The 63,018-nt window shown below is 37.4% G+C and overlaps 7 protein-coding genes and 1 pseudogene across 8 annotated transcripts; 4 read left to right on the forward strand and 4 right to left on the reverse strand.

The window, feature by feature from the left end:
* Positions 1-443: 443 nt before the first annotated feature.
* On the reverse strand, positions 444-13,551 carry LOC133732581 (probable LRR receptor-like serine/threonine-protein kinase At1g56130). Its single transcript, XM_062160164.1, has 25 exons — positions 13,280-13,551; positions 9,888-10,092; positions 9,690-9,761; positions 9,534-9,605; positions 9,380-9,451; positions 8,894-8,965; positions 8,714-8,785; positions 8,558-8,629; positions 8,286-8,357; positions 8,121-8,198; positions 7,935-8,006; positions 7,599-7,670; positions 7,444-7,509; positions 6,643-6,711; positions 6,359-6,403; positions 4,765-4,829; positions 4,517-4,675; positions 3,914-4,158; positions 3,472-3,673; positions 3,205-3,369; positions 2,803-2,921; positions 1,740-1,950; positions 1,428-1,659; positions 1,164-1,314; positions 444-989 (listed from the first exon to the last, which is right to left on the reverse strand). The coding sequence occupies exons 1-25, from the start codon at positions 13,377-13,379 to the stop codon at positions 561-563; spliced, it is 3,189 nt and encodes a 1,062-aa protein (XP_062016148.1). The 5' UTR covers positions 13,380-13,551; the 3' UTR covers positions 444-560.
* Positions 10,460-12,781, forward strand: LOC133734237 (zinc finger BED domain-containing protein DAYSLEEPER-like). The gene is made up of 5 exons (XM_062161874.1): positions 10,460-10,466; positions 10,571-10,813; positions 11,958-12,061; positions 12,180-12,489; positions 12,578-12,781. Exons 1-5 carry the CDS (start codon positions 10,460-10,462, stop codon positions 12,667-12,669), a joined length of 756 nt encoding a protein of 251 aa, XP_062017858.1. The 3' UTR covers positions 12,670-12,781.
* A 534-nt stretch (positions 13,552-14,085) lies between the features above and the next one.
* LOC133732279 (probable LRR receptor-like serine/threonine-protein kinase At1g56130) lies at positions 14,086-24,361 on the reverse strand. The gene is made up of 25 exons (XM_062159792.1): positions 24,011-24,361; positions 23,309-23,513; positions 23,111-23,182; positions 22,955-23,026; positions 22,798-22,869; positions 22,306-22,377; positions 22,125-22,196; positions 21,969-22,040; positions 21,695-21,766; positions 21,530-21,607; positions 21,344-21,415; positions 21,008-21,079; positions 20,852-20,917; positions 20,055-20,123; positions 19,776-19,820; positions 18,127-18,191; positions 17,875-18,033; positions 17,256-17,500; positions 16,823-17,024; positions 16,546-16,710; positions 16,177-16,295; positions 15,427-15,637; positions 15,115-15,346; positions 14,850-15,000; positions 14,086-14,675 (listed from the first exon to the last, which is right to left on the reverse strand). The coding sequence occupies exons 1-25, from the start codon at positions 24,108-24,110 to the stop codon at positions 14,247-14,249; spliced, it is 3,189 nt and encodes a 1,062-aa protein (XP_062015776.1). The 5' UTR covers positions 24,111-24,361; the 3' UTR covers positions 14,086-14,246.
* Positions 24,362-26,221: 1,860 nt separating this feature from the next.
* LOC133732281 (cytochrome b-c1 complex subunit 8-like) lies at positions 26,222-27,837 on the forward strand. The gene is made up of 2 exons (XM_062159794.1): positions 26,222-26,482; positions 27,462-27,837. The coding sequence occupies exons 1-2, from the start codon at positions 26,313-26,315 to the stop codon at positions 27,508-27,510; spliced, it is 219 nt and encodes a 72-aa protein (XP_062015778.1). The 5' UTR covers positions 26,222-26,312; the 3' UTR covers positions 27,511-27,837.
* Positions 27,838-29,929: 2,092 nt separating this feature from the next.
* Positions 29,930-32,633, forward strand: LOC133732282 (pentatricopeptide repeat-containing protein At3g22470, mitochondrial-like; annotated as a pseudogene).
* A 122-nt stretch (positions 32,634-32,755) lies between these two features.
* LOC133732280 (probable LRR receptor-like serine/threonine-protein kinase At1g56130) lies at positions 32,756-43,207 on the reverse strand. The gene is made up of 25 exons (XM_062159793.1): positions 42,813-43,207; positions 42,058-42,256; positions 41,860-41,931; positions 41,704-41,775; positions 41,550-41,621; positions 41,063-41,134; positions 40,883-40,954; positions 40,727-40,798; positions 40,416-40,487; positions 40,257-40,334; positions 40,071-40,142; positions 39,743-39,814; positions 39,587-39,652; positions 38,796-38,864; positions 38,511-38,555; positions 36,920-36,984; positions 36,672-36,830; positions 36,057-36,301; positions 35,616-35,817; positions 35,349-35,513; positions 34,969-35,087; positions 34,173-34,383; positions 33,861-34,092; positions 33,596-33,746; positions 32,756-33,416 (listed from the first exon to the last, which is right to left on the reverse strand). The coding sequence occupies exons 1-25, from the start codon at positions 42,910-42,912 to the stop codon at positions 32,994-32,996; spliced, it is 3,177 nt and encodes a 1,058-aa protein (XP_062015777.1). The 5' UTR covers positions 42,913-43,207; the 3' UTR covers positions 32,756-32,993.
* A 7,556-nt stretch (positions 43,208-50,763) lies between these two features.
* LOC133732219 (putative B3 domain-containing protein At5g58280) lies at positions 50,764-53,681 on the forward strand. 2 transcript variants are annotated; one of them, XM_062159720.1, is made up of 7 exons: positions 50,764-50,945; positions 51,039-51,107; positions 51,203-51,301; positions 51,370-51,428; positions 51,524-51,683; positions 51,830-52,039; positions 53,187-53,681. In XM_062159720.1, exons 1-7 carry the CDS (start codon positions 50,883-50,885, stop codon positions 53,415-53,417), a joined length of 891 nt encoding a protein of 296 aa, XP_062015704.1. In that variant the 5' UTR covers positions 50,764-50,882; the 3' UTR covers positions 53,418-53,681. The 2 variants fall into 2 exon arrangements, with proteins under 2 accessions (XP_062015704.1, XP_062015705.1); XM_062159721.1 differs by having other exon boundaries at positions 50,765-50,945; positions 51,039-51,101; positions 51,200-51,301.
* A 151-nt stretch (positions 53,682-53,832) lies between these two features.
* LOC133732220 (large ribosomal subunit protein uL16) lies at positions 53,833-55,517 on the reverse strand. Its single transcript, XM_062159722.1, has 3 exons — positions 54,941-55,517; positions 54,210-54,291; positions 53,833-54,079 (listed from the first exon to the last, which is right to left on the reverse strand). The coding sequence occupies exons 1-3, from the start codon at positions 55,450-55,452 to the stop codon at positions 54,011-54,013; spliced, it is 663 nt and encodes a 220-aa protein (XP_062015706.1). The 5' UTR covers positions 55,453-55,517; the 3' UTR covers positions 53,833-54,010.
* Between the last annotated feature and the right edge of the window lie 7,501 nt (positions 55,518-63,018).

The raw sequence follows: 63,018 nt of genomic DNA on the forward strand, positions 1-63,018 counted from the left end.
TCAACCTCCTCTAGGGACTCATCAAAAGCCAGGTTCATTACGATCTGTTTTTGGGGATTTTTGTGCATGTTCTTGCTGCTTAAAATTTAAAACTAACCTATGAATTTAATAGGGGTATTCTAATGTTTCTTTGTAGTTGTACAGAGGAGATGATGAACTTTTGGCATCATTGGCTCTTGCCTCTTGGAGCAAGGCTGAATTGATATGCATGTAATTTTAGACTTGCAGTTTAGATTATACCATTGATAATTCAGCAACAGTGTTTATATAGTACTTTCAAGGAAGGCCGCTAAGAGGTGGATTTTCCCCCATGACCCCGGCCTTTTAACTGCTCAATACTAAAGGAAGCCCTCTATATTTCACTACAAAAATTCAATTACTTTAAAAACATACATCATCCCTTTCAAAAAAAAAAAAAAAAAAAAAAAAAAACATACATCATCAAGAATAAAACGTAATGTGTATGTACATGATCAAGAATCAAGATCTATATGTATCAAGAGAAAAATAAATGTATAATCAATCACTCCAGTGTACCGATTATTCTATTCCTTCAAAACTCATCTACCATCACCATTTGTATTTTTGAGTATGGGAAGAGTAGCATTTGAAGGTAATTGCCCTGCATCCCCCATCACGCTTGTACTTGCCGATGAGTTGTAATAGCTGAAGTCAGTTCCTCTAGTTGACATATCAGTTCCTAGACTGTTGCCAGTACTCCCATCACCAAATTTCGTTTGGCTGGTGATAGTAGTTACATCATCAAATCTCCAGTCTGTCAAGTAACCGGGCTTTGAAATAGCAGAAGTCACTTCAATATCTCCTGCAAGCATTCCGATCACGCGAGACATAGGTGGTCGTATCGTTGGTGATGATTGAGTGCACAAAAGTCCTATGTTGATAATTCGTCTTGCTTCTTCCTCATTGAATTCGGATAATCTAGAGTCTACTAGATCAACTTCACGTTTGTTTTCATGCAAGTTCCAAGCCTAAGGAGGAAGAACAGAATAGTATTATGGAAAGTGAAACAATGCCGAAGATAACTAAAAGATGTGTTATGGTAAACCTAAACCTCTTCATTGTAGCAGAACACAGTGTAACAGAATTAATCATGACACAATGAACATATCAAAGTCAAAATCTGAAAAGCATAAAGTTCTTACCAATTCAAGAAGATAAACCATATCGCCTTCCAAACTTGGATCAGAATTTGGCCTACCGCTGACAATTTCTAGAATGACAACACCATAGGCAAACACATCGGTTTTCTCTGTCAAGTGTCCACGCATAGCATATTCCGGTGCAAGGTACCCACTGCATTAATAACAATTGCATGCGCTATTTGTAACTGACCGAACATACTTCGAGTTAAAAACAAAATGAGAAACTACAAGAAAATAAGGTGGCCAAAATGTTTGAGATCTTACAATGTTCCTGCAACCCGAGTACTCATGTGGGTCCTTTTATCATCATAATGCTTCGCCAAACCAAAATCTGATATTTTGGCAATGAGATTAGAGTCAAGCAGAATGTTACTTGCCTTCACATCTCTGTGTACAATTCGAAGCCTTGATTCTTCATGAAGATAAGTTAAACCTCTAGCTACACCCAAGCATATATCAAAACGTGTCTGCCAATCAAGATGCAAGGTTCTTTTTCCTGTTTCATACAAGCCATAATTATAAATCTTTATGCTATTACGAGCTAGAAGCAATAAATTAATAATGGTATTCTCATACCAAATAATGCTTGATCAAGACTCTTGTTCTCCAGATACTCATAGACAAGGAGCCGTTTAGCTCCCTCGGTGCAGAATCCATACAAATTTACTAGGTTATTGTGTCGCACAGAAGATATAGTGGCAATCTCAGTCACAAACTGGTTCTTTCCTTGGTGGGATGATGCAGACAATTGTTTTACAGCAATTTCTCTTCCATCATTTAGAGCACCCTATTAATAACAAAAATCTGTCAAAGTTGGGCAAAATTAATATGTACTGTTCATGACTCACTTACGCACTAACTTTGGGCTTCATGTCATAAATGGTGATATATGAGTTTCTAATGTATTGGACGTATCCGTTCCCTAGAAATATATATATATATATATATATGGAGGCGTTCCAAAGAGGACGTCCGCACTTTCGCTAAAGTGACGAACCAATCTGCAGTCGGGTGGAGTCGCCCAGAACCATGAAGTTGCAGCGCTGCCCAGAACCATGAACCTGCAAGCTTGACCTCCTCCGACCTCGATCGCTGCCCAGAACGGTCTGGGATGCCTCCGGCCTCCGTCCGGCAAGCCCCGAGCCGCCGTCGCCGCCTGAAACGCCGCAGAAGCGTCGACGTCCGCACTTTAGCGAAGTGCGGACGTCCGCTTCAGAACCCGCCTATATATATATATATATATATCAAGAGATGCTTGTGCTTTATGCTCTTCAACTATTTTAAGGATGATGCTTTTTCTCATATCATCCTAATTTTCACAAATGGAAGTGCTTGGCATCCTACCAATTAAAAGTCAAACCTCACGATCTAATGGTAAGGTGCGTACTGCTGGTCTGCTGCCATTTCATGAATACAAGAGCAACATATTTTATAAGGGACATGAAAATTTTTTAGAAAGTTTATTATGAAAAAAAGAAGGAAACAAAGAATCTGGTGTTTCAAGATGTCAACGTTTACATTCATGCATATGAACTAGATATACAATATTCTTGCATCAAGCAGTAAACATTAAAGCATTCAAATGTAAGTAGCCACACCATGAAAAATCGTAAAATCCTTAATCAGCATAGTAACTTACTTGGAAGACAGGCCCAAATCCTCCCTCTCCAAGCTTATTATCTGGACTAAAGTCATTTGTAGCTGCCTTGAGTTCAGAAAAACTGAAAGTGAGAGGTCCAAGATCTATTCCCAACAGCTCTGCAAATTTTTCACAATGAATATGTCTGTTAGCATGTTTCTCTCTCAATCAGATTGCATTTTTTTTTTTTTATTTACTTAGTACAAAGTATGCATCTACGTTTTTCTCACAATCAGTTTGCTTTCTTTCAAGTTAAATAAAATATTACTATTTTACAACATAAAATATCCTAGTTTACAGAAATAAAACAACAAAAGTAGAAGATTCCACTTATAGCTATTAGCTAATACAATATATAATTATATTGTCTTTTGAGAAGTCAAACTTTTGTAAACAGTCTACCTTCATCATAGTCATCATCAGTGTTGTGCCTCTTTCTTCCTTGAACAATATATAAAAGCAGCACCACCAGAATTAAAACACCACAACCAACAACAATTCCCACAATAAGCCCAGTCCTATTCTTCTTACTACTTGGCAGCTTGTTGCTGACAGTAGGTTTGAATTCTGTAGAAATTAAAGCTCTTTAGTCAACAGCATGGAGCACAGTGTGAAAGAAAGCATCATAAACTAATAAACTGGTCCGACTGTAATTTTCATTTACTTTACCAGGTGTAGCACTGATGGCTGAAACAAGAGGTCCATAAGTACCCTCCTCTGGTATACAGCAAGTCCCCTTTCCAGCCCAGAAGAAATGGATTTCAAGGTAATTCTCTGAAACCACCTGAGCCTTGTATACCTTTTCAATAGCTAGCAAAGATGTCTTATTTGTCTCCTTCCGTATATCAAAATCTTTACCAACAAGAACATCCTGAAAACAGATAGATGAGGAACATATAAGATCTTGCTGCTGATAAATGTGACATTTTGGGCATATATAAGATATATGTGATGGTTAAAGGTAATAGACGAGACCAGAAATAAGATCTTGCTGCTGATCGATATTCTTTTCATTCAGTGATTCTCAATATCCATCAGATTTTTAAGTGCATCTTTCCTAGAGCATGGTTTTATTAAAATAATAATAACAATCATTTGAGATGATACAGACCTGGATATATATATCAAACACACGTCTTCCATGACTTTTTCTTTTAGGGGTATCTAGGATAGCTTGTTCTGCAAATTCAAGCTTCACGGTATACTTTCCATTCTCAAGACCCAAGCCATAGTATCTGAGTGATGAAGCAGAGATCCTTGCACTCTGAAATAGCGTAGGGTCTGAAGTATTTCCGATTGGAGATGAAGTGGATATTGTATACTTTGGAATGTTGGTCCCAGTCAAATATGATGCAGCTGTTGGCATTATTGATTAACAAGAATTAAGTTAAAAGTAAAAGCTTGAGCATGGATAGATTTTCATTTCATACAAGATGCCAGATGATCAACAGGCGGATAATATCTTGACAAAGGTAGTGTGAAATAGAACTTTCCATTCTATACTAGACAATTTTGGCAGTCAAGACATCTATGCACAAACTTGATGAGGAACCTTGGTGTGATTACTAAGAATGTTTAATTAAAATCTTAAGGGTTTAAATTAGACTATGCTATCATAGTGACAACTAATATTATTGAAAGGTTAGCTCATGTAAATTACATGGTATATATATTTAAACCTCCTTATGGAGGGAAAAAAATGAATAACTATTACCTACAAACTGTGTCTTAAGACCGACATTGCTAACTCCCCATCTGTTTGTGTCAGTCACATAATATGTAGCTGGACCAAGGGGCTCAATGTCCTTCTCATACACAGTCCCATTGGATATCGTAGCCTGAGGACCACCGCAGTTAATCATGAAGTTATAGTCTGTGCAAAGATACAACAGAAGTTGTCACAGAATGTTCAGAGAGGCATTTTAACTTAGAATGTTCATATGAGGTTTGAACTGTACTTACAAACTGGACTACCACGGTGGCAAGGGAAGCCCCTTTGAAGGCAATTCAACCCTGAAGGTAGACCACTGAAATGGAAAAGAAAATCACTAAGCACTTAAATGAGAAATATAGCAGTTATTTTGTTGGATAATAAACAACCATATCTGTTCTACCTGGCCCTTCACAATATCCAAAACCCTCATATTCGTTTCCATCCATACAACCTAGAACATTGCCAACATAGCACATCTCTCCGAAAGCACACCCCTTTTCTCACCTCCGGGGAAGGAGAGAAAAAAAATAAAAATAAAAAATAAACCACCCTCGCAGAATAATGCCTTACATGAACGAGGATCACTCAAGCTTGCACTTGCCTCCTTGAAGAGACGTTGCCATAAAGTACAAGCTACTGAACAATGAACACACTCCTATCAAGTTTATCGGAAACAGGCAGAATAGAAACAACCTCCATGCTCTCCTAATTTTCAATAACATTGCTGTAATCTCCCCTTCCAGTATTTTATGATTTCTTCAATCAACACAGAAACTAGGATTTGACAAGTTATGTTATTGAGAAAGCCAGTAGATTCAAGGGTAAAGAACACAAAAGGTTGCTTCCCCCACCCCAATGCTCTTCCAAAAACCTCATCCTTTTTCCCCATTTTCCAACCCCAAGACAAACAACAGAAGCCAAAGAAGCACTCTGTTTAAGGAATATCCATCCATGGGCTCCAACCTGAACCTCTAACAACTCTCATCCAATTCCATGCAGCACCTATTTACTTGGAATGACATAAAAATTGTAGAAACTGTAGCCCATATTTACCAAGTCTCCAACCCCAGAACGGCTTTTTGTCCTTGACTTGAGTCACCTGAACTAAGTAACCTCTCTTGCTTTTTGCCACCTCTTCCCACTATCCCTTCCAACCTCCTTACCACACCAGAAGGAATGTCAAGCTAGTCATCCACAAATGAACCAAAGTCAACCCGCACTCTCACCCCCCAGACAAGAATGCTTACTGGATCCTCTAATCTTCTTCCAATACTCTCCACCACTGCTCCCCAGGGTCTCGAATGCCCTCCCTACCATCAAGACCTCCACCAACTGCCTATCCCTGCTGTCTCAACAAGCTTGCTCAATCAATCAACTACCAATGTAAGTGAAAAATGAGAACAAGAATATCCTTGACGAAGCCCCTTTTAAGATCAAAACTTTCCTCTAAATCTCCCACCAAATTCACACAGCCTCTTATCAACTTTCTCCAACCCCTTTTTGCTCCAAAACATAATCCAAAATATTCCAATCTACATAATAATATGATTTATGGATTCCGCATTCTTATATTGATGAAGCTACCATCAGACCATTAGATCAGTGGATTGACAGTGGGATCCTGAGTAACAATTGAACCAACTAGAGAATTGATTAGAGATCCGAAACAGTACCCCCATGACAGTTCAGGGGCAACAAAAGACACGGGGGTACAATAGTAGCCTCAATTACCATTTTTAAAAAGCCAAAACTATGAAAGACATATATTGCAAGTGATAAGTGACTGCCACATGCATTATCAAAATGTTCACAGTAAATGTGAGCTCAGATCCAAGGAATCACCTGCTGTCTGAACTGTCTATGCTGAAGTTGTTGGCCACTAAGTTACTGTAAAATATACCCAACATACAGAAATGTTAATATCATCTTATAATATATGATGCAAGCCCATCCATTTAAAGAAAAAAGAATCTGTATTGTTGGAAAACTTCTCCATCAAACTAGCCAAGTGTAACATACAAAAGTAAGCACAGTTATGAAACAATAAAACTTTTAACCAAAAGGGAACTAAAAATAGCAAACAGAACATAAAAGCTGATTGTAAATGTGGAATGTCAAAGACATACAGGTCTAGGCTTTGTTCGTTGACCCAACTCGGAAAGCTCTGGCCTACTAGATTATTGTAAGACAAATCTCTGCATTCATTTCACACAAAAATGTTAGATACTTTCATACCATAAATACAACACAACAGTGGCACATTATCAAATTTAGTTATTTGTCAAGTCATATATATACTACAATATATGATTTTGCACCATATATAATAATCTGAATCTACATACTCTTAGAGTCAGACAATACAGCTCCAACCCAAGTTAAGGAAGAACTATTTATAAAGAAAATAAAATTAAAATATATAAATCAATGCAGGCCTTCTATAAATTAAATGTCAGTCTCTTTATGGGATGAATTTTAGGCTTTTAACTATAACTCATCATTGCTGCTTACTATTTCCTTCCTCATAATGTTATCAGGTGGCCTAGTTACGATTATTCTAGTGGTGAGAACAAATCTGTTAATTACTTATCTCTGCCTACTGAAAATAAATCTGTACTATTTACTAAGTTCTAAGTTTTTCATATAAATCATCAACCCAAAGACAATGTTTAGCATCTAGTATCAACATCACTAAAAAAAATACAAAATACAAAATTTAACTAGAAAAGGAAAGTGACGGTATTCAGAATCCTTCACCAAAAGAAAACTGGCCATGTACAATTCAAATAAAGACAAATCAAGTGCAGTATCCTTTTCATCACCAAAGAGATGACTTGATATCACATAGAAATTTATTTTAATACAAAACTCCAGTTTGATTGCATTACAATGAATGATGTATGAAGAAAATATGCTGAAATACTTACACAAAGAGAAGAGATGAGCTTTTAGACTCAGGAAGGCTACCATTCAACTTATTGTTTCCAAGAAACCTAATTATGAAGACAAAAATGTATGCCTCAATATGAAGAGTATATTATGGAGGATATAAAGCAATTAAGAGGCATGGATGACAAATTACAGGATGGCGAGCATATTCATCTCAAATAGTGAGGCTGGTATTTGTCCAATCAAATTGTTGAAGCTCAAATCCCTGAAGTGGAAAAGGAACAATAATGCAGTTAGTCAAAAGCAGCTAGTAGTAACACATAATCGTGGTGCACCCAAAGCTGGTAAGATTCACAATAAACCAGATCATCATCAGTTAGCCTAATACGTAATTACATATCATTCCATTATGTAAGAAAAGAATAATATATGGTATTGCTGCTCTTCAATACATTAGAAAATGGGTTTCAGGTTGGGAAATTTAGGTTTGCTCAACATATATGACCACCGATCAGAAAGAAAAGCTTACAGGTGAACCAATTTTCGGTAATCTCCAATGTTGGAAGGAATTGAATCAGAAATATTGTTATTCCTCAGCATTCTGCAGGATGTGAAACCAAGCTGTCATAATAGATTTCAGAATGAAAACAAACAACAAAACAGAGATATGTTAAATGTCCAAATAAATTCAAATGTAGAGAACGATTTGCCTTACAAAACTTCTAGAGACGTCATATTCTTGATAAATCCAAGAGAAGAGTTGTCATTGGAAATCGTTAAATCAGTAATTCGCCTATATTTACATCACACAGGAAATGGTAAAAGATATAGATATGCACAAATAAACAAAAGGTGACAAGTAGACCAGGTAGATACTCACAGCTCTTTCAAAAGAGTCAATCTGGACAGTGAAGATGGTATGGAACCTTCAAAGGAGGTTCCCTGTAACCTCCTAAAAAACATTTAGCTAATTGTTAATGGACTATATCAGAGACCAATTTTTCTTGGATATCATTGAGCTTAAATGCTTGATTCTGAAGGCTAAATAAATGATGAACCTATTATCATTCAAAGGCAACTGAACTGAATGGAATTATATATATCAAGAGGGGAGAGAGAGAGAGAGAGAGAGAGAGAGAGAGAGAATCTCACAATTTAGTAAGCTTTGTCCAATCTCCTATGAAGTCCGGTATCCTGCCAGTGAGGTTTATATCTGTTGCCCAACTGAAACAAACACAGGTAACCTCTGATATCAAATAACAGTTCTTCCCCTATTTATCACCATTTGGATGTAAAGCTCTTACTCACAATATTTCCAAGTTTGTTAGATTAGCAAATGTTGGTGGAATCTCACCGCTAAGTCCAGAATTATCAATTTTACTGCATGCCAAAGTGTAAACAATATGCATTGTCATAAATATGTGTATTGATATCTAAAACATACTTTGTAGATGAAAGGAAACGAAAAGGCTTATATATGAGACTTACATCTCTTTTATTGTTTTTAAATACCCCATCTCAGGTGGCAGAGAACCAGAAAGGTTGAGTGTCCCAACACCCCTACAACATTGACAAGTAATCAGTTAAAAATTTGTGGATATGTTAGAAATTTTGAGTTTTAGATAATCAAGATTAAGTAAACGCAGGTACATGACTACAGCAGCTGACAGTTTGACGATTTTCTGGTGAAAAACAGTTGCTTGATTAAAAATATGGTTGCATGCATGCTTGAATTTGAAAAAGTAAAAAAATCAAGTACTTAAGTATCCACCTGATTGATCACACATCCAAATAAAGACAATGCACATATCAATGAATAATATACATATATATGTGTGTGTTCTCTTTTCTGGATTAATGACACATTTATTTAACAATCCATGCACAGAGGCAGTGACAGTATCTAAAATGAGAAAACTTAACATGGTAAATATCAGATTGTCTTGTCTGAAGCTTCAAAATTAGATGACTTACAAGAATGTCAAATTGGTGAGTTTTTCAATTTCCTTTGGTAGTTCCCCTGATAAGTCGTTGTGTCCCAAGTCCCTAGAAATCAAAATACAAGTACAGGTGTAAATAACATTCTTTAAGAGGAATATGCTCTTTAATAGAATTCAGATTGGCTTACAAGTATGTGATGCTGGTTAGATTTCCAATCGATGCAGAGATAGGTCCTGTCAAGTAATTTTTTTTCACATTCCTATAATGAAGAAATGGAGGAAATTAACAAACAACTTGGGTACGTAATAGCTACCAATAATTTACAAGAGTTTACCAAACATACAGATATTGAAGGAAAGTCAAAGCATAGAGCTCTTCTGGAATTGCAGCAACAATGTCCAAAGTGATTGCTTTCCTGCGAATTCAAATTGCAGATGAAAATGATGCAACTTATGATATGACTGATATCATAGATAAAGTGAAATTCTTGAGAAAGGCAGCATTTGGGTAGAAACAACAATAGAGGATGAGACATAATTACAGTTGGGTAATGTGGCAAGTTGAGTTTGTAACAGAAGAACAGTTGCATTTGACGAAGGGATTGTAATCATTATCTTCGTTAAAGAAATAACCGGTGTCATCAGCTTCATCTACTGCAAGTCCACTGCATGGGTCACCAGTTGTGTTCCATTGCTTCTTGTCGGCCGTAAGATTCCATTTCTGAAAGATTGCATTCAGCGCTCCCACTGCACCACCAATTACAAAGAATTAATCCATGTCTTCCACAAACCAAACTGTTCTTTTTTTAACCTCTAGTTTGACAAAATATACGAGTTTTAATACAATTAGAAAATTGATGGGGTAGAATTCAGTTCCATTCGAGTAAAAATAGTCCATTTTGTTTCAAAGCAACAGACGAGTAGTCAAGCGTAACAACATTGTGGACTAATCCACAACCCCTTTCCATCAAAGACAGGAGAGAGTGCACCAAGCACTGCAAGAATACCCCTCATCCCGCATTCATTCAATTACAAACAAATTAAGCCCAGTCAAGCAGACATAGAAAGAAAAACGCAAAACAACCAACATTTTTCCACACAAGACAGCATTTCAATGGAAAGTACTAGGCCTGGCATCTGAGCCCGTGACCCGTAAACCCGCCCGAAACCCGCACTGTAAAAGCCCGCACGAACCCGTCCATTTATTAAATTCGTGCTAAAAAAGCCCGCACGCAAAAAACCCGTAAATTAACGGGCCTTGCGTGCAAAACCCACTGGAACCCATGGAACCCGTTTACAAAACCTACTTCGAGTCTTCGACCTTTCCGTCATTCACCAGAAGTCCAGAACGCAACTCTCTCTCTCTCGAACTCAACCCAATCTGAGCACAGCAACCTCCCATTCATTTCCGTCACCCAATCTGAGCACGCTTTCTGGTTAAGCAGAGCCTTTAGCACAGAATCAAAAGGTCCGTTTTTTTTTCCTTTTCTTTTCTCTACGCGTTTCTGAATCTTTGAGACCCTATTTATGTCCCTTTTGGCACATTTTGCAACATGGGTTTTGGTTTTCTCATACAAATCTCAACTGGGTTCGATCAATACTGTGATTTCGGTTATGGGTTTTTGCTGTAATGAAAGAAAGTTTCCGTCTTTGGGTTCTCAGGGTGCTTCATCTACGACTCTAACTTTGTAAACAGTAGTTAGTAGGTTAGCATTAGTTGTAATCTGTAAACATTAGTAGATATATTTTCTGCAAGTTCATTTTTTTTTCTTCCATACTTTGCAAATACCCTTAAAACCCAGAAATTACATCTATGTTATGATTGGCTCTGATGCAAATGTCTAGTTTTGGGATTAAGGATTGTTCTATTTTCATGGGTTTTTGTGTTTATTGGAGTATTTCTCTGTTTCAGTTCCTTGGTATAATGGAAACTCAGAGGAGAACTTTTGGGTTGTGCTATTCCTTGTTAGTGGGGGTTTTCTTGGTATTCTTCTCTGGCATTGGTTCTTCTGCAGTTTCCAATGAGATCAATCTGTCAAATCGCTCTTGATGTTTTATAGTTTCTGTTAAACAAAGGAACTTGTATAAAAATTTTGTAGTTATGCTCAACAAGATGTGTTTATATGTTTGGTGAGCACTTGATCAACTTTGGTATTTCCGAGATAGCCATAGTTAGCCTTTTCAATTAACACAGTGTATGACAATATCTTTCTTAATCGAGACATAAACAGAGACGATAATCGAAAGGGGTTTGTAGAGACATATATTAGGAATATTAATTGATATTGTTAATGTTACTTTCACAAAATTTCTTTAAGATTTTGTAAAATTTTCTGTATCTTTTTCTGACATATAACACTCATCACACCACTGAATTTCAATGATATGTACAATGTACTAGATTGATGAGTGAACTGAGCTAGGTAATGCAATGCTCAGTATCTCATGCTAGGAATAAAATCTTTAAACTTGTTTTGATCTATAAATGCAAGTAGGGGTGGCTGCTTTTTGACTTTTAGTTTATCTCACTCTCACCCTGTAAAAGATTTAGAATATGAGTTGGTTGTGGGGAGTTTAGACTGTAAGATTATGATTGATCGATTTGGTATCAGTTTATAACGCTGTGGGATTGTTTGAGAGTTTTGGTGCTGCTGATTCAAATTACTCGATAGATGAGAGTTCTTCTCAAGCACAAGGCGATCACAGCTTACTTGAGGTAAAAAAAAAAATTAAAAAAAAACTTGAGTTTCCATCTTAATGATTCAAGTTGATATTTGAGTTTTAGTAATATCTATGTTGTTGCCATATATGTGTTGATAGTTGGTCATTGGCAGGCTTTTGATAACGCTTACAAAATTGGTTCGAGTTCAAGTATGAAGACAGAATTGAGCAAGTATTTGGATGAAGTAAGGCTAGAAAGAAAGCAAGAGTTGGATGTACTTTCTTGGTGGAAAATGGAGCAAATTCGATATCCAATTCTTTTTCATCTAGCTCGTGATGTGCTCACAATTCCTATTTCTACCGTTGCATCTGAATCGGCCTTTAGCATTGGCGGGAGAGTTTTAGATCAATACCGCAGCTCACTGTTGCCTGACACAGTTCAAGCTCTGCTTTGTACTCGAGATTGGATTTTTGGTAACAAAGGTAAGCTCAAAACAACTTGGTTCTATTCTCACTTTATCAATCTTTATGTTATTCTAATATTTTTCATTTTTGTTTGTTTATACTTTAGAAAAAGAGCGCGCTGAATTGGAGGATCTTACTGAAGACGTATTTGATTTGACATTGCAAGATAGATCTGGAGAAGGAGAAAGCCGCAATTAAGATGACTTAGACGTATTTTATTTAGTACATTAAAAATGTATTTTATTTAGTACATTAAATATGTATTTCGAACCTATTGAAATATTTAATTATATTTACTAGCTTAGCTCAACCAACATATGTATATATTAATTGATCTGAATATATTTCTCTAACAGTTGATCAAAAAATGAATAAAAAATTACATAAGTCTTAACGGATTTTTTTTTTTTAAAAAATTAATTTTTTTTTAAATAAAAAAAAAATTAATTTAAAAAAAAAAAAATTGTTAACGGGTTCTTAACGGGTTCCAACGGAAAACCCGCAAACCCGTCGGGTTAAGCCCGCGAAACCCGTTAACTTAACGGGTTTTTACCGGGTCGGCCCGTTAAAAACCCGGCCCGTTAAAAACCCGACCCGTACCCGCACTATACCCGCCCGTTGCCAGGCCTAGAAAGTACAGCACACAAAAGAAAACATTTGCTAAAAAATCAAAGATGGTAGCTTCCACCCACAAAGTTTTGATCTTTTTGCTACCCAAGAAAACAAGTTACTAAGCGAACTTCAACTATCAATAGGAAAACTCATAGCACTATATTGCTATATTGAGAGACAGAGAGGGATAAATCACCTTCAGAGGGATCTGTGGTGGGTTGAGCTTGTGCATCAAACCCAGACATGAATATGCTGCAGGCTGCTGCAGCATACCAAAACCACACCACCAATGACATGAATCTGATCTTCCTTCCTCTCCTACAATATTGCTCAATCAATCCAAAATTATGGACTCTCTTTTCTCAATCCCCAAAACAGAGAGAGAGTTTTGGAAATGGCGGCTAGCTGAATGTAAACTGGCGCCGCAGTAGTAGCCACCAAAGTTGAATTCAGTGAAAAGCAGAAAGTCAAATCCGTTGAATATGAGAAAGGTGGTAATGACCCTCCACATATAAATAATTATTACTGATCATTATGAGAGGTGCGTTCATACGTACTGAAGTCCTGAGCTAGCTTGTTTAGCCAGTTTTAACTGTCGTAACTAGCTAGCAAGGGAATCCGGAGCTTTAGTAATTCCTTCCCTCAGCTCAACCTCCTCTAGGGACTCATCAAAAGTCAGGTTCATTATGATCTGTTTTTGGGGATTTTTGTGCATGTTCTTGCTGCTTAAAAGTTAAAACTAACCTATGAATTTAATAGGGGTAATCTAATGTTTCTTTGTAGTTGTACAGAGGAGATGATGAACTTTTGGCATCATTGGCTCTTGCCTCTTGGAGCAAGGCTGAATTGATATGCATGTAATTTTAGACTTGCAGTTTAGATTATGCCATTGATAATTCAGCAACAGTGTGTATATAGTACTTTCAAGGAAGGCCGCTAAGAGGTGGATTTTCCCCCATGACCCCGGCCTTTTAAGTGCTCAATACTAAAGGAAGCCCTCTATATTTCACTACAAAAATTCAATTACTTTAAAAACATACATCATCAAGAATAAAACGTAATGTGTATGTACATGATCAAGAATCAAGAGCTATATGTATCAAGAGAAAAATAAATGTATAATCAATCACTCCAGTGTACCGATGATTCTATTCCTTCAAAACTCATCTACCATCACCATTTGTATTATTGAGTATGGGAAGAGTAGCATTTGAAGGTAATTGCCCTGCATCCCCCATCACGCTTGTACTTGCCGATGAGTTGTAAAAGCTGACGTCAGTTCCTCTAATGGACATATCAGTTCGTAGACTGTTGCCAGTACTCCCATCACCAAATTTCGTTTGGCTGGTGATAGTAGTTACATCATCAAATCTCCAGTCTGTCAAGTAACCGGGCTTTGAAATAGCAGGAGTCACTTCAATATCTCCTGCCAGCATTCCGATCACGCGAGACATAGGTGGTCGTAGCATTGGTGATGATTGAGTGCACGAAAGTCCTATGTTGATAATTCGTCTTGCTTCTTCCTCATTGAATTCGGATAATCTAGAGTCTACTAGATCAACTTCACGTTTGTTTTCATGCAAGTTCCAAGCCTAAGGAGGATGAACAGAATAGTATTATGGAAAGTGAAATGATGCCGAAGATAACTAAAAGATGTGTCATGGTAAACCTAAACCTCTTCATTGTAGCGGAACACAGTGTAACAGCATTAATCATGACACAATGAACATATCAAAGTCAAAATCTGAAAAGCATAAAGTTCTTACCAATTCAAGAAGATAAACCATATCGCCTTCCAAACTTGGATCAGAATTTAGCCTACCGCTGACAATTTCTAGAATGACAACACCATAGGCAAACACATCGGTCTTCTCTGTCAGGTGTCCACGCATAGCATATTCCGGTGCAAGATACCCACTGCATTATTAACAATTGCAAGCACTATTTGTAATTGACCCAACATACTTTTGAGTTAAAAACGAAATGAGAAACTACAAGAAAATAAGGTGGCCAAAATGTTTGAGATCTTACATTGTTCCAGCAACCCGAGTACTCATGTGGGTTTTTTTATCATCATAATGCTTCGCCAAACCAAAATCTGATATTTTGGCAATGAGATTAGAGTCAAGCAGAATGTTACTTGCCTTCACATCTCTGTGTACGATTCGAAGCCCTGATTCTTCATGAAGATAAGTTAAACCTCTAGCTACGCCCAAGCATATATCAAAACGTGTCTGCCAATCAAGATGCAAGGTTCTTTTTCCTGTTTCATACAAGCTATAATTATAAATATTTATGCTATTACGAGCTAGAAGTAATAAATTGATAATGGTATTCTCATACCAAATAATGCTTGATCAAGACTCTTGTTCTCCAGATACTCATAGACAAGGAGCCGTTTAGCTCCCTCGGTGCAGAATCCATACAAATTTACTAGGTTATTGTGTCGCACAGAAGATATAGTGGCAATCTCAGTCACAAACTGGTTCTTTCCTTGGTGGGATGATGCAGACAATTGTTTTACGGCAATTACTCTTCCATCATTTAGAGTACCCTATTAATAACAAAAATCTATCAAAGTTGGGCAAAATTAATATGTACTGTTCATGACTGACTCACGCACTAACTTTTGAACTTCATGTCATAAATGGTGATTGATGAATTAAATGTCATATATATAGCAATCACAAGAGATGCATGTGCTTTAGGAGATGCTTGTGCTTTATGCTCTTCAACTATTTTAAGGATGAAGCTCTTTCTCATACCATCCTAATTTTCACAAATGGAAGCACTTGGCATCCCTACCAATTAAAAGTCAAACCTCACGATCTAATGGCAAGGTGGGTACTGCTGCCATTTCATGAATACAAGAGCAACATATTTTATAAGGGACATGAAGAAAAAATTTTAGAAAGTTTATTAGGAAAAAAGAAGGAAACAAAGAGTCTGGTGTTTCAAGATGATAAGGTTTTCATTCATGCATATGCAGTAGATATACAATATTCTTGCATCAAGCAGAAAACATTAAAGTATTCACATGTATGTAACCACACCATGAAAAATCAAAAATCCTTAATCAGAATAGTAACTTACTTTGAAGACAGGCCCAAATCCTCCCTCTCCAAGCTTATTATCTGGACTAAAGTCATTTGTAGCTGCCTTCAGTTCAGAAAAACTGAAAGTGAGAGGTCCAAGATCTATCCCCAATAGCTCTGCAAATTTATCACAATGAATATGTCTGTTAGCATGTTTCTCTCACAATCAGTTTGCATTCTTTTTTTTTTTCTTTTATTTAGTTAATTATGAAGTATGCATCCATGTTTTTCTCACAATCAGTTTGCTTTCTTTCAAGTTACATAAAATATCCTAGTTTACAGAAATAAAACGACAAAAGTAGAAGATTCCATCTATAGCTAATACAATATGTCTTTTGAGAAGTCAAAACTTTTGTTAACAATTTACCTTCATCATAGTCATCATCGGTGTTGTGCCTCTTTCTTCTTTGAACAATATAGAAAAGCAGCACCACCAGAATTAAAAGTACACCACCAACAACAATTCCCACAATCAGCCCAGTCCTATTCTTCTTACTACTTGGCAGCTTGTTGCTGACGGTAGGTTTGAATTCTGTAGAAATTAAAGCTTTTTAGTCAACAGCATGGAGCACACTGAAAGATAGCATTGGAAACTAATACATTGGTCCGACTGTAATTCCCACTTTAATTGTCATATACTTTACCAGGTGTAGCACTGATGGCTGAAATAAGAGGTCCATATGTACCCTCCTCTGGTATGCAGCAAGTCCCCTTTCCAGCCCAGAAGAAATGGATTTCAAGGTAATTCTCTGAAACCACCTGAGCCTTGTATACCTTTTCAATAGCTAGCAAAGATGTCCTATTTGTCTCCTTTCGTATATCAAAATCTTTAACAACAAGAACGTCCTGAAGACAGATAGATGAGGAACATATAACATCTTGTTGCATATATATGTGACGTTTTTGGGCATAAATAAGAAATATCTGATGGTTAAAGGTAATAGACAAGAGACCAGAATTAAGATCTTGGTGCTGGTATTCTTTTCTTTCAGTGATAATATCTATCATATTTAAAGTGCATCTTTAACAGAAATAAATAACAATAACAATAACAATATAATCTGAGATCATACAGACCTGGATATATATATCAAACACACGTCTTCCAAGACTTTTTCTTTTAGGAGTATCTAGGATAGCTTGTTCTGCAAATTCAAGCGTCACAGTATAGTTTCCATTCTCAAGACCCAAGCCATAGTATCTGAGTGATGAAGCAGAGATCCTTGCACTCTGAAATAGCATAGGGTCTGAAGTATTTCCGATTGGAGATGAAGTGGATATTGTATACTTTGGATTGTTGGTCCCAGTCAAATATGATGCAGCTGTTCGCATTATTGATTAACAAGAATTAAGTTAAAAGTAAAAGCTTGAGTGAGGACAGATTTTCATTTCATACAAGATGCCAGATAATCAACAGGTGGATAATATCTTGACAAAGGTAGTGTAAAATCGAGCTTTCCATTCTTGACTAGACAATTTTTGGCATTCAAGACATCTATGCACAAACTTGATGAGGAACCTTGGTGTGATTACTAAGAATGTTTAATTTTTAGAGTTTAAATTAGAATATGCTATCGTAGCTGACTTGAGACAACTAATATTATTGAAAGCTTCATGACAACTTTGTTCATGTAAATTCCTTGGTATAGATATTTCAAACTCCTTATGGAGGAGAACAAAAATGAAGAACTATTACCCACAAACTGTGTTTTAAGACCGACATTGCTAACTCCCCATCTGTTTGTGTCAGTCACATAATATGTAGCTGGACCAAGGGGCTCAGTGTCCGTCTCATACACAGTTCCATTGGATAACGTAGTCTGAGGACCACCGCAGTTAATCATGAAGTTATAATCTGGGCAAAGATACAAAAGAAGTTGTCACAGAATGTTCAGAGAGGCATTTTCATGTAGAATGTTACATCATATGAGGTTTGAACTGTACTTACAAACTGGACGACCCCGGTGGCAAGGAAAGCCCCTTTGAAGGCAATTCAACCGTGAAGGTAGATCACTGAAATGGAAAAGAAAATAACTAGGCACTTAAATGAGAATATAGCAGTTATTTGTTCGATTATAAACAACAACTGTTGAGAATATATACATCCCACATGGGAAAAATGGGACATTGCCTATGGATTTATAAGAGTTTGGGTCACTCCATCCATTGCCAATTGGTTTTGGATTACTTTATCAACAACCATATCTGTTCTACCTCCCACCCTTCACAATATTCAAAAACCCTCATATTCGTTTCCATCCATACAGCTCAGAACATTGCCAACATAGCACATCTCTCCAAAACGTTGCCTCCCAAAAAAATACACTCCCTCGCAGAATAATGCCTGACATGAACGAGGATCACTCAAACTTGCACTAGCCTCCTTGAAGAGACATTGCCATAAAGAAGAAGCTACTGAACAAGAAGACTCTAAACTCCATGCTCTCCTTTCAAGTTTATCTGAAGCAAGCAGAATAGAAACAACGTCCATACTCTCCTAATTTTCAATTACATTGCTGTAAGCTCCCCTTCCTGTATTTTTTTTATTTCTTCAATCAACATAGAAACTAGGAATCGACAAGTTAAGATATTCAGAGAGCCAATAGAGATAAGGGTAAAGAACACAAAAGGTTGCTTCCCCCACCCAATGCTCTTCCAAAAACCTCATTCTTATCCCCCATTTTCTAACCCCAAAACAACATCAGAAGCCAAAGAAGCACTTCTTTTAAGGAATATCCATCCATGGGCTCCAACCTGAACCTCGAACAACTATCAGGATCTCAACCAATTTCATGCAGTCCATATTTACCAAGTCTCCAACCCCAAAACCTCCTTTTTGTCCTTCACTCGAGTCACCTGAACCAAGTGATCTTTCTTGCTTCCCGCCACCTCTTCCCACTATCCCTTCCAACCTCCTTGCCACACCACAAGGAATGTCAAGCTACTCATCCACGACTGAACCAATGTCAACCCCCACTCTCTCCCCCAGACAAGAAAGCTTACTGGATCCTCTAATCTTTTTCCAGTAATCTCCAGCACTGGTCCCCAGGGTATCAAAAGCCCTCCCTACCACCAAGACCTCCACCAACTGCCTATCCTTGCTGTCTCAACAAGCTTGCTCAATCAATCAACTACCAATGCAAGTGAAAAACAAGAACAAGAACGTCCTTGGCAAAGCCCCTTTTAAGATCGAAACTTTTCTCTAAGTCTCCCATTTAATTACACAGCCTCTTATCAACATCCTCCAAACCCTTTTTGCTCCAAAACATAATCCAAAGTATTCCAATCCACATAATAAAATGATTTATAGACTGCGCATTCTTATATTGATGAAGGTAGATGAGGCAATTAGATCAGTGGATTGACAGTGGGATCCTAAGTAACAATTGAACCAACTAGAGACTTGATTAGGGATCCAAAACAGTACCATCATGACAGCTCAGGTGAAACATAAGACACGAGTGGTACAATAGTAGCCTCAGTTACCATATTTAAAAAGCCAAAACTATGGAAGACATATATTGCAAGTGATATGGAACTGTCACGTGCATTATCAAAATGTTCACATTAAATGTGAGCTCAGATCTAAGGAATCACCTGCTGTCTGAACTGTTTATGCTGAAGTTGTTGGCCACTAAGTTACTGCAAAATACACCCAACAGACAGAAATGTTAATATCATCTTATAATATATGATGCAAGCCCATCCTGCCAAAGAAAAAAAGGAAAGAAAAAAGAATCTGTAATCAAACTAGCTAAGTGTAACATACAAAAGTAAGCACAGTTATCAAACAATAAAACTTTTAACCAAAAGGGAACGAAAAATAGCAAACAGAACATAAAAGCTAAATGTAAATGTGGAATGCCAAAGACATACAGCTGTAAGTTTTGTTCGTTGACCCAACTCGGAAAGCTCTGGCCTACTAGATTATTGTAAGACAAATCTCTGCATTCATTTCATACAAAAATGTTAAATACTTTCATACAATGAATACAACACAACAGTGTCACATTATCAAATTTAGTTATTTGTCAGTCATACATATACTACAATACATGATTTTGCACCATAATAATATGAATCTGCATACTCTTACAGTCAGACAATACAGCTCCAATCCAAGTTAAGGAAGAACTATTTGTAAAAGAAAAAAAATAAAAAAATAAATAAAGAAATGCAGGCCTTCTATAAATTAAATGCAAGTCTCTTTATGGGATGAATATTAGGCTTTTAACTATAACTCATCATTGCTGCTTACTATTTATTTCCTCATAATGTTATCAAGTGGCCTAGTTACGATTATTCTAGTGGTGAGACAAATCTGTTAATTACTTATCTCTGCCTACTGAAAATAGATCTGTACTATTTACTAAGTTTTAAGTTTTTCATATAAATCGTGAACCCAAAGTCAATGTTTAGCATCTAGTATCGACATCACTAAAAAAAAAATACAAAATTTAACTAGAAAAGGAAAGTGATGGTATTCAGAATCCTTCAAGTTCACCAAAAGGAAACTGGCACGTACAATTCAAATAAAGACGAATCAAGTGTAGTATCCTTGTCATCACCAAAGAGATGACTTGATATCACATAGAAATTTATTTTAATACAAAACTCCAGTTTGATTGCATTACAATGAATGATGTATGAAGAAAATATGCTGAAATACTTACACAACAAGAAGAGACGAGCTTTTAGACTCAGGAAGGCTACCATTCAACTTATTGTTTCCAAGAAACCTAATTATGAAGACAGAAATATATGCCTCAATATGAAGAGTATATTCTGGAGGAATATAAAGCAATTAAGAAGCATGGATGACATATTACAGGATGGCGAGCACATTCATATCAAATAGTGAGGCTGGTATTTGTCCATTCAAATTGTTGAAGCTCAAATCCCTGCAGTACAAAAGGAACAATAATGCATTTAGTCAAAAGCAGCTAGTAGTAACACATAATCATGGTGCACCCAAAGCTGTGAGATTCACTATAAACCAGATCATCATTAGTTAGCCTAATACGTAATTATGTATCATTGTGTTATGTAAGAAGAGAATCATATATGGTATCGCGGCTCTTCAGTACATAAGGAAAATGGGTTTCAGGTTGGGAAATTTGGGTTTGCTCAACATATATGACCACCAATCAGAAAGAAAAGCTTACAGGTGAACCAATTTTTGGTAATCTCCAATGTTGGAAGGAATTGAATCAGAAATATTGTTATTCCTCAGCATTCTGCAGGATGTGAAACCAAGCTGTCATAATAGATTTCAGAATGAAAACAAACAACAAAACAGAGATATGCTAAATGTCCAAATAAATTCAAATGTAGAGAACGATTTGCCTTACAAGACTTCTAGAGACGTCATATTCTTGATAAATCCAAGAGAAGAGTTTTCATTGGCAATCGTTAAATCAGTAATTCGCCTATAATTACATCACACAGGAAATGGTAAAAGATATAGATATGCACAAATAAACAAAAGGTGACAAGTAGACCAGGTAGATACTCACAGCTCTGTCAAAAGAGTTAATCTGGACAGTGAAGATGGTATGGAACCTTCAAAGGAGTTTCCCTGAAACCTCCTAACAAACATTTAGCTAATTATTAATGGACTATATCAGAGACAAAATTTTCTCAGATATCATTGAGCTTAAATGCTTAATTCTGAAGCCTAACTAAATGATGAACCTATTATCATTCAAAAGCAAGTGAACTGAATGGAATTATATATGTCAAGAGGAGGAGAGGGGGGGGGGGGGGGGGGAGAGACAGAGAGAAACTCACAAGGTAGTAAGCTTTGTCCAATCTCCTACGAAGTCCGGTATCCTGCCAGTGAGGTTTGTATCTGTTGCCCAACTGAAACAAACACAGGTAACCTCAGATATCAAATAACAGTTCTTCCCCTATTTATCACAATTCGGACGTAAAGCTCTTACTCACAATGTTTCCAAGTTTGTTAGATTAGCAAATGTTGGAGGAATCTCACCGCTAAGTCCAGAATTATCAATGAAACTGCATGCCAAAGTGTAAACAATAATCCATTGTCATAAATATGTGTATTGATATCTAAAACATACTTTGTAGATGAAAGGAAAAGAAAAGGCATATATATGAGACTTACATCTTTTTTATTGTTGTTAAATACCCTATCTCAGGTGGCAGAGAACCAGAAAGGTTGAGTGTCCCAACAGCCCTACAACATTGACAAGTAATCAGTTAAAAATTTGTGGATATGTTAGAAATTTTGAGTTTTAGATAATCAAGATTAAGTAAATGCAGGTACATGGCTACAGCAGCCGACAGTTACAGGATTTTCTGGTGAAAAACAGTTGCTTGAATTAAATAATATGGTTGCATGCATGCTTGAATTTAAAAAAGCAAAAACATCAAGTACTTATGTTTCCACCTGATTGCCCACACATCCAAATAAAAACAATGCACATATCAATGAATAATATACATATACATATGTGTGTGTTCTCTTTTCTGAATTAATGACACATTCAAATTTAACAATCCATGCACAGAGGCAGTGATAGTATCTAAAATGAGAAAACTTAACACGGTAAATATCAGATTGTCTTGTCTGAATCTTCAAAATTAGATGACTTACAAGAATGTCAAATTGGTGAGTTTTGCAATTTCCTTTGGTAGTTCGCCTGATAAGTCGTTGTGTCCAAAGTTCCTAGAAATTAAAATACAAGTACAGGTGTAAAAAATAACATTCTTTAAGAGGAATATGCTCTTTAATAAAATTCAGATTGGCTTACAAGTATGTGATGCTGGTTAGATTTCCAATAGATGCAGAGATAGGTCCTGTCATGTAATTTTTTTCCACATTCCTATAATGAAGAAATGGAGGAAATTAACAAACAACTTGGGTACGTAGTAGCTACCAATAATTTACAAGAGTTTACCAAACATACAGATATTGAAGGAAAGTCAAAGCATAGAGCTCTTCTGGAATTGGAGCAACAATGTCCAAAGTAGATGCTTTCCTGCAAATTCAAATTGCAGATGAAAATGATGCAAGTTGTGATATGACTGATATCATAGATAAAGTGAAATTCTTGAGAAAGGCAGCATTTGAGTAGAAACAACAATAGAGGATGAGACATAATTACAGTTGGGTAATGTGGCAAGTTGAGTTTGAATCAGAAGAACAGTTGCATTTGACGAAGGGATTGTAATCATTATCTTCGTTATAGAAATAACCGGTGTCATCAGCTTCATCTACCGCAAGTCCACTGCATGGGTCACCAGTTGTGTTCCATTGCTTCGTATTGGCCGTTACATTCCATTTCTGAAAGATTGCATCCAGCGCTCTCACTGCAACACCAATTACAAAGAATTAATCCATGTCTTCCACAAACCAAACTATTCTTTTTTTTTTTTACCTCGAGTTTGACAAAATATACGAGTTTTAATACAATTAGAATGTTGATGGGGTAGAATTCACTTCCATTCGAGTAAAAATAGTTCATTTCGTTTCAAAGCAACAGACGATTAGTCAAGCCTAACAACATTGTGGAATAATCCGCAACCCGTTTCCATCAAAGACAGGAGAGAGTGCACCAAGCACTGCAAGAACACCCCACATCCCGCAAAACAACCAACATTTTTCCACACAAGACAACATTTCAATGGAAAGTACAGCACACAAAAGAAAACATTTGCTAAAAAATCAAAGATAGTAACTTTCACCCACAAAGTTTTGATCTTTTTGCTACCCAAGAAAACAAGTTACCAAGCGAACTTCAACTATTAATAGGAAAACGCATAGCACTATATTGCTATATTGAGAGACAGAGAGAGAGATAAATCACCTTCAGATGGATCTGTGGTGGGTTGAGCTTGTGCAACAAACCCAGAGATGAATATGCTGCAGGCTGCTGCAGCATACCAAAACCACACCAGCAGTGACATGAATCTGATCTTCCTTCCTTTCCTACGATATTGTTCAATCAATCCAAAACTATGGACTCTCTTTTCTCAATCCCCAAAACAAAAACAGAGAGATAAAGATAGAGAGAAGAGTTTTGGAAATGGCTGCTAACTGAATATAGACTGGCGCCGCAGCAGCAGCAGTCACCAAAGTTGAATTCAGTGAAAAGCAGAAAGTCAAATCCCAGAGATATGAGAAAGGTGGCAAGGACCCTCCATATATATATATAAATGTCGCCTACTCGATGATAACGAAGAGAAGCCGACATGGTAAGAGGCTACTTGGTCTGCCAACAGTCGCTGGAGAATGGTGGGGGCCAATTTTCTGATGAAGATTATTATATAAGTGCAGGAAATCATTAGGATATTGGAAAAACGCAAAAAGCTTTAATCTAGAAGAAAAAAAAAAAAAAAAACATGCATGTGCAGTTAGACTTGGAATCATCCACTTGGTGTTTTGTGTTTTTAGTGAAAGAGGGAATCCAACCTTTGACATATTCTATTAGAGGAAAGGACTCTTGTCCCAATGACAGGGTCAAAATTTCATATTTCAACTCGTATTTATTCTTTTTTCTTAAGAAAATTGAAAAAGAAGAAGATGATATTGACAATTATTCGGCCATACTTGAAAATGGGAGCAGTTGAGAAATCTTATCATCAACTTATTCAACTAGTTTCAAATCGAAAAAAACTTCTTCAACTAGTTCCAGAGAAAGGGAACAGGGTGGCAAATCGTTTTGCTAGTTATTTGAGCACTAAAAGTCAATATACAGTTTCTATAACTTGTAGTTTTATAATTTGTTATATTTCTGTACGTAAGATACTAAGATTTACGTGATATTTTGTTTATGCTCCTTATTTTATGTTGTACTCACAAAGATGATCACAATATCATTTTATTTTATGTTTTATTCACAAAAGACGATCGACTCAAGCCATTTGTTTTTTCTTTTGAGAATAATCTTCTTAAGCCACATTTTAAGATTTAGTGATGTGTTGTTAACGTTAAAAAAAACATGAAAATAAACGATAAATATATATGCATGTCGCTAATGATTTTTTTTTTTTTTTTACTCTCTTTCTCTCTCCCTTTTTAAATATATCTCGTAACTCCATAATGCACAAATGACGCGGCATCATCTCCAACCCATCATTCGAAATTTAAACAGACTACCCATCTTTATCACGCAATTGAGATCGGTGAGGTTGAAATCGAGAGCTAACAACATGTCAGAAATGACAAAATATATGTGGATATATGTAGACCTGTAAATGGACCGGATTTGGATCGGATCGACCTAAATCCAAATCCGTTTACTTAAAAAAAAATTCGATCCAAACCCGCTCCGTTAACCCGGCGGATCGTTGATAGCTCGATCCAAATCCGTATCCGCCGGATTAACGGATACCCGATCCGCTAATCCGACCCGTTATAATTTCAAATATTTTAAAATTTTAAATAGTAATATTAAATTTATATCATGATACCTCATAAGATATTAATAAAATATTAAAACAACATGAAAAGTATCACCAAAAGTAGAATTACATTATCAAAATTCTTAATGCTTCTTGGAATCTGTCCCTTAGATTTCTGCAAAAAAATTGTATTAGAAATTCTTCATATTTTATATTATATATATATATTTTTTAAAATAATAATATATTAATAAAAAAAATAATATTTTATTATTAAAAAAACGGGCCGGATCATTAACGGATCGGATCGACCTAGATCCGTATTTGATCCGTTAAATAAACGGGTTAACGGATTCGGATCATTAACGGATCAACGGATCAAAACTTTCGATCCAAACCCGTCCAATAGTCACGGATCTGGAGCGGGTCCGGATCAAAATCAGGTCCATTTACAGGTCTAGATATATGCAAACCAAACGAAAAGTTCTACCATAAAATCGTGCACAAGTTCTTTCCTTATCATCTCCAAACGCACAAACATTCTGTTCAAAACCCACCCCCCCCCCCCCCCAAAGTGGACACGTGTCATCACCACAGGCCACTAGAAAAGAGAGGTGAAACGCAGCGTTTTGGGCCTGCTCAGCAAGTCACTATAAATATGAATTAGACTCTTCCAGAAAGCACTTGATATATTCTGTAACAGACTCGATTTTGCTCGTAATCTCAGAACCGAAGAGAATTTGAGAAGAGAAGAAGAAGAAGAAGATGGGGAAGCAACCGGTGAGGATGAAGGCGGTGGTATACGCGCTGTCGCCGTTTCAGCAGAAGGTGATGCCGGGTCTCTGGAAAGATCTGCCGACGAAGATCCACCACAAGATCTCCGAGAACTGGCACAGCGCTATCTTCCTCCTCGGACCCATCGTCGGAACCTATGCGTAATGCTCACATCATCTAAACCCCTTTTTATTTCTTTCTTTTGATTAGTAGTCCTGAACCCTGGAATTGATCGACTTTGTTTGATTTACGGTGCGTTTTGCGGTTCGTTTAGTCATTTCGTGAGAAATTTGTGGATACCCAATTCAGTAATCGTGAAAAGTTTGAAGCTTTTAAGGGATTGGTTTGGTGGTTTTTATTTTAGGGTTTGTGTTTTGAATAGGTTAGGAAGAAAATGAAAGGTGGCTGCTTTTGGTTTCTGTTATGATGGATTGGTTTATAACAGTGTTGATTACAGAGGATTCACATGGTTTTGGTATTAGTTGTTTGTGATGAGTTGAATATGTGACATATTCACTGCATGTTAGATTTTTTTTTTTTTTTTTTCAAGTAGGATCAAGTCTGATGTATGTGGATTTGTGGGGTTTTTTGCAAAGGCCAAAGTTTGTTTTTGTTCTGTATCAGATGTTATGGTTTTATAGCTCAAAACTGTCAGCGTGTAATGTCTTCTATTATATTTTTGAATAGGACTGTGTAATGAAACAATGGAAAGTAGTAGCATGATTTGCAAATAGTTTGTATGGTACTGTGCATACCATGCAAATCTAGAACTTTAGTAGACAGAATGCATTACTCTGTACTGTATTTATGAACAACAAGTCTCCAGCTGCACAAATGGTTGTTAGAAAAAGTATGTTAGGTTTTGTATCTTATTTCTTATGTGTTGTAATTCTTGTTCATTGTTTATCAAGTTCTAAATTTTCAACTGTATGCGCACCTGGACATCTTGTTCTTCAGTTATACATCAGGGCATTGCATAGTCGGACTTATTCATGACTGCCCATTGTTGTTGTAGTTTTCCAATTGCTGATCAGTTGCTGTCAAACTCTCCCTTTTCTTTTCCTACCCTCCCTCTGCCACAAAATCTCATTGTACTTGATATGATCTTCCTGGTTATGCTGAATCTTGAAATGTATGCAGGTATGTCCAGAACTACAAGGAAAAGGAGAAGTTGGAGCATAGGTTCTGAAGTTATATTTTCAGTCAAGCAGCTGTTGAAATTGCTAGAAGAATTATATCTTTTCCTGTTCCTCTTGCAAATAAGTTGAGTTCTTAGGTTTTTGACCTCTGTTCAAGTTGTTTAAACTCGTACTTAAATGTTGAGCTATGGTACTGGGAATTCCAGTTCTTATCTTGACTTGTACCAGTTAAATTGACATTTTTTCGGGTATTGCTAGACCTTGAATGAGTTTAGCGCCTGCTGTGAGAATAATGATTTAAATTCCGTATGGCTTATCTGCCCATTGCAGTATAGCTTATTACACCCATCTAATCTAATGAAATTCTGATATTGAAATCGTGGTTTGCTGCTTCTTTGTTTATGCTCTCAATTGTGCTTTGGCTCTTTATGTTGCACATGAGATAATTTGTAGACTCAACTTGATATTGTGGTTGGCAAATGTTTTCGTAGGTAACTATGTAACGATGGAAGTTCATTTCTCAGTTCCTCATTGGATATAAGACCTTGAAATGAACATATAATCATTTGCGCCACCATAAAAGCCATACCAAATTAAAGCTCTTCAGTCCATTATGGAATTCGATAGTCGCTAAGCTATCTCTCTTTCTAGCAGGGATGATGTCACAAACTTGGTCCAAATTTTACCCCATCGGATGCATTACGGTGTCTCAACTTTCAATGTTTGGGTTATAATGGAATTCTGGTAGTATTGCAGATGTATGTATCCCTTTAGCTTATATTGGATTAGAAATGTGGATCTTGGATCACAGGAAGATTGGTTTTATTAAGTTGGATTAAAGATTATTGACACAAATGGAACGGACTTGAAATTCAGATGTCTATTTGCCTATTTTGGTATGTGGTTTACAAAGAAGAAAGCCCCCATTAATTATTTGGAAACTTCACTAATAAGCATATTCAATAAAAAGCCTAGTTAATTAGCATCATGGATGCTTTTATTGATGTGTGAATCATACTTGGTATACTTTTTACTGATTCTTGCAAATGTTCTATTCTATTGTATCTTTTGGGTAATATATTGTTGTGGCTTTGGTACTTACAGTTGCGTCAACAAATGGAAAATTCCAGCTTTGAGGATGCTGGATGAGAGCAGATTCAGGAGATTGTTAGAAGGAGGGTGTCGCCTTTGTTTAACTCAAAGGAGATTTAGATTGGGATATGCATCAGTTATCCAACGTAGCTTGTTTCAGGACTGCTACTGGCTCTTTAATCTCTATGTAGCTCTTACTTGTTGTCAATGGCGTAGCCAAAAATCTCTCTTAGGAGGGTCAAACTTTATTAACTAACAAATTATATTCATTTCTAGTCGTCCTCTAAAAATTAAACAATCTTTTGCCCAAAAAAATATATATATTAGTATAATTAAGAAAATTTAGGTGTAATATTTCTTGTACTAATGCTGAAATTGAAAGATCCTTAAATCATGTTGAATAAATTTTGGGATTTAAGATGAATGATAAATATAGAAAAACTTATGTGTTACTTCAATTTAGCATATTAATAAAGAATTGTAAATATGCGCATATGGGCATATATCGATCAATAGGGTAAGAAAACCTTGAAAAGATTCATATTAATTAGATATATGTAGTGTATTAATAGTGTAAAATATTATTTCATTCCATTAAAGTTCAAGGATAATTAAAACTAATTAAGATAAATTTGTATTGAATTTTAAAAATTGAGACTAATTAAAGATTTTTCAAAATTGAGAAGGGTCAATTTTATTTCATTCCATTAAGATTCATAAATCATTAACACTAATTAATTAAGGATTTTCTAAAAATTGAGAAGGGTCAATTGACCCTTCTTGCCCTAGGCTAGCTACGCCCTTGCTTGTTGTAGTACTTCATCATTTTCTGGGAATATGGTTCCCAGATATCTCATTTTCTTATGATAACTGCATTTGGCCCAAGGTCAGTTGAAGCAATAGAAGTACCTTTTAGTAATTCTATGTTTAAGAAGCGCTTGTGTTTTTGTTTTGTTTGGCTGTGTGGAACTTTGAAGTTGTTGGGTTTAGTTATAGTCTAGCTGGAACTTTTTTTTTTTTTTTTCATTTTTTAAAGAGGATCAAAAGGTTTCACCCCTGCTCTCATGGTGACTCGAACCCATGACTTCGTACATAGGTAGTGGGTGTTCTAACCACTGAGCTAACACCACTTCGTCCTAGCTGGAACTTATATGGCTTTGTGTTCAATGTGATGATATTTGGTTTAATATAAGATGGCCTTATACAAGTTGATGATATGAAAGACTGCCTCAGATAGTACAAATACTGAGTTATGTTATCTCGATTCACTAATTTGAAGCAATGGTGAAATTAGCAATGGTAAAAAAAAAAAAAAAATGCTGGTAAAAACTAAACGACAGGACCGAAGCATCAAAGAAAAAAACAGGCAGTAGTAGCAAAGCAAGCACCTTTTATTCTGAAATTGAGGATCTAGATTAGAGAGACCCCAAGACTCGAGCTTTCTCAAGGAAACCCCGAGACGCAGAGATATGCTGAAAATGATGGGAAAAGCGTGTTTTGCTTCTTCTAATTTTCATTATTGCAGCAGAAGAGGTATGCCATTTCTTCACTCTGCTCCTCTTGTTGTTGCTGCTTTATTTCATTCTACAGAATCCTCCCATCACTTTCATTCTCAATCCTCATACCCAACCAAATCCACACAAACCCATCTAGGAAATCGACCCAATACTATTGTGAGTAATGTTGAGGATGCCTCCATGTTGTTCCATGAAATGCTTCACTCCCGTCCTCTGCCTTCTTCTGTTATCCCCTTCACTCAGATATTGGGTCAACTCGTCAAATTGAAACACTATTCGGCTGTCATCCCTCTCTTCAAACAAAATGGTGGAGGGAGGCCATTGTAAGCCGGATGTGGTTACTTTCACCACACTAATGAAGGCCTTTTGCAAGATGGGAAACAACACTGCTGCTATTCAATTACTTGGGAAGATGGAAGAAAGAGGATGCAAGCCCGACAGAGTTTCCTATAACACCATCATCGACAGTCTGTGTAAGGATACACTAATTGATGAAGCAATGAACCTCTTCTCAGAAATGATTACTAGAGGTATTGCTCCAAACGTCCTTACTTACAACTCTTTGATTCAAGGAATTTGCAATATAGGCCATTGGAAAGAAGCTACGAGGTTGTTGAATGAAATGGTGAGTAAAGGTATCTTTCCAGATGTAGTCACCTTCAATGTTTTGGTTGATACATTCTCTAAGGAGGGGATGGTTGTGGAAGCCAAAACTGTGGTTGACGTGATGATTCAAAGACATATTGAGCCTGATACGATTACTTACAACTCACTTAATGGACGGTTACTGTCTGCGAGGAGAAATGGACGAGGCAAGACAAGTTTTTGATCTTATGATTAGCAAGGGCTCCATGGTTAATGTTCGGAGTTGTAACACATTGATTAACGGATATTGCAAGGGTAAAATGGTTGATAAGGCTAACGAGATTTTCAAGGAAATGCGTCATATGGAATTACTTCCCAATACCATTACTTATAACACTCTTATTGATGGTCTTTGCAAAGCGGGGAGACTACAAGAAGCAGAAAAGTTGTTCTCTCAGATGCTAGGTTGTGGCCACCTTCCAGATGTTCAAACTTATGCTGTTTTACTTGATGGCCTGTGTAACAACCAGCAACTTTCTACGGCAATAGAATTGCTTAAAGAAATGGAAGCCAACAAAGTACAACTTAATATTGTCGTTTACACTCTTGTTATTGAAGGTTTGTGCAAAGCTGGAACAATTGAATCCGCAAGAGATCTCTTTTGTGGTTTGTCATCAAAAGGAGTTCAGCCTAATGTCAGAACATACACTGTAATGATTCATGGACTTTGTCGTCATGGCTTAATAATTGAAGCAGAAAAGTTGCTGAGAGAAATGGGAGGGAAAGGATGTTCTCCAAATGGTTGCACCTATAACACCATTATCCGAGGGTTGTTAAATAACAATGACGCGTCACGGGCTACGAGACTTATTCAAGAAATGCTTGAGAGGGGTTTCTCTGCAGATGCATCAACTATGGAATTGATTGTTGATTTATTGTCGAAGGATATAGTAGATCCGGCTTTGTTGCCTCTGTTAAAAGATTCACGATAAAGTTGATTTGTACTCTATTAAGCTCAGGTATGTCAATCTCTTCCCCGCTCCAAAGTTTTTCATTTCAGTTGCTGTTTTGTTATTTTACTTAATTAGATTCAGAATTATAGATTGGAATTTAGACTCTCTGTGATGCAAGATTAGGATTTGCTCCTTCCACTTGCTTAGTTTATTATTGGTCTTGGCCTTTGTTTGAGTCTTTTGGCATGCCATGGTAGGTAGCCACCTTTTTTTTCTTGCTTGTTAGTTGTTACTGTTTTAGGAAGGCTTTATAGCAGCTTCTCGGTTTTCTGCGGTCTTAGTTTCTTTGCCATATATGATGCAGTTTTCTGTTGATAACTGCTTACAAATTTCAGGTTATCATGCAGGGGCAGAACTACTATAGTAGTAGAAGGGGTCCGGACCCCCCCAAAGATTTTCTAAAACACAATCTAATGCAATTAACACTCATTAACTCCCAAAGAACTAGAAGGAAATTTGATGCAATTAACTAGATTGGACCAACTTAATAAAGTTACTGGTAAGCATCTTTAAGTAAAGAACCAGTCAAAATTTAAAGAAAAGTTATGAAATATAACAATATATCAGAAAGGAAAGATTTTACTTAACTGATTATACTTCTAAGTATTATTTTCAAGTTTCTTTATTTTGATTTATTATTTGGACCCCCCCCCCCCCCCCCAAACTTTAAATTCTAGTTCCGCCCCTGTATTCATGGTATGTATGTGTGTAGATTCAGAGGTTTGAACAAGTTGGCTGAAGCTAACTCTTGGACCTCAACCTGTAAGCTTGCTTGATTGGTAAACTAGAACCTGACAGGAATGGGAAGGGTTCTTAGGAATTGTATGGAGACCTTTTAGAGGCATATTCAAATATCATTTTTGGTCTTGTATGAATCTGGGAATGTAACAAAACTTCCCTCTTTAATCGTATATATATCTACTCCCACTTTCCTCTTTTGGTTAATCAACAATTTCAGAGCTTTTCGTGTTGATAACGTGTTGTAAAACAATAGTAAAAGAATTTGAGAGAGAGAGAGTTTAAACGCGGAGAATGAGAGGATCTTCTATTCATCTCACTATGTGGTTTATATAGGAGTACATGGTATATACAAAAATGCAACGTTTAATAGCAACGTCAATTACTCCTATACACAATTCTATCAATCACTAATCTATAGTGAAAGGCACATATCACTCTTCATCTATTTACATGATTTAGCCATAACTATTTACAACAACATCATCAAGAATAAAAAGTACTGTGTATGTACATGATCAAGAATCAAGAGCTATATGTATCAATAGAAAAATAGATGTATAATCGATCAGCCTATTCCTTCAAAACTCACCTACCATCACCATTAGTATTATTGAGTATGGGAAGAGTGGCATTTGAAGGTAATTGCCCTGCATCCCCCATCACGCTTGTACTTGCCGATGAGTTGTAAAAGCTGAAGTCAGTTCCTCTAGTTGACATATCAGTTCCTAGACTGGTGCCAGTACTCCCATATTTCGTTTGGCTGGTGATAGTAGTTACATCGTCAAATCGCCAGTCTGTCAAGTAACCGGGCTTTGAAATAGCAGGAGTCACTTCAATATCTCCTGCAAGCATTCCAATCACGCGAGACATAGGTGGTCGTAGCATTGGTGATGATTGAGTGCACAAAATTCCTATGTTGATAGTTCGTCTTGCTTCTTCCTCATTGAATTCGGATAATCTAGAGTCTACTAGATCAACTTCACGTTCGTTTTCATGCAAGTTCCAAGCCTAAGGAGGAAGAACACAGTAGTATTATGAAAAGTGAAACAATACTGAAGATAACTAAAAGATTGTGTTATGGTAAACCCAAACCTCTTCATTGTAGCAGAACACATGCAGTGTAACAGAATTAATCATGACACAACGAACATATCAAAGTCAAAATCTGAAAAGCATAAAGTTCTTACCAATTCAAGAAGATAAACCATATCGCCTTCCAAACTTGGATCAGAATTTGGCCTACCGCTGACAATTTCTAGAATGACAACACCATAGGCAAACACATCGGTTTTCTCTGTCAAGTGTCCACGCATAGCATATTCCGGTGCAAGATACCCACTGCATTATTAACAATTGCATGCACTATTTGTAACTCACCCAACATACTTTTGAGTTAAAACCGAAATGAGAAACTACAAGAAAATAAGGTGACCAAAATGTTTGAGATCTTACATTGTTCCCGCAACCCGAGTACTCATGTGGGTCTTTTTATCATCATAATGCTTCGCCAAACCAAAATCTGATATTTTGGCAATGAGATTAGAGTCAAGCAGAATGTTACTTGCCTTCACATCTCTGTGTACAATTCGAAGCCTTGATTCTTCATGAAGATAAGTTAAACCTCTAGCTACACCCAAGCATATATCAAAACGTGTCTGCCAATCAAGATGCAAGGTTCTTTTTCCTGTTTCATACAAGCCATAATTATAAATCTTTATGCTATTACGAGCTAGAAGCAATAAATTAATAATGGTATTCTCATACCAAATAATGCTTGATCAAGACTCTTGTTCTCCAGATACTCATAGACAAGGAGCCGTTTAGCTCCCTCGGTGCAGAATCCATACAAATTTACTAGGTTATTGTGTCGCACAGAAGATATAGTGGCAATCTCAGTCACAAACTGGTTCTTTCCTTGGTGGGATGATGCAGCCAATTGTTTTACGGCAATTACTCTTCCATCATTTAGAGCACCCTATTAATAACAAAAATCTGTCAAAGTTGGGCAAAATTAATATGTACTGTTCATGACTCCCATACGCACTAACTTTGGGCTTCATGTCATAAATGGTGATATATGAGTTTCTAATGTATTGGACGTATCCGTTCCCTATATATATATATATATATATATATATATATATATATATATATATCAAGAGATGCATGTGCTTTAGGAGATGCTTGTGCTTTATGTTCTTCAACTATTTTAAGGATGATGCTTTTTCTCATACATCCTAATTTTCACACATGGAAGTGCTTGGCATCCTACCAATTATAAGTCAAACCTCATGATCTAATGGTAAGGTGCGTACTGCTGCCATTTCATGAATACAAAAGCAACACATTTTATAAGGGACATGAAGAAAAAAATTTAGAAAGTTTATTAGGAAAAAAGAAAGAAACAAAGAATCTGGTGTTTCAAGATGTCAAGGTTTACACTCATGCATATGAAGTAGATATACAATATTCTTGCATCAAGCAGTAAACATTAAAGCATTCAAATGTAAGTAGACACACCATGAAAAAGCGAAAATCCTTAATCAGCATAGTAACTTACTTTGAAGACAGGCCCAAATCCTCCCTCTCCAAGCTTATTATCTGGACTAAAGTTATTTGTAGCTGCCTTCAGTTCAGAAAAACTGAAAGTGAGAGGTCCAAGATCTATTCCCAACAGCTCTGCAAATTTTTCACAATGAATATGTCTGTTAGCATGTTTCTCTCTTAAGCAAAAAAAGAAAAAAAAATGCAATCTGATTAAGTACAAAGTATGCATCTATGTTTTTCTCACAATCAATTTGCTTTCTTTCAAGTTAAATAAAATATCCTAGTTTACAGAAATAAAACAACAAAAGTAGAAGATTCCACTTATGGCTATTAGCTAATACAATATATAATTATTTTGTCTTTTGAGTAGTCAAACTTTTGTAAATAGTTTACCTTCATCATAGTCATCATCAGTGTTGTGCCTCTTTCTTCCTTGAACAATATATAAAAGCAGCACCACCAGAATTAAAACTCCACAACCAACAACAATTCCCACAATAAGCCCAGTCCTATTCTTCTTACTACTTGGCAGCTTGTTGCTGACGGTAGGTTTGAATTCTGTAGAAATTAAAGCTCTTTAGTCAACAGCATGGAGCACAGTGTGAAAGAAATCATCATAAACTAATAAACTGGTCCGACTATAATTTTCATTTACTTTACCAGGTGTAGCACTGATGGCTGAAACAAGAGGTCCATAAGTACCCTCCTCTGGTATACAGCAAGTCCCCTTTCCAGCCCAGAAGAAATGGATTTCAAGGTAATTCTCTGAAACCACCTGAGCCTTGTATACCTTTTCAATAGCTAGCAAAGATGTCTTATTTGTCTCCTTCCGTATATCAAAATCTTTAACAACAAGAACATCCTGAAAACAGATAGATGAGGAACATATAAGATCTTGCTGGTGATAAATGTGACATTTTGGGCAATATAAGATATATGTGATGGTTAAAGGTAATAGACGAGACCAGAAATAAGATCTTGCTGCTGATCGATATTCTTTTCATTCAGTGATTCTCAATATCCATCAGATTTTAAAGTGCATCTTTCCTAGAGCATGGTTTTATTAAAATAATATTAACAATAATTTGAGATGATACAGACCTGGATATATATATCAAACACACGTCTTCCAAGACTTTTTCTTTTAAGGGTATCTAGGATAGCTTGTTCTGCAAATTCAAGCTTCACGGTATAGTTTCCATTCTCAAGACCCAAGCCATAGTATCTGAGTGATGAAGCAGAGATCCTTGCACTCTGAAATATCGTAGGGTCTGAAGTATTTCTGATTGGAGATGAAGTGGATATTGTATACTTTGGAATGTTGGTCCCAGTCAAATATGATGCAGCTGTTCGCATTATTGATTAACAAGAATTAAGTTAAAAGTAAAAGCTTGAGCAATGATAGATTTTCATTTCATACAAGATGCCAGATGATCAACAGGTGGATAATATCTTGACAAAGGTAGTGTGAAATAGAACTTTCCATTCTATACTAGACAATTTTGGCAGTCAAGACATCTATGCACAAACTTGATGAGGAACCTTGGTGTGATTACTAAGAATGTTTAATTAAAATCTTAAGGGTTTAAATTAGACTATGCTATCATAGTGACAGCTAATATTATTGAAATGGTACGTGATAGCTTAGCTCATGTAAATTACATGGTATATATATTTAAACCTCCTTATGGAGGGAAAAAAATGAAGAACTATTACCTACAAACTGTGTTTTAAGACCGACATTGCTAACTCCCCATCTGTTTGTGTCAGTCACATAATATGTAGCTGGACCAAGGGGCTCCATGTCCTTCTCATACACAGTCCCATTGGATATCGTAGCCTGAGGACCACCGCAGTTAATCATGAAGTTATAGTCTGTGCAAAGATACAACAGAAGTTGTCACAGAATGTTCAGAGAGGCATTTTAACTTAGAATGTTCATATGAGGTTTGAACTGTACTTACAAACTGGACTACCACGGTGGCAAGGGAAGCCCCTTTGAAGGCAATTCAACCCTGAAGGTAGACCACTGAAATGGAAAAGAAAATAACTAAGCACTTAAATGAGAAATATGACAGTTATTTTGTTGGATAATAAACAACCATATCTGTTCTACCTCCCACCCTTCACAATATCCAAAACCCTCATATTTGTTTCCATCCATACAACCTAGAACATTACCAACATAGCACATCTCTCCGAAAGCACACCCCTTTTCTCACCTCCAGGGAAGGAGAGAGAGAGAGAAGAAAAAAAGAACCACCCTCGCAGAATAATGCCTTACATGAACGAGGATTACTCAAGCTTGCACTTGCCTCCTTGAAGAGACGTTGCCATAAAGTACAAGCTACTGAACAATGAACACTCTCCTATCAAGTTTATCGGAAACAAGCAGAATAGAAACAACCTCCATGCTCTCCTAATTTTCAATAACATTGCTGTAATCTCCCCTTCCAGTATTTTCTGATCTCTTCAATCAACACAGAAACTAGGATTTGACAAGTTATGTTATTGAGAAAGCCAGTAGATTCAAGGGTAAAGAACACAAAAGGTTGCTTCCCCCACCCCAATGCTCTTCAAAAAACCTCATCCTTTTTCCCCATTTTCCAACCCCAAGACAAACAACAGAAGCCAAAGAAGCACTCTGTTTAAGGAATATCCATCCATGGGCTCCAACCTAAACCTCTAACAACTGTCATCCAATTCCATGCAGCACATATTTACTTGGAATGACATAAAAACTGTAGAAACTGTAGCCCATATTTACCAAGTCTCCAACCCCAGAACCTCCTTTTTGTCCTTGACTTGAGTCACCTGAACTAAGTAACCTCTCTTGCTTTTTGCCACCTCTTCCCACTATCCCTTCCAACCTCCTTACCACACCTGAAGGAATGTCAAGCTAGTCATCCACAAATGAACCAAAGTCAACCCGCACTCTCACCCCCCAGACAAGAATGCTTACTGGATCCTCTAATCTTCTTCCAATACTCTCCACCACTGGTCCCCAGGGTCTTGAATGCCCTCCCTATCGTCAAGACCTCCACCAACTGCCTATCCCTGCTGTCTCAACAAGCTTGCTCAATCAATCAACTACCAATGTAAGTGAAAAATGAGAACAAGAATATCCTTGACGAAGCCCCTTTTAAGATCAAAACTTTCCTCTAAATCTCCCACTAAATTCACACAGCCTCTTATCAACTTTCTCCAACCCCTTTTTGCTCCAAAACATAATCCAAAATATTCCAATCTACATAATAATATGATTTATAGATTCCGCATTCTTATATGGATGAAGCTACCATCAGACCATTAGATCAGTGGATTGACAGTGGGATCCTGAGTAACAATTGAACCAACTAGAGACTTGATTAGAGATTTGAAACAGTACCCCCATGACAGTTCAGGGGCAACAAAAGACACGGGGGTACAATAGTAGCCTCAATTACCATTTTTAAAAAGCCAAAACTATGAAAGACATATATTGCAAGTGATGTGACTGTCACATGCATTATCAAAATGTTCACAGTAAATGTGAGCTCAGATCCAAGGAATCACCTGCTGTCTGAACTGTCTATGCTGAAGTTGTTGGCCACCAAGTTACTGCAAAATATACCCAACATACAGAAATGTTAATATCATCTTATAATATATGATGCAAGCCCATCCAGTCAAAGAAAAAAGAATCTGTATTGTTGGAAAACTTCTCCATCAAACTAGCTAAGTGTAACATACAAAAGTAAGCACAGTTGTGAGTTTAATCAAACTTTTAACCAAAAGGGAACTAAAAATAGCATACAGAATATAAAAGCTGATTGTAAATGTGGAATGTCAAAGACATACAGTTCTAGGCTTTGTTCGTTGACCCAACTCGGAAAGCTCTGGCCTACTAGATTATTGTAAGACAAATCTCTGCATTCATTTCACACAAAAATGTTGGATACTTTCATACCATAAATACAACACAACAGTGGCACATTATCAAATTTAGTTATTTGGCAAGTCATATATATACTGCAATATATGATTTTGCACCATATATAATAATCTGAATCTACATACTCGTAGAGTCAGACAATACAGCTCCAACCCAAGTTAAGGAAGAACTATTTATAAAGAAAATAAAATTAAAATAAATAAATCAATGCAGGCCTTCTATAAATTAAATGTCAGTCTCTTTTTGGGATGAATTTTAGGCTTTTAACTATAACTCATCATTGCTGCTTACTATTTCCTTCCTCATAATGTTATCAGGTGGCCTAGTTACAATTATTCTAGTGGTGAGAACAAATCTGTTAATTACTTATCTCTGCCTACTGAAAATAAATCTGTACTATTTACTAAGTTTTTCATATAAATCATCAACCCAAAGACAATGTTTAGCATCTAGTATCGACATCACTAAAAAAAAAAAATACAAAATTTAACTAGAAAAGGAAAGTGACGGTATTCAGAATCCTTCACCAAAAGAAAACTGGCCATGTACAATTCAAATAAAGACGAATCAAGTGTAGTATCCTTTTCATCACCAAAGAGATGACTTGATATCACGTAGAAATTTATTTTAATACAAAACTCCAGTTTGACTGCATTACAATGGATGATGTATGAGGAAAATATGCTGAAATACTTACACAACGAGAACAGACGAGCTTTTAGACTCAGGAAGGCTACCATTCAACTTATTGTTTCCAAGAAACCTAATTATGAAGACAGAAATATATGCCTCAATATGAAGAGTATATTATGTAGGAATATAAAGCAATTAAAAAGCATGGATAACATATTACAGAATGGCGAGCTCATTCATATCAAATAGTGAGGCTGGTATTTGTCCATTCAAATTGTTGAAGCTCAAATCCCTGTAGTAGAAAATAATGCAGTTAGTCAAAAGCAGCTAGTAGTAACACATAATCATGGTGCACCCAAAGCAGGTAAGATTCGCTATAAACCAGATCATCACCAGTTAGCCTACTATGTAAATACGTATCATTGCGTTATGTAAGAAGAGAATCATATATGGTATTGCTGCTCTTCAGTACATAAGAAAATGGGTTTCAGGTTGGGAAATTTCGGTTTGCTCAACATATATGACCACCAATCAGAAAGAAAGCTTACAGGTGAACCAATTTTCGGTAATCTCCAATGTTGGAAGGAATTGAATCAGAAATATTGTTATTCCTCAGCATTCTGCAGGATGTGAAACCAAAATGTCATAATAGATTTCAGAATGAAAACAAACAACAAAACAGAGATATGTTAAATGTCCAAATAAATTCAAATGTAGAGAACGATTTGCCTTACAAGACTTGTAGAGACGTCATATTGTTGATAAATCCAAGAGAAGAGTTGTCATTGGCAATCGTTAAATCAGTAATTCGCCTACAATTCACAGGAGATAGTAAAATATATAGATATGCACAAATAAACAAAAGGTGACAAGTAGACCAGGTAGATACTCACAGCTCTGTCAAAAGAGTCAACCTGGACAGTGAAGATGGTATGGAACCTTCAAAAGAGTTTCCCTGAAACCTCCTAACAAACATTTAGCTAATTATTAATGGACTAAATCAGAGACCAATTTTTCTTGGATATCATTGAGCTTAAATGCTTGATTCTGAAGCCCAAATAAATGATGAACCTATTATCATTCAAAGGCAACTGAATTGAATGGAATTATATATATCAAGAGGGGAGAACAGAGAGAGAGAGAGAGAGAGAGAGAGAGAGAGAGAGAGACAGTGACAGAGACAGAGACAGAGAGAGAATCTCACAATTTAGTAAGCTTTGTCCAATCTCCTACGAAGTCCGGTATCCTGCCAGTGAGGTTTATATCTGTTGCCCAACTGAAACAAACACAGGTAACCTCTGATATCAAATAACAGTTCTTCCCCTATTTATCACCATTCGGATGTAAAGCTCTAACTCACAATATTTCCAAGTTTGTTAGATTAGCAAATGTTGGTGGAATCTCACCGCTAAGTCCAGAATTATCAATGTAACTGCATGCCAAAGTGTAAACAATATGCATTGTCATAAATATGTGTATTGATATCTAAAACATACTTTGTAGATGAAAGGAAATGAAAAGGCATATATATGAGACTTACATCTCTTTTAATGTTTTTAAATACCCCATCTCAGGAGGCAGAGAACCAGAAAGGTTGAGTGTCCCAACACCCCTACAACATTGACAAGTAATCAGTTAAAAATTTGGGGATATGTTAGAAATTTTGAGTTTTAGATAATCAAGATTAAGTAAACGCAGGTACATGACTACAGCAGCTGACAGTTGGACGATTTTCTGGTGAAAAACAGTTGCTTGATTAAATAATATGGTTGCATGCATGCTTGAATTTGAAAAAGTAAAAACATCAAGTACTTAAGTATCCACCTGATTGATCACACATCCAAATAAAGACAACACACGTATCAATGAATAATATACATATATATGTGTGTGTTCTCGTTTCTGGATGAATGACACATTTATTTAACAATCCATGCACAGAGGCAGTGACAGTATCTAAAATGAGAAAACTTAACATGGTAAATATCAGATTGTCTTGTCTGAAGCTTCAAAATTAGATGACTCACAAGAATGTCAAATTGGTGAGTTTTTCAATTTCCTTTGGTAGTTCCCCTGATAAGTCGTTGTGTCCCAAGTCCCTAGAAATCAAAATACAAGTACAGGTGTAAATAACATTCTTTAAGAGGAATATGCTCTTTAATAGAATTCAGATTGGCTTACAAGTATTTGATGCTGGTTAGATTTCCAATCGATGCAGAGATGGGTCCTGTCAAGTAATTTTTTTTCACATTCCTATAATGAAGAAATGGAGGAAATTAACAAACAACTTGGGTACATAATAGCTACCAATAATTTACAAGAGTTTACCAAACATACAGATATTGAAGGAAAGTCAAAGCATAGAGCTCTTCTGGAATTGGAGCAACAATGTCCAAAGTGATTGCTTTCCTGCGAATTCAAATTGCAGATGAAAATGATGCAACTTATGATATGACTGATATCATAGATAAAGTGAAATTCTTGAGAAAGGCAGCATTTGGGTAGAAACAACAATAGAGGATGAGACATAATTACAGTTGGGTAATGTGGCAAGTTGAGTTTGAATCATAAGAGCAGTTGCATTTGACGAGGAGATTGTAATCATCATCATGGAAATAAGCGGTCTCATCATCTTCATCTACCGCAAGTTCACTGCATGGATCACCAGTTGTGTTCCATTGCTTTGTATTGGCTGTAATATTCCATTTCTGAAAGATTGCATTCAGCGCTCTCACTGCACCACCAATTACAAAGAATTAATCCATGTCTTCCACAAATCAAACTGTTCTTTTTTACCTCAAGTTTGACAAAACATACGAGTTTTAATACAATTAGAATGTCGATGGGGTAGAATTCACTTCCATTCGAGTAAAAATAGTTCATTTTGTTTCAAAGCAACAGACGATTAGTCAAGCGTAACAACATTGTGGACTAATCCGCAACCCGTTTCCATCAAAGACAGGAGAGAGTGCTCCAAGCACTGCAACAATACCCCTCATCCCGCCTTCATTCAATAACAAGCAAATTAAGCCTAGTCAAGCAGACATTGAAAGAAAAACGCAGAACAACCAAAATTTTTCCACACAAGACAACATTTCAATGGAAAGTACAGCACACAAAAGAAAACATTTGCTAAAAAATCAAAGATAGTAACTTTCACCCACAAAGTTTTGATCTTTTTGCTACCCAAGAAAAAAAGTTGCTAAGCGAACTTCAACTATTAATAGGAAAACGTATAGCACTAATGCACTATATTGCTATATTGAGAGAGAGAGAGAGAGAGAGATCACCTTCAGAGGGATCTGTGGTGGGTTGAGCCTGTGCAACAATCCCAGAGATGAATATGCTGCAGGCTGCTGCAGCATACCAAAACCACACCACCAGTGACATGAATCTGATCTTCCTCTCCTGCTCAATCAATACAAAACTATGGGGCTCCTTCCTTTCTGCGAAGACTCGGAGACAAAGCAGATAAAAAGAAAGAGAGAAGAGTTTTGGAAATGGTGGCTAACTGAAAATAGACTGGCACCGCAGCAGTCGTCACCAAAGTTGAATTCAGGGAAAATTAGGAAGTCAAATCCCAAGAATATGAGAAAGGTGGCAATGACCCTCCATATATAAATGTAGCCTACTCGATGATAACGTAGAGAAGCCGACATGATAAGACGGTGGGAGCCAATTTTCTGATGAAGATAAGTGCAGGAAATCATTAGGAATTGAAAAACACAAAAACCTTTAATCTAGAAAAAAACATACACCGGACTTGGAATCATCCACTTGGGCTTGTTTGGTTCACGGAAAAAAAAAAAATTATTTATCTTTTTCTATCAATGAAATTTCTTAAGAACTTTCCATTCCGATGTTTAGTACGGTAACAAAAGTTATCAGGAAAGTTGTTAAAAAAATTGTAAATCATGTAATAAAATAATATATTGTGAGTAATAAATGCAAGGAAAGAATTGGGGGAAAGTGATTCCTTTAGAGTTTGAAATTAACCACTTTCTCCCTATTTTCCCTTCCTTCAGGAAATGATTTCCTTTCTTTTTGCTTTCCTTTCCTTTTGCATCCCAAATGCAAGAAAGGAAAATTCCTTTCTTGATGCTTACTTTCCATAAACCAAATGTGGCCTTGGTGTTTTGTGTTTTTAGTGAAACAGGGAATCCAACCTTTGACATATTCTATTAGAGGAAAGGGACTCTTGTCCCAACCTTTAACTACTCCCACTGACCTAACAGCGGGAGGTTCAATCGTAGTCTACAAAGTTGACAGTGAGGCATTGAGTATTATTCTTAACCTGTTACTAGTCTACATATGCTATTCTTCTTGTATTCATCGACTTCCCATTGAAATAGGGTCGATAAAAGGAAAATGAGGTATTAGACCTTGTTGTTCCCTGAATCAAAGGAAACTCTTTTATTATAACAAATTTCAGTTTGCTGTCCCTTCCATGCTGTGTTGAATGTTTTATCACATTTTGCTTCACTCGTCATGTTTATAGAATTATAAATTATCACTGAATTTGACAATTACTTCAGCCAACCTTTTTTTTTTTGTTTTTTGTCTATGCTTTTAGGAAAATATAATAATTCTCTGTGCAGTTTTTCACTGAATTTGGCAATTACCTCAGCCAACCCTTCTTTTTTCTTTTTTGTCTATGCTTTTAGGAAACTATAATAATTCTCTGTGCAGTAATCCTTTTTTTTTTTGGTAGTCTCATATTATGTATGCCTTCATGTCCCCTTTGTTGTTTCTAAAGCTCCTTTTCTGATGTACAAGAGTTATTTCTGCACTTCTTAATATTTCTTGAGCAATCCATAGCCGTTTTTGTAACACAAGCAATTCAAAAGATGAGAGATGCAGTTCATGACTTGTGTACACTATGCTCAGCTACCAATTTGTTTTCCTTTTTTTTTTTTTTTTCAAGGAAAGGCTTTGAACAGTGATTCAATACAGAAGTCTTGCTGATGTTTTTCAAGTGATTTGAACAATCATGGCTATAGTTAGCAGTTATTGTATTTGTATGCGTTGTGTGCTTTGAATCAATTTTGTCTTCATCTTGAAACAGGAACTGGCTGTTGATTGTCATTCTCGCATCCAGTATATATCCTTTATTGTCTTTGTTTTCAGTGGCAGGGTTTTGCATTATTTTTTATGAACTATACATAAATCCCAATCTATATCATCTATTGATTTCAGAAAGTGGGTTGAATCATGGGGTAATAAGCATGTCCTTTGCATATTGCAGAGATGATATTTTCCTTGGACTGAGTAGAAAAGAGTACTTCGATTTAGGGTTTTCAATATGATAATTCTATTTATCCCACAAAGGGGTATATATACAAGGACAAAAGTAGTCTAATTCTAATAGGAAACAATCATTCCTATAATTACAGGATAACCTAAATAAATAAGAATCCTAATTACATACAGATTTACAGCGATTCTACACTCCCCCTCAAGTTGGTGCATAGATATCTATCATGCCCAACTTGTCAACCGAGCTGTCGAATATCTTCCTGGACACTCCTTTAGTAAGAACGTCAGCTAGCTGCTCTTCTGAGTTTACAAATGGAAAACGAATAACCTTTCTGTTAAGATTTTCTTTAATAAAATGACGGTCAACCTCCACATGCTTTGTTCTATCATGCTGAACTGGATTATGTGCAATCTCAATGGCAGCTTTATTATCACAATGCAAATCCATAGGTTGTTTGAGCTTGTAACCTAGATCTTTTAGGACATTACGAATCCATAACATTTCACAGACTCCATGTGCCATACCTCGAAATTCAGCTTCTACACTTGATCTGGCAACAACTTTCTGTTTCTTGCTACGCCAAGTGACAAGGTTCCCTCCTACAAAAGTGAAGTACCCAGATGTAGAACGCCTGTCAGTTTTATCACCAGCCCAATCTGCATCTGTGTATCCAACAACTTCCAATTCATATTTTTTCTCAAACAATAACCCTTTACCTGGCCCCATCTTCAAGTACCTCAAAATCCGAAAAACTGCACCCATATGCTCTTCACTAGGACAATGCATAAACTGACTGACAACACTCACAGCATAAGCAATATTAGGTCTAGTATGTGAAAGATAAATCAACATTCCTACAAGACATTGATACCTTCTTTTATCGATCAGTTGGAACTTGATCAGGATAAATAGCAAGTCTATGATTCATCTCAATGGGTGTCTCAATTAATTGGACTGCAGTCCAGCATCCCCGTTTCAGCAAGTAAGTCAAGAACATACTTCCTCTGTGACAGTGAAATCCCCTTCTTAGACCTCGCAACTTCAATACCCAGAAAATACTTCAGTTGTCCCAGATCCTTCATTTCAAACTCCTTTGACAAATACTTTTGCAACTCATTCATCTCTTTCGGATCATCCCCTGTAACGATCATGTCATCAACATACACAATAAGAGCTGTAATCTTGCCATTCTTGCGCTTGATAAACAAGGTATGGTCAGAATTGCTCTGTTTGTATCCAAAAGCTCTCATGGACTTTGAAAATCTCCCAAACCAAGCTCTTGAAGACTGCTTTAGGCCATACAAAGATTTCCTCAACTTACACACCTTGCCAACTTCACTTGGGTAATTCTTAACACCATGGGGCACATCCATGTACACTTCTTCCTCTAAATTCCCATTAAGAAACGCATTCTTCACATCAAACTGGTGCAAGGGCCAATCTTTGTTTGCTGCAAGTGAGATTAGAATCCGGACAGTATTGATCTTTGCCACAGGTGCAAAAGTCTCCTCATAATCAATCCCATAACGCTGTGTGTATCCCTTGGCAACCAACCTCGCCTTGTATCTATCGATAGTTCCATCGGCATTAAGCTTCATAGTAAACACCCAACGACATCCTACAGTATTCTTTCCAACCGGCATAGGTACTAACTCCCATGTTGCATTCTTCTGAAGAGCTTCCAATTCTTCATTCATCACCCTTGCCCATTTTGGATCCGTCAATGCATCCTGCACGTTACTAGGAATAGATACAGTAGACAATTGATCAACAACAAGTGCATGTGACCCAGAAATCCTATGGTTAGACATAAAGTTAGCTATATGGTATTTAGCTTTGGCTTTGATATCTGGTTCATATTGTTTCTTAGGAATTCCCTTGGTAACCCTTTATGATTTCCTAGGTTCAACACTTTCTAACCCAGAAGACTCATTAAAGTTTAGGGGTACATGAGGTGGATCATTCTGAGCGGAATCTTCAGTTGGTGATGTAGAAGGGGAAATATCTTGTGTGTGAGCTTCAGATATGTCTAGATGTTGATTCAAATTATCCAAACAGGTCATCTCAGGAAACGATTGATCGTTAGCTTCAAATGATCGATCGTTTGCGTCGAAAGCTTTGCCTCAGTCTCTGCCTGTTGAAACGATCGATCGTTAGCTTCAAACGATCGATCGTTTGTGTCGTCTACTTCTGCCTCAGGAAACGATCGATCGTTTAACCCGAATGATTGATCGTTTTGTCCACTGGAAGTTTCCGTCTCTTGAAACGATCGATTGTTTGACCCTGACGATCGATCATTTTTGGCTGTTTCAGAATCTCTTCCTTCAAATCGCTCCTCCAAATTTTCCAAGTCTTCAAAGACATCAAAATCAACAATAGGACAAGGATTCCTTTCACAACCTCTCTCCCCTTGAAGGGAAGACTGAGAAGCTCCCCATGAGTAATGTGGCTCAGATTCACGGAACGAGACATCAAGAGATAGATGTACTGTGTTGGTGAGCGGGTCATAACATCTGTAGCCCTTCTGAAACTCAGCATAACCTACAAAAATACACTTCTTTGCACGGGGATCAAGTTTGCTCCGGTGTGGCTTTGGTATATGAACATAAGCTGTGCACCCAAACACTCGGGGTTCCAAATTAGGCATAGAGGGGATGGTCAAAAGTGTATGAAGCTTTTGATGAGGATTCTGAAACTCAATTACCCGTGAAGGAGTACGGTTGATGAGATATGCGGCTGACTTCACTGCTTCTCCCCAATAAGACCGAGGTACATTCATGCCAAATAAGGAAGCCCGAACAACTTCCAGCAACTGCCTGTTCTTCCGTTCTGCCAAACCATTATGTTGAGGAGTATAAGAGTTGGAGGTTTGATGACGAATCCCATGTGACCGGCAAAATTCAATCATAAGGCCACTCACAAACTCTCCACCATTGTCAGATTGAAACACTCTCATGGATTGTTGATACTGAGTTGTCACCATTTTGTGAAATTCAGTAAACAACCCAAATACTTCACTCTTATTCTTCAGTAATGACACTCACATCATGCGAGTATAATCATCAATAAATGTGACATAATATCAAGCTCCAGAAAGAGAAGGAATTTTTGCAGGACCCCAGACATCAGAGTGAATTTTCATAAAAGGAACATGACTTTTATTAAGACTTGGTGAATATGAAATACGGTGGCTCTTGACCAGTTCACAAATGTCACAATGGAAATCCAAATCACTGACAACCGAAAACAAATGAGGTTGCAGCTTCTTAAGATAACTAAAAGATAGATGACTTAAACGGCGATGCCATAACCATACAGCTTCCTTTGCATTCTCTACCCCATTAATCTGATTAGCTTGCCCCAAAAGATGCTTCTGGTTCTCTCCAGTCTCTGTCAGATCCAGGTAGTATAATTTTCCCCTTCTAACACCATAACCAAGAATCCGCCGAGTCAGAATGTCCTGAAACACACAGAAAGATGGATAGAAGGTCACAATACATGCAAGTGCTAAAATAATTTGCCCAACAGATAGGAGATTATAAGCTAGGAATGGAACGACTAGGACAGATTCAAGGGTTAAGGTATCAGATAAAGTAATAGAACCTTCTACGGTGACCGGAGTTGGAGTACCATCAGCATTAGGGACAATATTTTGAGGGGAATATCTAAGGTTTTTCACAAGATTAGGGTCATTGGTCATATGATCAGATGCACCTGTATCAATTATCCATGTATTATTCAAAGTAACCTTACCCTTCATACCTGACTGCGCTACATTAGCGGAGGCATTGTCTAGATGCTCCTCCTCTGTAGTAGCAATGGCCGCCTTGCCCAGATTCTTTCGCGGTTTCTTGGTGAAGTCCCACCAATCAGGGTAGCCAATCACTTCATAGCACCGCTCCTTGCTATGACCTAATTCCCCATAGATAACGCATTTTTTGTTTGCATATGGGTTTGGTTTACCTTGAGGACGGCGTGGAGAAAGACCTGAGAAGCCTGGAGGAGGACCCGATTTGCGTTGAACAGCCATAACAGAAGACTCGGTAGGTACCGAACCCCCCATAGCTTGTTTCTCTGATTGCACCTTGCGAATGTAAGCATAGCTCTGCTCCAAGGAGAATTTAGGCTCCTTGCGCAAGATTTCTCCACGCACCTGATCATACTCTGGGTCAAGTCCACTCAAAAACATGTGAACACGCATCCGGGACATTGCTGAAGTTTCTTGAACTACAGCTGCAACATTATCATTCTGAGAGGCCACCCTTTGATCAATCTCCTGGAACATTGCCACTAACTCATTGTAGTAGGTCGGAATGGGCCGTCCATTCTGCTTTGCTTCAAAACACTTTTTGTTCAACTCAAAGATTCGGGTTTCATCAGAATCATCATAAAAGGTTTTCTCTACAGCTTCCCAAATATCTTTTGCAGTAGGAAGACGAATATACCGGTTCATAAGAGAGGATTCCATGGAGTCAATGAGCCAACTTTTCACCTTTTCATTGTCCGTGGCCCAAGCTTCATACTCTGCAGAATTCATGGCGGGTTCAGCCTTTACTCCGGTCAGATAACCAACCTTCCCTCGTGCTCCAATGCGCATTCGCATAAGAGGAGCCCATATGGTGTAGTTGGATTCATTCAAGACAACACTTGTGGGGAAAGCAGAGTTGTCTTGTTGGGTGGTGTAGTGGTGATTGATGATTTGTGAGGATGGCACCATTGCTTTCTCGGGACTTGACTGTTCGCCTTCAATTACAGGTCCGGCCATGGAGGAATTTGGGATTTTTTTTCAGGATTGGTTTTTCTAGGGTTTCAAAAAAAATGGTGGTTTTGAAATTCAGGGATGGCTTGATTTTAATGGTGGTGGTACGCAGCGGTTTGTGATGTGCTTTGGGATTCAGGATTCAGGATTCAAAGGATGCAGGCAAGTTCAAAGGATTGAACCTGCTCTGATACCAAGTAGAAAAGAGTACTTCGATTTAGGGTTTTCAATATGATAATTCTATTCATCCCACAAAGGGGTATATACACAAGGACAAAAGGAGTAGTCGAACTCTAATAGGAAACAATCATTCCTATAATTACAGGATAACCTAAATAAATAAGAATCCTAATTACATACAGATTTACAGCGATTTTACAGACTGAATCATTGGTTCATTGTTATGATATTTTCCTTGGACTTGAAATTGATGTAATTAAACCATTGTGCACATCACTTGCATGCAGGTTCCAAGATACGAGAGTTGGACTTCATTGAAAGAGTTGTAGCACACTGCAACGTACGGTGATAGGTGCTGAATTGCTGATATCCATGGTGGCATATTGCGCTTGTAGCTATTCATTGTTTAAGATAGGCTGCCAACCAAAAGTATAATTGTTGTACTACGTAGTACGTACTCAATAGATTGTAACTGAGCTCTTTTTGTTTCTTCTTATAAATTAACTTGAGGCTGATGTCTAGTTGATAAATAGACACTTGGGTCATGTGATTGGGTTGATTTCTGATGATCATCAACATCATTTTAGCTTCTTTGTTATATCATAATTGGTTTCACTTTTGTCCGTCTTGTATTTCAAGCCCAGGTTTGCTGAATCTCTTGGATTAAAACTACTCGGAATACCATTTTTTTTTTCGGAAAGGATTTGAATGATCAATTCATTATGGTATTAGTTGCAACTAAGAACAACTCGTTGAACGTGATTTTCTAATAGTCATATTGAGTCATTATCAAGCTAATTGTGTACATGATTTTCTATTAGTCATATTGAGTCAGACACTCTGACCTAATTAGTTCAACGTGTCATGTTGACATTCTTGAACACAGTTTGGCAATGACTTGAGCTAGCCGACACAAATAGATGGGGTAAAAATTAAAAAATGAAATTTAATAATTAATACCAAGTTACCAACACCCTTCCCCATAAAAAAGAGCCGAAGCGAAGCGACGTCGTCTAGCCTTAGGTAAGGTGAACTGGTGAAATTGAAATTCAAACAGCGCTTCCCCTAAAGCGGCACCCCGCCCACTTGAGTTACCTTGTTCACCACTCTCACACTGACTCGACATATTCATCGCCTCTTGGTTTTTCGTCGTTGGAAGCAAAAATGGTAGCCGCTTACGAAGAAGCTCGTAACAAACGCCTTGAAGAAAACAAGAAGAAGTTTCAGGTCTGTGCCTCAAAACCCCACTTCCACAGTTTTATATAGCTCCAAAAGTTTCAATCTTTATGTTTAACTCCCAGTAATATTTGTGCTTTGAAGGATTTGGGAATCACCCAGGTTTCAAAAACTCTGTCTGACCTCACAGCTTCTGAGAAGAAGCCCCCCCAGGTAAAACCCAAACTTGTGGCCATATTGCTTGTTGTGGGTTTTTGATACTTTTTTAAGTTTGCTGTTGCTATTTGCTAATGTCATTGTTGCTGCAGCAAAGGGCTTGGAAGCTGAAAGCAAAGAACACTGCTTTCGAAGTGGAGCCAAGACGATCCACCCGTCAGCGAAACCCAATTCAAACATATGTTGATGATGTAAGTGGTGGCCATAATTGGTTGAATTCTTCTATAATGGGAAAACCCATTTCTAATCTCTAATGCAGGTTGACATACGCCTTCGAACTAGGAAGAGGGTGAGGTCAAGTTCATCTTCATTTGGAAGGTCGAATATATATTTTCTGCTGTGAAATTTATGGTAGCTTAATTGTGTCTCTCTTGTATAGATGTTGGTAGTGATGTTTTGAAATATATTAACAGCTACCTTGCAAGGCCTTTGGAGGAGTGCCGAATGGCTTCTTATGAAGAAAGGAGTGCTGCTTTCAAAGCTGCAGAGCGGCTTCAAGAGAGTCTGCAATCTGAAAATCCATCTTTTGTCAAATCGATGCTCCGGTCTCATGTCTATAGCTGTTTTTGGTTGGTGAGTTGCAATGAAGTTTGTGTTTTTAGCTTATTAATGGTTGGTTTTAGTTTACAATGCCAATATCGATTCATATTGTGGCAGGACTAGTATTATTGCTTGATTTGCTAATCTACTTGTTTACTAATTCCTGTTCCGATTACAAGGGTCTTCCTTCTAATTTCTGTGAGACTCATCTCCCAAAATCATCGGACTCTGAACTGATACTAGAGGATGAAGATGGAAATGAATATGATGCTAAATACATTGCCAAGAGGACTGGTCTTAGTGGTGGTTGGAGAGGTTTTGCATTGGAACACAAGTTGGACGATGGTGATGCACTTGTGTTTGAATTGGTTGAACCCACAAGGTTTAAGGTAGGCCATATAAAAACCCACTAACTGCATTTTTACATCTAAGATACTGTACCATGTAGCTTACAGTCTAAAATCACACATTCGGGTGGGTTATTGATTAAAATCTGTTAGGAAAGTCGAATTGTTAATGCCTTTAAGGCATGCGCTGATCAGTTATTTGTTTAATGGCACCTGTATATACTTGTATAAGCTTGAATTTTGAGGTAGTTCAAGTATCATGACACTATTCCAGTATCATGAATCCTAAATAAGATTTCAGTATGTATGATTCCAGACTTCTAGTTGCCTGTTCATTTGCCTTTCACGTTATCTTGTTTTCAGTCTATTGTGATTTTGTCGAGGTGTGGATTTCTTTTAGGGATGTGCAAATCTCATATATGGATTCTTTGACAGAGTCCGCATCCATTGATCTGTTAATGTCATTGCATTTGCTAAATATACCTAAAAGTGAGCTAAGATGACACCGATACTTCATGCAAGACATTTCTAGACCTGGTTTTACACAAGGGAAAGATTTGGGTTACCCTTCACATTTTGATCGTTTTTGTTTTTATTTTTGTTCTAGCTTTAAAAAATTTGCACCTTTTAACTCGCACAGATTTGCATTTGGATCTGCATATTTCTAAGTTTTCTATTCTAGGGAGCAACAACTCCGTTGAATAACATCACAAGAAATCTAGCATATCTATGTATACATTTCTGACTGCAACTTTTACTACTTTCTGTTTTCACCTCTTTTGAAGCTACGAGTTCTGTTTAATATCTCTGCTGCAAATCTTAGTATAATGATGTGGACTTCTGTTTCAGTTCTCCATCTTAGTATATCAATGTAGAGACATTTCTGACTGCAACTTTTACTATCTGTTTTCGCCTCTTCTGAAGCTATGAGTTCTGTTTAATATCTCTGCTGCAAATCTTAGTATAATGATGTAGACTTCTGTTTCAGTTCCCCATTGCTCGAGTATAAGCATTCTTCCTCCACACTTAATTAATCAGCTTTAAGTTTGGTAGACTGATGCGTAACTATTAGATTATCATTTTAAGTCGACTGATATACATTTTATGTCATCTGTAGACCGGTTTAAATGTGGTTGAGAATGTGTATTTGAATATCTTTTCAGATATTGATTTTATTTTATATCTGCAGATCTACATAGTTAAGGTGACAACTCAAGAACATTGCAAGAAGGACAAAGTGAAGAGTGCTGGAAAGCCATCAAAGGCAGCCAAGAAGCCTGACCAAGACTCTAACAAAAAACAAAGGTCAAAGAAAGCTACCACTGCTGAAATAATCGACATGAAAACACCCCCAGAGCTTCTACCGGAGAGCCCAAAAAGTGAAGCTGTACTACCATATAGACTAAGGAAGAGAGCATAGGGTGAACTGTAACTAGGAAAGCTTCACAAGTTTTGGCATCCCCTGAAATCCCCTGAAATCGATCAGCACATGGTGATACAGAAAGAGGGGAATAGTTCAGTGCTTAAGGTACTTGATCAACTGTTGAGTATTTTGACTCTAATATGAGAAATTTTATCCAGCTCCAGTATGTTAATGATCCGGGTTATGCATCTACACATGCTGTGGTGAATTCTTATTCATGCATGCATGCATTGAGCATCCATGGTAATGTTTATCAACCAAATTGGTTATGCCCCAAAGTTACCTACGATGTAGTTATCTAGGATTTAGGGTTGGCAAGACAATCAGATAATATTGGTAGCTTACTGATATATAATCCAACCAACAGCTTTCTGATGAGAAAAACTGGACCATCCACAACAGAGACAGGATGTTTAAGCAAAATACTAGTTGAGATACATTTCCCAAAACTTGTGTACCAAATTGAAGCCATAAACTTCAGTCATTAAAAAACAAATGCAAATTTAAAGTACTTGAAACTTTGGAGTCAACAGAATTTAAAGCACAAAAAGAAATTGGATTGCACGAATTCAATTCCTAGACAAGATGTTCTAAGCAGCAGCGTCGATGAATGCTTCACCAGGTTTACGCAGAGCCAAAGATCCGTGGCATCCCAAGAGCTGCAATAACCACATAAGAATTGTTAGTTCATATATTAAGATTCGTAGAACCATATAACCCCAGACTTCAAAAAGCAATAAACTAACCACATGACAAAAAATGAGCTTCATTTGGAAGAAATTTACTAACCTTGGCATTGACACCATCAGGAAGAATGCGTGCCTCTGACTTCAATCTTACATAGTCAACACGGTTGAACTTGGTAAATCCCCTGAAAATTAACAAAGTTGTAACATAAGATTCAATTCCACATAACCGATGAATAAAGAATACAAACGACCACAGACAGCACACAATGCCATGAGCTACCAACGGAACAAAACAAAGACACTGCATATAACACATGTTGAATTTCTGCAGAACTAAAATGAATGCAAAGAACCAACACCAACTGCTTGGTATGAATTGCATCACCGCCCAAAACCAAAACTAATACACTCCAGGCACAAATAATCAATAAATGAGTTCAATTGTGTTGGCGTCATGCTTAAATCCACTATCAAATCATCAATCAAGACCTCACATTTCACAGAACAATGGTTATGATTCACACTAAGACTGTAAACTCAATCTAACAACACTAGCCAACACACAAACTCGAGGGATAAATGCGCAGTTTATGGATGCAATTCTACATCTTCACTTTCATATTTATACTTTGCTAAAGCTAAGCATCAACCAAATCATATTTTCATCAACCAACAGTTAGTCATCATCACTATCCAATTCGACAGATATATCAGCTACCACCAAAACAATTCGATCAACAAACTCAATGAGCACATTCTAGGCTATACAATCGAAATACTTAAACCAATCAACAATCAAATTCAACCAAATCAATCACAGCAAAAACTCACCACTTCCTGCTCTCAATGATCTTTTGGCGACCGGGAAACTTGAACTTAGCCCTCCTCAGAGCCTCACAAGCATTGTTCTTGTTGCTGTCCTTGCACCTCACAGAGAGCAGCACCTGCCCAATATCAACCCTAGCGCAAGTCCCAAGAGGCTTCCCGAACGCTCCCCTCATACCAGTCTGAAGCCTATCGGCTCCGGCGCAGGAAAGCATCTTGTTAATCCTGAGCACATGGAAAGGGTGAACCCTAACGCGTAGATGGAACGCGTCCTTGCCGGCGAACTTGGCCATGTACTTGTTGCAGGCGATACGCGCCGCCTCGAGCGCCTCGCTGGAGACGTTCTCCTTCTCCCAGGAGACGAGGTGGACGCAGAAGGGGAACTCGTCGACGCCCTTCTTCTTCATGCCGACGTCGTAGATTCGGATCTTCGGGTCGGGCACACCGCGGCAGAAGCGGGACTTCGGGTAAGGCTTGTTCTTGATCTGGCGGTAGCAACGGGCGGGGCGGCGACCCATGGCGGCGGATTTTTTGAGCAGGAAAAGAAACCTTAGGGTTTTCAGAGATTTTGGGGTTGGAGAAGAAAATGAGGGGTATGCGATGTATTTATAGGGCCGCCCCCAGCTGAGAATGGTTGCCCTACTACGCGCTTATTTGGGTTGTGTCGTATGGGCTTGCGTCATATTCTATTGTCGGTTTGGTCCATAGTTACGGCCCAAATTGGAGAGTGTGGGCATTGAATGAGACCCAAAAGACAATTCCTCCATAGAAGCTCTTCGATAAGTGCTTTCATTTTCTTTCATTTTTCTTTGTCCAAAGAAAAATACTTCTTTAATTTTTTTGATCAAATAGAAAACTATTTAAGTTTTCTAATCTCTATACTTTTATTAAAAGAAGAGAGTTTACTCTCCATAACTGAATTTTTTTTATAGAAAATTTCAGACAAGTGTCATTTTAAAACTTTAATTAGTCATAACGCCACCTAATCTTTATTGTACACATAAGGCCACTTGTATCTTCAAATTATCTCATTTCTGACAATTATTGCTCTTCACGATGTGGTCCGTGAATGTATATGGATTGGATCAGTAATTACGCATGTTCAAATAATTGTGGTTTGAAGTCTACCACAGATGAGCCTACGAGCATTTAGGATAATGCTTCTTGTTTTGAATAAATGAAGCAATACTACATCAAAAGCGACAACACCAAGGATAATCAGCAACAACAGACTATCTTCAAGATCAAAGTGAAGTAGGTTCGATCTGAGAACAGTGTGGCAGACATGCTCACTAAGTCATTGCCTAAATTCCACTTTCGAGAAACATGTTGGTAGCATCGTTTGCGGAAGTTATCCGAACTCCCATGACCGTTGTCATCAGGGGGAGATGCAGACATCAGGGGGTGATGTCTACATGTATGGTCTCGAAACATGAAAGGTGTGTTGTGCTCTTTTTCCCTATCTACCGAGGTTATTTTTGTCCCACTGAGTTTTTGTTACTCGGCAAGGTTTTTAATGAGGCAATGAGAGGAGCACCACGTTTGGGCGACACAAGGGGGAGTGTTCAAGTAAATCCAGAATATGCGTCTGGCCATAACTCTAGGTTACTTGACCTAGTTGTAATAGGATTTTGAATTAGAGATATTCTCGGAGATATTCATAGATATCCGATTAATTATACGATTATCTTTCCTTGTACAACTCTGATTCTATATCTTGTAATCCTCTATATAAAGAATCCCCTATTATCAATGAAAGCACGACTCAATTCTCTCCCAATTTCAGTTTTCCTTAAACAGTTTCTTATATAATTTGGTAATATAACAATCAGAATAAAGTCCAAAGCAAGTATTAGGGTTTGCTCCGACAGCGATCGAAAAAAGTCCAAAATGGATTTGCCGATCTACATACAGTTTGCATGCCGTGAGAATGGGAGGATTCAGAATTGGTGGATTGTGATCGAGGATAGAGGTGGTGAAGAAGAAGAAGAAGAAGATGGGTCGGTGGGTCGGTGGGTTGGGTCCTTAAAAGTGAAAATGACAGGGTGAGACAATTGCATCTTCCCCAATTACCTTATCATCTCGAACAGCACAGTCTCGTCGTCGCCGACTCCCGTTTAATACTAGTCGATGGCTTTTATCGTACTAAACATGGTGAGTATGACGATTTTGACGGATTTCACCAACTTGACTTGCGAAGCTCGCCACTCTGTTGGAGCAGAGTCAAGTATAACTTTAAGAGACCAGAAGAATTCATTTTTCTGAAAGAGGCGGCGGTTTCCAAGGCCGGTGATCTTTATGTGGTGGGAAATAAGGCGGTCCGCATCCGCTTTTGGTCGCACCAAATATGTGAATTAAGATCTAAATGTTCTAAATTTAGACGTGAATCAAGATGTGAATGTCCTCCTGCTATCTGTGAAGAAGTTCTTCCATGGTGCGATTGGCGATTCTTTCCGCCTCTACCTGCCTCTGATACCGGTGCCGAGTTGGAAGCTACTGTTTTGCTTGCTCTTACTGAGACCAAGCTTTTCCTGTTTTGCCCCATCTTCGGCTCCATGTTTGGTCAATTGGTCTGCGGTGATTTGCTATCTGGCGATTGGGAGATCCTTCATGACCATGTATATTGCTCTAATTGGTCCACCGGCGTGGTGCTGAGAGACTCGTATTTGATTTCCTTTGGAGTTTGGGATCCCAACTCCACAGAATATCGTCCGGCTTTATACATTTTTGATATTGGTCGACGTACATGGCTCTCCAAACTTGTTCAGGGACTCCCAAATGATGGAATCGTCCTACCTACCACAGAAGAAGGCGAAGGCGAAGTTATTTTCCACCAATTCCTAATGCAAGTCCAGAGACATGAACTGAAATTCGCTCTGGTTTGGGGGCACGAGGGCACCTCAGACCCCTGCCAGACTCAAGTTCATTGGTCCAAATTCATACTCCACACCAACAACAACCAAGACTCAAGTGCCGCACCCTTGTACGCTCAACTCTTATCTTCTGGAGTCTGTCTTGGAGGTGACACCAATTTGATCAATAGTACCATTGGATAGGACGGTGACACTTGGATGACTAGGTTTATCACAAGCTGTCTCTCAAGTGTTGTCATGGCTGTCCGTCAATGTATGCAGCCTGGAGGGGATTTCTCAGCTTTAAAGGATAAAGAGAGCTGCAACCATGTTTCCGTCAAGTGGCCTTGTTTTTAACACAATTAACCCTTTAATGTTTCGCTTTTCATGGTTGACCGAGTGGTTCTTTATTATTGTCTTTGGCTCATCGTGTCTGCTTTGTGTATGTGATGCAGAGTTGCGAAATGACTTATTTTACGCTTTTCACGGATTAGCGTGTAATCTTAGTTCTTACTTCTTAGTTATTGTATTTGGCTAATCGTATGTCTGCTCTGTATATTTCATGCGAAGTTGTGAAATGACTTGTTTTTTTGTTTGCAGTGAAAAAATAATAATAATTAGAATAATCTTTAGAGTATGCAATTAATGTGCAATTAATACAGGAAAAATATGAGGGAAAATGAATCTCATAGGGTGTGGGAGGATCCATTTTCCCTTCATGCAGGAAAGTTGTTAATTTCCTTGGGTTTGTCAAACATAGGAAATGATAAACTTTCCATTTCCAACCTTTCTATTCCGTGAATCAAACGAGGTCTTAGTGTAATGATGTAGGACGAGAATGAGCCATGTTTAGTCGGAAAACCATAAAAGCAAAGAAGCGGCGTAGAATCAAAAAGAGTGATTGGAAAATAGGTAACTCACGCGTAATGAGATTATTAGCCGCTGGAATATTCAAGAAGATTTGGTTTTGGACTTTTCAAGTTACTCGTGCAAAAAGTCAGGTTTTGATTGTGAATAAGATTTGATCAACTTTTGGCCAGAATGTCCGTTTGAGACGCATGATACCTTTCCAGAATGGGAACGACGAGATCTTAAAGACTCACTATAGTGAGCCCTAACAGATTTAGGCCAAAATATATCGTTTTAATTATCCGATTCGGGATTTAATAGTTTTAGGCTAGTTTTACATTTGTTTTAGGATTCTTTTTATTTAGGTTTTTTTATTTTCCTTTTTAATTTGAATTCTTTAGGATTTCTTGTTAGGTTATGATTGTGATTAGGTTATGACTTGGATGCCTATATAAGCACCATCATGCTATGTATTAAGAACAGTTTTATCATATCAAATTTAATAAAATGAGAGATTTTTCTCAAATTCTCTGGTGGACTCCAGATTTATCTTTTTAGGGTTTATTGCTTATAAACCCAGGTTACTTCCGACTGCGTCTGGTGGTATCAGAGCAGGTCTTTCCTGTCTCTCTTATTTACTTCGATTATCCGTGGGTGACGAACGTACTGCCCCAATTACAAGAGCGGATTTGGATGCCCTTACCGCTCAGATTGCTGCCATGAACGCTCAAATGGCAGAATTTCGTGGGTTGTTGGAAGGAAGGAACAACAACAATTGTAACAGAGGCGGGGAAGGACAACGTGCTAGGGCTCCACATGGGGGTGGACGTGATGTTGATCATGATTCCCAAGATCTCAGAACCAAGATTGATATTCCTTACTTTTCTGGTTACATGAGCGCAGAGGAATTCCTGGATTGGCTTCTTGAGGTTGAGAGGTTCTTCAATCTAACAGATGTCCCGGAGAATAAGCAAGTTAAGATGGTTTCTCGGAAGCTGAAGAAAGATGCTGCTTATTGGTGGGATCAGTTGCAGAGTTCTCGTCAGAGGCAAGGAAAAGAGCGTGTTCGGACATGGCGGAAGATGAAAGGTCTTGTTACAGAAAAATTTCTGCCTAGAGATTTTTCAATCAAGAATTATCCTCCTAAGGTTTTCGAGAACATGCTCTTTTCCTTGCCTCTGACGAGAACTTTGCAACTGATCCCACCAATAAGCAGCATCTTTCTTCAGCTTCCGAGAAACCATCTTAACTTGCTTATTCTCTGGGACATCTGTTAGATTGAAGAACCTCTCAACCTCAATAAGCCAATCCAGGAATTCCTCCGCGCTCATGTAACCAGAAAAGTCAGGAATATCAATCTTGGTTCTGAGATCTTGGGAATCATGATCAACATCACCTCCACCCCCATGTGGAGCCCTAGCACGTTGTCCTTCCCCGCCTCTATTACAATTGTTGTTGTTCCTTCCTTCCAACAACCCACGAAATTCTACCATTTGAGCGTTCATGACAGCAATCTGAGCGGTAAGGGCATCCAAATCCGCTCTTGTAATTAGGGCAGTACGTTCGTCACCCATGGATAATCGAGGTAAATAAGAGAGACAGGAAAGACCTGCTCTGATACCAAATGATGCGGAAGCGTGAACACGATAGCAAGAGGCTCCGTTAAGCGTCGAAAGCCATATGAGATGAGCTAGAATCCACTAGCAATTACGGACACAGCCGTAAAAAACATAGAAAAACTTCTCTAATATTTGGTTTTTTTATTGATAACTTGAATAAAAATTACAATCTAAGAGGTGCCTTATATAGGGCACATAGCATAAACCTGCTAATACAACTAGAAAACATAAAGAACCATTTATTGTAGACTAAAACTAGGAAACCTAATTAAACCTGATTAAATAAAAATCAGAAATAGAATCTTAGATACTAAAGAATATTACGCTTGGAATCCCAATCAAGATTTTGCTCGAGAATCCGATATATCCAAAAGAGTAATTTATGATTAATTTCATCATTAAGAAGCCTATTTGAATACCAATTTCCAATATTCAAATTATTCTTTTTAATGTGAAGACGCTTCTTTCTTTTCGAGATTTTTTGTTGAAAATGGCTAAAATCTCGTCCTACATCATGTAAAGTACATCTCTTTGTGTAATGGACAGCTGCACCGATCTTCATCAGTCGAGAATTAAATTTTATAAAATTAAAAGATACAATTTTTAACATATAACAAGAAAAACCTAGTTGAAATAGGTTAAGCTTCGTTGGTGTTCATAGTTGAATTAGGTTTCAATATCTACTTTTTCCTTGCTTAAAAACGAGGAATTAATAGTTTCCTCTCAAAAACAAGAAAGGAGTTTTATAATTTAATTAGGTTCCTAGTTGAACTAGACTAAAGACTTAACTCTAGGCTTGTAATTTTCAACTCTGAGTTTGTACGTAAATTGGCCATGTAATTATAGCACAAATGGCATGGCAACTACTCCAGCTTCGAAAACAAAGGTTGTAGCGCTAATTTCCAATACGTTAAACACGAGTGTGTGAGCTCTTCGATGCTAAGGTTAGCTAGCTGCACCTTTTGTTAAGTGGTTAATCATAGTTTTCGCCTTTTCGGTTCAAATACTACAATCTTTCGCTTATATCGCTTCAAACAATGTGAGAATCAACACCCAATTTGGTAGCGCAGTCACTCTTATACACTTTTAATATATTGAGTTGAATTAATGATCGAGTACCTTATTTTGAATTGAACTTTCACTAGATTTTTTTTTTTTTTTTTTTGATACGAAAGAATCTTTATTGGTTCATTGCCTGTTTTGATTGAGGTATGCCATACATCTAGTTACAGAAACAAAAATTTTAGACGTGGCGCTCTGAAGAGAGATTATTGTTATTGCACCCAGAAGAACAACCTGAAGAAGAAAGATTAAGGAAAGGGTAATAATCTACGTACATACTAATGATTTTCCTTGTTCCGCAGGCACCTCCCAAAAAGAGACTGAACCATTCACTAACAGCTTCTATCATACTTAGAAGAATCAACGACAATGATTAAATTTAAAGACATCACTAACAGTTCCAAAAGCCGAACTCCTTACCAAGTCAACTAAGTATGCAAGCAAAAAACTGTGTGTCTAGATCATGTCCATTTTTACTGTTTGTTGAACAGTAATAGTCTATAAAGCAGGTTCTTCCATTGACTGACTTCCAGTCATAAGTTGCCTCTTGGTATACATGCAGGGTTTCTATATACAAGAAACCAGCAACGGACCAATTATTAACCAAACCGAAGAACAAAAAAAAAAAAAACCAAGTAGGAGTCGTTGTAAAGCAAAACACCGCCGGACCATAGAACCCAAAAATTGTCGTCGAGGCCTTCCCACCTGCATGTTTACAAATCCAAAGAACTCGCTAAATTCTAAAAATTACTTTGGTTCTGGTAAATATTTATAGGTAACAGAGTCAGTGCTGGGGGCATCTTAGACAATAATAGCATTCATTGGATGAAAATGGTGAACAGATTAGTAACATGAACTATGAGGTTGAGTAGATCTTAATGTGATTGAAAAGAACTTATCTTAATTTTCATGCATGCCAAGCATAGGGAATGGTTAATTTCTTATTAAAAGCCAATAAGCTGTAACTTGTGCAGTGCTAAGATCAAAGGTTATAATATGAAGTTATGAACATTAATCTTGTAGCTTTAACTAGGCTTATGAGTTAAGAATTGTTGGGAAAAGTAATAGAATGGAAATAACAACTCCAACCACAAAAGGATAATATGCAAAGAAATAAAACGAGTAAAAGAAAGTGAACACCGGATATAACGTGGTTCAGCAAAATGCCTACGTCCACGGGGCAGCAACAACAAGAACTTCCACTATGATAATGTGGGTACAAGAGATACACAGCTTCAAGAACACTACTTGAAGGAAACTCTCTCTAACACTTGTTTTTCTGCCTAACCACAACTACACTCTCAACATGCAGTAAAACACTCTTCACTCTCTACTTGGATGAAGATGTTTTTCTCACACTGTTTGTAGTTTGGGCTCTCTGCCTCTTTTGGTTTCTGCACTCTCTTTCTGCCTTCTTTTCTCCTTTTGCTTCTTCGACTGGCGATATGGGATTATATATCCCATACTCTCTCTCCAGCTCTCTCTCCAAAGCCGGCTGCAGGTTTTTCTCTTTTCCCTGTCTTCTGCTACTTTTGCTTTTCCCTGTTTTCTGCTACTTTTCTTTGTCTCCTGCTTTCTTTCTTTCTCTCCTCCAATTAAGGAGGGACTGGCCCAGGGACTGGCCCATCAATCTCCCCCTCCCGACTTAGATAGAGGGATGCGTCAGTCCTGACGCGCTTCTGCAAAACTCAAATTTTTGTTG

This window comes from Rosa rugosa, chromosome 2 (genome assembly GCF_958449725.1).
Source record: "Rosa rugosa chromosome 2, drRosRugo1.1, whole genome shotgun sequence".
Classification (NCBI taxonomy): Eukaryota; Viridiplantae; Streptophyta; class Magnoliopsida; order Rosales; family Rosaceae; genus Rosa; species Rosa rugosa.

Excerpts from the sequence above, each read along its gene's own strand:
- LOC133732279 (XM_062159792.1), bottom strand. The coding sequence starts at position 24,110 with ATGTCACTGCTGGTGTGGTTTTGGTATGCTGCAGCAGCCTGCAGCATA. Across the intron at positions 18,034-18,126 it reads CCACCGGGGTCGTCCAGTTT|ATTATAACTTCATGATTAAC; the intron begins GTAAGTACAGTT and ends ATCTTTGCCCAG. Across the intron at positions 16,296-16,545 it reads CGATGATGACTATGATGAAG|AGCTATTGGGGATAGATCTT; the intron begins GTAAATTGTTAA and ends ATAAATTTGCAG.
- LOC133732220 (XM_062159722.1), bottom strand. The coding sequence starts at position 55,452 with ATGGGTCGCCGCCCCGCCCGTTGCTACCGCCAGATCAAGAACAAGCCT. Across the intron at positions 54,292-54,940 it reads ATCATTGAGAGCAGGAAGTG|GGGATTTACCAAGTTCAACC; the intron begins GTGAGTTTTTGC and ends GTTAATTTTCAG. Across the intron at positions 54,080-54,209 it reads CTGATGGTGTCAATGCCAAG|CTCTTGGGATGCCACGGATC; the intron begins GTTAGTAAATTT and ends TGGTTATTGCAG.
- LOC133732219 (XM_062159720.1), top strand. The coding sequence starts at position 50,883 with ATGGTAGCCGCTTACGAAGAAGCTCGTAACAAACGCCTTGAAGAAAAC. Across the intron at positions 51,684-51,829 it reads TCTATAGCTGTTTTTGGTTG|GGTCTTCCTTCTAATTTCTG; the intron begins GTGAGTTGCAAT and ends TCCGATTACAAG. Across the intron at positions 52,040-53,186 it reads TTGAACCCACAAGGTTTAAG|ATCTACATAGTTAAGGTGAC; the intron begins GTAGGCCATATA and ends TTATATCTGCAG.
- LOC133732280 (XM_062159793.1), bottom strand. The coding sequence starts at position 42,912 with ATGTCACTGGTGGTGTGGTTTTGGTATGCTGCAGCAGCCTGCAGCATA. Across the intron at positions 41,776-41,859 it reads TTGACTTTCCTTCAATATCT|GAATGTGAAAAAAAATTACT; the intron begins GTATGTTTGGTA and ends TCTTCATTATAG. Across the intron at positions 40,143-40,256 it reads ATGACGTCTCTACAAGTCTT|AATGCTGAGGAATAACAATA; the intron begins GTAAGGCAAATC and ends CACATCCTGCAG.
- LOC133732581 (XM_062160164.1), bottom strand. The coding sequence starts at position 13,379 with ATGTCATTGGTGGTGTGGTTTTGGTATGCTGCAGCAGCCTGCAGCATA. Across the intron at positions 8,786-8,893 it reads TTAAAAACAATAAAAGAGAT|TAAAATTGATAATTCTGGAC; the intron begins GTAAGTCTCATA and ends TTTGGCATGCAG. Across the intron at positions 8,358-8,557 it reads TGGACAAAGCTTACTAAATT|GAGGTTACAGGGAACCTCCT; the intron begins GTGAGATTCTCT and ends AATGTTTTTTAG.
- LOC133734237 (XM_062161874.1), top strand. Across the intron at positions 12,062-12,179 it reads GCGATCACAGCTTACTTGAG|GCTTTTGATAACGCTTACAA; the intron begins GTAAAAAAAAAA and ends GGTCATTGGCAG. Across the intron at positions 12,490-12,577 it reads TTGGATTTTTGGTAACAAAG|AAAAAGAGCGCGCTGAATTG; the intron begins GTAAGCTCAAAA and ends TTTATACTTTAG.
- LOC133732281 (XM_062159794.1), top strand. The coding sequence starts at position 26,313 with ATGGGGAAGCAACCGGTGAGGATGAAGGCGGTGGTATACGCGCTGTCG. Across the intron at positions 26,483-27,461 it reads CCCATCGTCGGAACCTATGC|GTATGTCCAGAACTACAAGG; the intron begins GTAATGCTCACA and ends AAATGTATGCAG.